At 41.1% G+C, this 70,114-nt stretch overlaps 5 protein-coding genes across 5 annotated transcripts in view; 2 read left to right on the plus strand and 3 right to left on the minus strand.

Moving 5' to 3' along the window:
- The window catches only part of LOC110168036 (cytochrome c oxidase assembly factor 1 homolog), a 16,113-nt gene extending 7,212 nt beyond the window's left edge, over nt 1-8,901 (minus strand). Inside the window, exon 1 of the mRNA XM_020933442.2 lies at nt 8,563-8,901. Coding sequence (XP_020789101.1) covers nt 8,563-8,656 — 94 coding nt within the window. The 5' untranslated portion in view covers nt 8,657-8,901. The remainder of the gene's footprint in view (nt 1-8,562) is intronic.
- Nucleotides 8,902-11,975: 3,074 nt separating this feature from the next.
- Nucleotides 11,976-25,037, plus strand: LOC129408293 (sterile alpha motif domain-containing protein 3-like). Its single transcript, XM_055151460.1, has 5 exons — nt 11,976-12,192; nt 16,717-17,843; nt 19,184-19,339; nt 19,892-19,990; nt 24,378-25,037. Exons 1-5 carry the CDS (start codon nt 12,018-12,020, stop codon nt 24,705-24,707), a joined length of 1,887 nt encoding a protein of 628 aa, XP_055007435.1. The 5' UTR covers nt 11,976-12,017; the 3' UTR covers nt 24,708-25,037.
- A 1,852-nt stretch (nt 25,038-26,889) lies between these two features.
- Nucleotides 26,890-39,728, minus strand: blvra (biliverdin reductase A). Its single transcript, XM_055151480.1, has 7 exons — nt 39,379-39,728; nt 37,016-37,157; nt 32,743-32,862; nt 31,544-31,641; nt 30,394-30,501; nt 30,025-30,193; nt 26,890-28,722 (listed from the first exon to the last, which is right to left on the minus strand). The coding sequence occupies exons 2-7, from the start codon at nt 37,132-37,134 to the stop codon at nt 28,464-28,466; spliced, it is 873 nt and encodes a 290-aa protein (XP_055007455.1). The 5' UTR covers nt 37,135-37,157; nt 39,379-39,728; the 3' UTR covers nt 26,890-28,463.
- A 9,959-nt stretch (nt 39,729-49,687) lies between these two features.
- LOC129408294 (zinc finger protein OZF-like) lies at nt 49,688-53,302 on the plus strand. Its single transcript, XM_055151462.1, has one exon. It carries the CDS (start codon nt 49,772-49,774, stop codon nt 51,209-51,211), a length of 1,440 nt encoding a protein of 479 aa, XP_055007437.1. The 5' UTR covers nt 49,688-49,771; the 3' UTR covers nt 51,212-53,302.
- A 3,755-nt stretch (nt 53,303-57,057) lies between these two features.
- LOC110175766 (tripartite motif-containing protein 16-like protein) overlaps nt 57,058-70,114 on the minus strand; it is a 16,044-nt gene continuing 2,987 nt past the window's right edge. Inside the window, exons 3-10 of the mRNA XM_055151401.1 lie at nt 67,622-67,683; nt 67,354-67,410; nt 64,629-64,823; nt 62,785-62,929; nt 60,244-60,285; nt 60,095-60,148; nt 58,753-58,991; nt 57,058-57,372 (exon numbers count right to left, since the gene is read on the minus strand). Coding sequence (XP_055007376.1) covers nt 57,058-57,372; nt 58,753-58,991; nt 60,095-60,148; nt 60,244-60,285; nt 62,785-62,929; nt 64,629-64,823; nt 67,354-67,410; nt 67,622-67,683 — 1,109 coding nt within the window. The remainder of the gene's footprint in view (nt 57,373-58,752; nt 58,992-60,094; nt 60,149-60,243; nt 60,286-62,784; nt 62,930-64,628; nt 64,824-67,353; nt 67,411-67,621; nt 67,684-70,114) is intronic.

Genomic DNA, 70,114 nt, shown 5'->3' on the forward strand with positions numbered 1-70,114 from the left:
GGTGACTTTTAAAATGTAATCCCCTACAGATTACAGATTACAGACCCCAAAATGTAGTTTGTAACGTAATCCATTAAATTATTTAAGGTAATGTAATCTGATTACTTTGGATTACTTGATTTGCTGTAGAGAAGCAAAGACGAGGAAATCTTCACATAAGATGTTTTGTCTGATAAAAGAAAATAAAAAGTCCAGACTTTACTGAACCAAATTAAACATATTATTGATAGAAGAAGAAGAGACACGTCCACACAGCAGGATTTAGTCCTGGTTTTAGTCCTGGTTTAGTCCTGGTTTTAGTCCTGGTTTTAGTCCTGGTTTAGTCCTGGTTTTAGTCCTGGTTTAGTCCTGGTTTAGTCCTGGTTTTAGTCCTGGTTTATTCCTGGTTTAGATCTAGTTTAGATCTAGTTTAAACCTGGTTTTAGTCCTGGTTTTAGACCTGGTTTAGACCTGGTTTAGATCTGGTTTTGGTCCTGGTTTTAGTCCTGGTTTTAGTCCTAGCATTTGTCCTGGTTTAGACCTGGTTTAGACTTGGTTTAGTCCTGGTTTAGTCCTGGTTTAGAAATGGTTTAGATCTAGTTTAGTCCTGGTTTTTGTCCTGGTTTTAGACCTGGTTTAGACCTGATTTAGACCTGGTTTAGTTTCCGGCAATGAGTGGAATTACCAAAAAAAAGAAGAAAAAAAAAAAAAAAAAGTTCACCCAAAATGTGAAAACAGAAAAATACCTCCGTGTAATCCATTTATTTCAACAAAGTAACTGTAATCCAATTACCACTCACTGAAACAGTAACTGTAACTGAATACAGTTACTCATAATTTGTACTCTGATTACTTAACTCTGGTACATGTAATCTGTTACTCCACAACACTGTCCATAAACTAACTAACAAGCTTTGATTTGTTTTTGTCGTTTATGGTCGTACAAACTAATAACAACATTAACGAAGGCACAAAAATCTTCCCCTTTTTGGTCACGCAAGGTTTTCAAATCTACCACAGCTGCCCCGAGTCAGACCGAGTGAAGTGTGGCCGCCGATCTCTCCCCAACCACCACAATCAGACACAGTCACACAATAAAACGGAAACGAAGTGCTTTGCTCAACGACACCGCAAACAAACGGCCCGATATCATTACTACTACTGCCGTTGTTTTTGCTACCGGGTTCTTAATCTGTGGAGGGTTAAATTCTTGTGTAGTGAAAATGAGGAACAAGAAAGAAGTTACATTATAATTGACTGGAAAGACTGGCTTTTTTTTTTGGTTTCAGAGAAGAAGTGTATTTTAATAGTCGTTCTAGGGTAGCAACCGAAAACAAACTGCAAAACATCTGCACTTTTACCATTTAAAAAATCATCAAAAATCAGTGGTTTACTGCCTAAATCAGACTCAGAGAGACTTATCCATGTGTTTGTCTCCAGTAGGTTAGACACTGTTCTGCTCACTGGTCTCTCCGAACGAGCTGTGAGACACTGCAGAACATCCAGAACATCCAGAACATCCAGAACATCCAGAACATCCAGAAACATCCAGAACATCCAGAACGCTGCAGCTCGCGTCCTGACTCGAACCAGGAAGTCCGAGCACATGCGTCCTGGTCTCGGGTCTCTGCCCTGTGGCTCGGAGACTTTAAAGCGGCTCTGCTTGTACAAGTCTGTCCACGGCCGAGCACCAAAGTCCATCTGTGACATTTAACTTCTTGGGTTCTTTTTAAAGACAGTGAAGTGTATTTACCTCGTTGACGTGTTTCTGCTGCTGCTGCATCTGCAGAACTGTCCCCGGTGTTGGTGGTGACGCGTCGTACATCAGCTGTTGTTACTTCCTGTGGGCGTGGTCAGACCTGATGGACCCGCAGGCCACGCCTCCCGTCGCCCGGTGTTCTCTGGAGGAGGGTGTCCCAGGTGTGTGAAAGGGAAAGGAGGCCTACAGGAAGTAACAGCTGATGTACGACACGTCACCACCAACACCGGGGACAGATCTGAAGATGCAGCAGCAGAAACACGTCAACGAGGTAAATACACTTCACTGTCTTTAAAAAGATCTCAAGAAGTTAAAGTACATAAGAAGACAAAATGAACATCATTGGCTTAACATCTGTGTGTTCATGTTAAGTAAGTAAGTCTTTTATTTAGGGATTCGATGAAATTTTCTTAATCGATCGTCGAGAGAATTAACGATCGATTATCAATTAATCATTAACGTTTTTATATTAAAATGATCATCATTATTATTACTATCTGCACTACTAATCTGCATAAATAAATTCAACTTTATGACAAATAAACCGTAACAACTCTAGAGCCACATCAGCCCGTTTGACATTATAATGTGTTTAATTTCAGTTTGCTAATTTGCATAAACTAATCGAAGATAAAACTCCAGCTCTTGTGTCGCTGATGTGGTTCAATTTCTGTCAGATTAAAAGACACGACTCAGGTGAATACAGGTTAGTGTGAACATATTTGTGTTTGTCAAAACCAGGACAGCGTACGGGGGGAGGGAGGTGGGGACTCGTCATCCACATTGAGCGACTCTCACCTGGAAAAACTTTTTCCCACTGGACACAGAAACATATGTGCTGCTTTATACACTGTGCACATGGACTCACACTTGTCACGAACACAACGGAAAGTGTGGAATTTCTTGTACAAATCATCGTTAAATCCACATTTGTGCTTCGGTTCGTTACAGACTGACCCACTGTTTGTGTCTCGCTCCTTCTGATGCAGAGACACATGTACACACCTGTTTGGTCACGACACACACAACAACATACATTCGGTTTGTCGAATAAAATTTATGTAATCGATGAAATTCTTAATGATCAATTATCGATTAATCGACTAATCATGCCCATCCCTACTTTTATTTATATACAGCAGAGCATTTATAGATTCATTATTCTTTTTCTCCACACCCGGTGATGGTAAGTTACTATTGTAGCCACAGCTGCCCTGGGGCGTGGTGACGGAAGCATGGCTGCCATGCCAATTGGCGCCGTCAGTCCCTCCAACCACCACCAACACTCACACACTTCACTTTCATACTAGACAATGTGAGTGAAGTGTCTTGCCTAAGGACACAACGACAGTTTTTGTGACTGGCGCCTCCTGTGGCTCCTGATTTTCCCAGCGTCTCCATCCAAGCACTAACCAGACCCAGTCCTGCTGAGCTTCTGAGATCTGACGGGATCAGGCTTTGACAAACCGGTGTGGCCACATGTTAGTGCCACATGAACCATCTGCACTGTGAGGAGCTCAGGGACCGGCCTCCTGCTGTAGTCTTGGTTTAGTTCTGGTTTAGTCCCGGCCTCCTGCTGGTGCCCAGAGTCACGACTAAACACGAGGAAGTCAGAGTTTCAGGTTCACGCAGCTAAAACCTGGAACAGTCTGAAGATGTGAGACAGATTCTACTCTGACTCTGTTTAAATCCAGACTCAAAACTGTTCTGTTTAGTTACGTTTGACTGAAAGGTTTTCATTCTGCACTCCTCTCTCTCTTTTTCATTTTATGATGATTATTTATGTTTTGATTTGTTTGTATTGTGATTTCAATGTTTTTCTTATTCTTTAAAGCATTTAGAATTACTTTGTGTACGAATTGTGCTCTACAAATAAACAAGCCTTGCGTTGCATTACAATTTGTTGGTTTTGTAATGAATCTAAAAATAATACTCTCGTTGATTAGTCAAACCTGTTAACTGTTCAATTTTTTTGCAAAATTCTTTCATAATTCTTTTGCTTTTTGTGTCTATAACCACTTCGAACACCACAGAAACCACAGACTGAGTCACAGACTGTGATAGAACTGAAGTGCCTTGCTCAAAGACACGACAAATAAGGATTCAATTCTAGAGTGGTGAAAATGAGGAACAAAAAATAAGTTACATTGTAATTAACTGGAAAGACTGACCCAATATTAGAACAAGCACTTATTTTGGTTTTACAGAAGTCCAGTGACGTTGAATTGGTTTTCCGATAATTTATGTTCAATAGGTTCTTTTTTAGACCAAGAGTTTGTTTTCAGAACTGACAGTTTGGTCTTCCTGGAGGCAACACGGACGTTGTCAGTGTTGGGAAGTTTACTTTTGGATTACTTGATTTGCTGTAGAGAAGCAAAGACGAGGAAATCGTAATATGAGATGTTTTGTCTGATAAAAGAAAATAAAAAGTCCAGACTTTACTGAACCAAATTAAAAATATTATTGATAAAAGACGAGGAGACACGTCCACACAGCGGGATTTAGTCCTGTTAAATCCTGTTTTAGACCTGGTTTAGTCCTAGTTTTGATCTGGTTTCGATCTAGTTTTAGACCTGGTTTTAGTCTTGGTTTAGTCCTGGTTTAGATCTAGTTTTAGACCTGGTTTTAGTCTTGGTTTAGTCCTGGTTTTAGACCTGGTTTAGACGTGGTTTACTCCTGGTATAGATCTAATTTAGATCTAGTTTAGACCTGGTTTTAGTCTTGTTTTAGTCCTGGTTTAGACCTGGTTTAGATCTAGTTTAGATGTAGTTTAGACCTGGTTTTAGTCTTGGTTTAGTCCTGGTTTAGACCTGGTTTAGACCTGGTTTTAGACCTGGTTTAGACCTGGTTTAGACCTGGTTTACTCCTGGTTTAGACCTGGTTTAGACCTGGTTTACTCCTGGTTTAGACCTGGTTTAGATCTAATTTAAACCTGGTTTTAGTCTTGGTTTAGTCCTGGTTTAGATCTAGTTTTAGATGTAGTTTTAGACCAGGTTTTAGTCTTGTTTTAGTCCTGGTTTAGACTTGGTTTTAGTCCTGGTTTAGACCTGGTTTAGATCTAGTTTTAGACCTGGTTTTAGTCTTGGTTTAAACCTGGTTTAGACGTGGTTTACTCCTGGTATAGATCTAATTTAGATCTAGTTTAGACCTGGTTTTAGTCTTGTTTTAGTCCTGGTTTAGACCTGGTTTAGATCTAGTTTAGATGTAGTTTAGACCTGGTTTTAGTCTTGGTTTAGTCCTGGTTTAGACCTGGTTTTAGACCTGGTTTAGACCTGGTTTAGACCTGGTTTACTCCTGGTTTAGACCTGGTTTAGACCTGGTTTACTCCTGGTTTAGACCTGGTTTAGACCTGGTTTAGATCTAGTTTTAGACCTGGTTTTAGTCTTGGTTTAGTCCTGGTTTAGATCTAGTTTTAGACCTGGTTTAGTTTCCGGCAATGAGTGGAATTACCAAAAAGAAAAAAAAAAAAAGGGGGATACAACCCAAAATGTGAAAACAGGAAAATACCACAATGTAATCCATTTATTTCAACAAAGTAACTGTAATCCAATTACCACTCACTGAAACAGTAACTGTAACTGAGTACAGTTACTCATAATTTCTACTATGATTACGCCAGTACATGTAATCTGTTACTCCCCAACACTGGACATTGTCACCTCGAGAAACTTTTTCACTTGACTCCACAAAACTATAATAAATATATTTTTTTGTTATAGATCCATGATTGACACTGGAGCAGAACATCGGGAGCAAATAAAATAAAATATCAAAATTAAAACAGACACCGAGATTGTTTTTAATTTGTGTCATTTCATTAAATATTGGAAATAGAGGTTGAAATCTGTTTTTTTTTTTTTTTTTTGGCTTGACACTAAAACGGAATAATGAAATAATAACCTGTTTTGTGACTGTATTGATTTTTGTTCTTAATTGATGATGATGATGATACAGTATCGATATCGGGGACTGTATCGATATATCACCAAGAGGTTTTTTTTGGTATATTTTACTAAATGATTTTCTTACAGTGCAACGGTTTTGTTTTTTTTTGTTCAGAGGAAGGAAACTCATTTATGCAACAATTTGACATTGTCATTGTTTTGATGATTAAAATGTTTGTGTTTCATATGAACTTTGCACAAGACGTGGTTTAACAAAGACTTTTAGTATCACAGACATGATTTAGCCTTCATTTTTTACTGAACCGTATCGAAACAATTTGAAATATATCGTATCGAATCAAAAGTGCACTGTATCGAGGTTTGTATCGTATCTGAAACTTCTTAAATGATCCCCAGCCCTAGTGACAACATTTGTTTTAGGTTGCGAATCAGACCTGACAGTTTCGTCTTCCACAGAGTCTCATGATGTTTCTGTGTCGTGTCGCTCAGCTGATTTAAACAGGTTTTGGTTCTGTTTTCCTACCGGCAGAGGCAGGACGACAGCGCCATCTGCAGTCCAACTTCCTCAGGACAGTATCCCAGGTGTGTGAGAGTAAAAAAGCCCCTCGTCCCGGTTTATCGTCCCGTGGGCACGTTTCCGTATTTCAATTGTGTCTTTAATCCAGCGATGATGTTTGTTGAGATGGCACTGTCCTTCTGCCTCCTCCAGTAAGAAGACGGTGCCTAAAAACTTTATAAATCAGCTGAGCGACATGTCAAAGAAACATCACGAGACTCTGAGGAAAGAGCGCAGGGAGCAGTCGAAACTGTCAGGTATGATAAGCAACCTAAACCAAATGTTGTCACTAGGGCTGGGGATCAATAAGAAGTTTCAGATACGATACAAACCTCGATACAGTGCACTTTTGATTCGATACGATATATTTCAAATTGATTCGATACGGTTCAATAAAAAATAAAGGCTAAATCATGTCTGTGATACTAAAAGTCTTTGTTAAACCACGTCTTGTGCAAAGTTCATGTGAAACACAAACATTTTAATAATTAAAACAGTGAAAATGTCAAATGTGTCGCATAAATGAGCTTCCTTCCTCTAAACACACAACAAAACTAAAGCTCTGTAAAAAAAATAATTTCACAAAATACACCAAAACATACAAAATGTTGATATGATAAAATGATATATCGACACAGTCCCCAGTATCACATTAAACTATACAATATATTGATATTTTGATGCACACCCCTAGTCAGTGTCGGGAGCAACGTGTTATAAAAATAATGAATTACTGTAATGCATTACTTTTTACTGTAACGCAGTAATATAAGACATAACTACAGTAATATTGTAATGTACCGAATTACTTTGAAATGACAGTAACAAGTAATAAAAATAAAAATAAAAATGCATTACAGTTTTAAAGTAACTTGCCCAATAGTGCCCATAGTTGTCACTGGACTAGGCCTGATCGGTCTATGTAACATTTGTTCTTTTGAACGAACAAAAATCAATAAAATCAAAAAAAACAGGTTATTTAATTTTTCCGTTTTAGTGTCAAACAAAAAAAAAAAGAAAACTAATTTCGACCTCTATTTCCAATATTTAATGAAATAACACAAATTAAAAACAATCTTGGTGTCTGTTTTAATTTTGATATTTTATTCTCTCTGGTTTATTTGCCCCGGAAGTTCTGCTGCAGTGTCAATCATGGATCTATAACAAAAAATTATATTTTTATTATAGCTCTATGGAGTCAAGTGAACAAGTTTCTTGAGTTGACGTCCTCCAGGTTGACTCCATGACGAGTTTCTCAATAATGACTTTCTAGTAGTCGCACATATTCTGTGTTTTTTGTCCTTTTTTTGTAGGCCTTTTTTTCTTCCTTTTTTTCTGTTTCTCTCTTTTTTTAAGATGTGTACATTGTGAACTGTTAACATTGTATACTGTTATTATACTACTATTATACATCTCTATGTTAACTGTCTTTTATATTTTAAAAAAGCATAAATAAATCATACATAGAAAAAAAACAATGACTTTCTAGGATGTGAAAGCAAATGTGTCACTGTAAAAGAAGACGACATATTTGTCCACAGAATTGCAACAATTTTTCAGTTAAGTCTTTCTAAATCAGGGATGGTCAAACTTTTTGACTCATGGGCCACAAATGGTTCTAAAATTTGACAGAAGGGCCGGACCAGGAGCAGATGGATCGAGTTTTTTAGTAATCCACCTCATAAGAGAAAAAAATAACAAATATCCCATAACTGAAAATCATTACAAAGCATTACAAGAAAATATCTGCTGTTCAAGTTCCACAGTGTTTACTATTTATTGAAATGACTTTAAAATACTGAAAATGATTATTATTATTATTGTTCTTCAAGTTCGGCGGACCGGATTAAAAAGCTTAAAGGGCCGCATATGGTCCACAGGCCGTAGTTTGCCCATCCCTGTTCTAGCAGCAGAACTTCATATAAACCAGAGAGATTAAATAAAATAAAATTTAAATAGACACCAAGACTGTTTTTTGAGTGGTGTTACCTGAAATAAACTTCAGATTAAATATTGGAAATAGAGGTTGAAATCGTTTTTTGTTTTTGTTTGTTTGACACTAAAGCAGAATAATGAAATAACAACCTGTTTTCCTTTTCTTTTCTTTTTTTTCGTTCTTAATAGAAAAAAAAAAAAAAAAAAATGTTACACTGACTGATTCTGAGGTGTGGCTACAAGTCGTATCCTATGTGGAAATATACATTACTAAATCATTATTACAACATAACATACTGGACTGGACTGAACCAGTTTAATGTTATGTGACCTCAAGTATTCAAGCATTTACTCACGCTTTTCTTCAGAATTACTATTATTATTTTATTTTTTTTTTTCTTGGATAACAAAAGGATTAAAGTACTCACTTTGCATCAGGTAGTACATGACTCCCACTCCTCCTCCAGTCACTACAGTGGTGAATATCGCGAGTTCTTGCAGCTTTTTAGTAGAAATCCTCATTTTTCGTTCAAAAGTTAAAACTGAATGCAGAAAAGTGAAGTAAAATGTGCTTCCCAGCCGCAAAACACATCAAAATAAACTCACGATGGTCTAAACTTCACTGTATAAACAATATATTCCGTGTTTGAATCATAACTTTCTTTGTAACAGCGTCTCTTTTATTTCAGATTAAAATTTCTTTGCGCATTTTGTTTCATTACGTGACCAACTTGCCCTTGTTTGTTTACCTTCCTGTTTGAGGGACGGCGGAGGGGGGGCGCTTTTTTATGACGTCACACAAGCAATTTTCCGTAGTTTTTTTAGTATTATTATTTTTATATATATAATTTTTATGTTTGTCATATATTAACGGACTTTTAACAAGCTTATAACTATATGCTATATATATATATATATATATATATATATATATATATATATATATATATATATATATAAAATAATGTCCGAATAAAATTGAAATGTTGCGAACTTTCATTTATAAACATTCATGTATATAACTGTAATAAACTGTATTAATATTAAGATATTTGTTCTTTACTTACTGTACATACATTTATTTAAATGTCTTACTGATACTGAGCTCTTGCTATTTTATTTATTACCATTTTTATGTATGTGTATATATATATATATATATTATAGATATATATATATTATAGTATATCTATATCTATCTATCTATCTATCTATCTATATATATATATATATATATATATATATATATATATATATATATATATATATATAATGTGATGTGTCTAAGTCTAAGTCTATAAAAACTTTGGTTAGCAAGAAAATCATCATAAAAATATTAATATCTCAATTTATTCATAGTGTAATGTTTGAAAAAAATAATATATATATTTTTTATCAAATACTAAAGTAATGTCCGAATAAAACTGAATAATATGATATATATATATATATATATATATATATATATATATATATATATATATATATATATATGTGTGTACATGATATACTGTGTTTATATTATGATATTTTTTTTGTTTTTTTTTTTACTTACTGTACATACATTTATATAATTTATGTCTTATTGATAATGAGCTCTTGCTATTTTTTTTATTGATACTTATTTAAAAGTTTATTTTTGTGTTTTAATATATAATGTGTGAGCTACTGTGTCCAAGTCTAAGTCTATAAACACTCTGATTAGCAAGAAAATCATCATAAAAAATATTAATATCTCTATTTATTCATAGTGTAATGTTTGGAAAAAATAAATATTTGATTTTATCAAATACTAAAGCAATGTCAGAATAAAACTGAAATGTTGTGCACTTACATTTATAAACATTTATACATATAACAAGGATATACTGTATTTATATTACGATATTTGTTTTTTACATACTGTACATACATTTATATAATTTATGTCTTATGTTTTATTGTTACTTATTTAGAAGTTTCTTGCCATTTTTGTGTTTTTATATATAATGTGATGTGTGAGCTACTGTGTCCAAGTCTAAGTCTATAAACACTTTGATTAGCAAGAAAATCATCATAAAAATCTTAATATCTCGTTTTAATTAGCTATTTAAACCGTGTTCAGCGTGATCAGACTGAACTTAGATTTATGAACTGCATGGACTCGTGTTATGTCATAAGATGGCGCTAACTCGCTCCTGTTGCGTAAAGTCAACTCAAAAATCCCGGAAACAGCGGATGAGCGGGAGGTGTTCCAGATTGTCTGGAGATCGGTTTATCTGGTGAAGGGGCGGAGCCACATCTGGAAGCGCGAGGAGGGGGGCGTGTCCATTTACTCTCACAGACACAGACACAAACCCGCAGGAGCTTCTATTGTCGCGTTAAACGTTTGTATTATTTCCACTGAAAAATAATCCACGTTTCCCGCACGTGTTTCCATAAAGACCAGGCGTTTGACTCTGCAAATAAAAATGGTCAAGCAGCTTTAGGGTGACCATATTTCCGTTTATGAAAACCCGGACACCTTCCCGGGGACAGGGCCTCGACACTGAGCTCCTCTCACCTCACAGCCTGTGCACATGGCACCACACTTGACCCGACCGGGACTGAAAACGGAGAATTTCTTGTACAAGTCATAGTTAAATGTGCATTTGTGCTTCGGCGTGTTGAAGGCTGAGACTTTTTGTGTCTCGCTTCTTCTGAGTGCAGAGAGCTACGAGAGACGCTCAATTTAATGGCCCAATGAAAGGAAATGAAAACCATTTGCATCACTTTATCAAAAAAAAAACAAAACAAAACAAAACAAAAAAACAATGAACAGCCAGGACAGGACGTGAAAAACGGACGTTTGGTCAAGCACAAAATGCTGTCCGTGTCTTGTATGTCTGTCTGTATGTCTGTATGTATTGTCATGTTATGTATGTATGTATGTATGTATGTATGTATGTATGTATGTATGTATGTATGTATGTATGTATGTATGTATGTATGTATGTATGTATGTATGTATGTATGTATGTATGTATGTATGTATGTATGTATGTATGTCTGTATGTATGTATGTCTGTATGTATGTATGTATGTATGTATGTATGTCTGTATGTCTATGTATGTATGTATGTATGTATGTATGTTTTTGTGTATGTATATATATTTATGTTATGTATGTGGGCCCGGTCAAGCAGAAGTAAACAGCAAGGTCAAAAAATCAAGTTAATTCATCTGATATAAAAATGTATTGAACAGATACATATGTGCTCTAGTTTATGAAACTGTTGACCTTTTTTCTGTACCGTTTTTGGTTCTAAAGTTACATATGTTTTAAACAGACCATGTATGAAACATGGAACAAAAATTATTTCCCAAATTTCAAAGACCTGAAAATCATGTAAATAAATGGATGTATTTCATCATATCTTGTGTTATTCCATCTTTGAACTGTTGATGAAGGTACATGATTTAAAAAAAAAAAAATGTATTTAAAATGATAAAAATTTGCTTGGAAGGACTGACATATTTTATAGAAATAGTTTCCTTTCATTTTGAAGTAATATTAAAGTATTCGGAAGAAAAAAGCGACAAATTATGTAAAATCCTGCACCTTCTACTTGTTTGCACAATTTTCCCTCCGTTACTTTTCCCTCCGTTACCATGACCTTTCTTAATAAAAAATCTCATTACTCAAAAAGTAAAAAGTTTTTCAACCTAATCTTGTACCATATGTACCTCCTCCTCCCTCCTCCCTCCTCCACGCGCTCCAGATGTGGCTCCGCCTTTCCCAGCCAAAACGATCTCCAGACGATCCGGAACAGAGGCGCTCGGGAGACACGTGCCTGGAGCCTCTTTTTTTTTTTTTTTTTTTTTTTCCCCTCTTTCCCCTACGCGTTTCCCGACCCCCGCAAACATGAACACGCTGCAAACTCTCAAGACGTTTATCCACCAGAAACTCGCGGGAGCCGTGGACGAGATCCTGGGGCTGGTGGAGACGACCGTGCAGAACTACGAGGAGGAAATCCAGCGGCAGAAGCGGATCATAGAGCTGGAGAGGGCTCAGAGCATGGTTCATAACAATAACACAGGTACGGTCGTGAGGACACGTGGTGCACGCGCCAGGTTACATTGGGTTAAATTTGCACATTTGATAATTAAAAACATTTCAAGATTGCACTGGGAACAGAAGACGTCCCCTTTTTCCCCACTTTTGAGCCATTTTTATCCAATTTTTACACCCAAAACCAGTGATTTGATCCCAGTTTCGTACAAGAAATGACCAATTTGATCTAAACCAGGACTAAACTGAGACTAAACCAGGTCTAAAACAAGAACTAAATCAAAACTATCAACATTTTTGGACTAATCTGATCTACGCCAACAGTAAAAACGAGCATAATTGTCATTTGTTTAGTCCTGTTTTTAGTCCTGTTTTTAGTCCTGGTTTTAGTCCTGGTTTTAGTCCTGGTTTTACAAAACTATCACAATTTTTTGATATTGATATTTTTTGACAGGACAATTAGTCCTGTTATAGTCCTGGTTTAGTCCTGTTTTTGTCTTGTTTTAGTCCTGGTTTTAATCCTGGTTTAGTCTTGTTTTTAGTTCTGTTTTTAGTTCTGTTATTAGTCCTGTTATAGTCCTGGTTTAGTCCTGGTTTTAGTCCTGTTTTAGTCCTGTTTAGTCCTGTTTTTGTCTTGTTTTAGTCCTGGTTTTAATCCTGGTTTAGTCTTGTTTTTAGTTCTGTTTTTAGTTTAGTTCCTGTTATTAGTCCTGTTTTTAGTCCTGGTTTTAGTCCTGTTTTTAGTCCTGGTTTAGTCCTTGTTTTAGTCCTGGTTTTTAGTCCTGATTTAGTTTTAGTCCTGTTTTTAGTCCTTGTTTTAGTCCTGTTTTTAGTCCTTGTTTTAGTCCTGGTTTTAGTCCTGTTTTTAGTCCTGGTTTTACAAAACTATCAACATTTTTTGACTAATCTGATCCCTGCCAACAGTAAAAACGGGCATAATTGTCATTTGTTTAGCCAAAATACAGCAAAATAAAGCAACTACGTGCAGAACTACGAAGAGGTTCACATTTCCAATTAAACGCGACTTGTATTCGATCCCCAGTGTGAACGTTAAACGGCCCAAAAGTGTCCCACATGTGACACTGGAGACACGACGACGTCAACCGCAGCGAGCGTCTCTGTGTTTACAGAAGTTGTCCAAACATGGACGCAGCATCGAGCACCTGGAGATTTTAAAGTTCCTCTCGTACCGGAGCCAGAACATGAACAACTTACTTGTTTTAAGGAGGAGATTGAGAAGGAGAAGGACGAGGTTTTTGGTCGTGGTGTTTTGTGGTTCAGTCCGTTGAAAGGAACGTGTGGATGTGGAGACGGAGCCAAGAGTGGTGAGTGGTGATGTGCTTCGCTTCAGTGACACAGAGTTCATTAACAATTTTCGCCTACTTCAGCACAGAATAGTGACGTTTGTGTCTTGTTGATAACGTGTAGGTGGATGAATGCACTTTGGACCGTTCAGACTGAAGTCACATGTCAAAAGATCAGATATGTATCAGTTTCAGGAGCACATATCCAAGTGTCCTGGGTCACATTTGAAAAAATCGGATCTGTGTGGTTCAGACTGTCATTAAAAGATCAGATACAGGAACATAGAAGCCAAAAAATCAGATTTGGGTCACTTCAGGTGCAGTCTGAACGCAGCCTTAGTCACTCTGGATTATAAGACGCACTGTCATTAAATGGTCTATTTTCGTAACTTTTTTCACAAATAAATGGCGTGGGACTTTAAAGGAAACACAACAGTGTGATGGGTGAGTGGTTTTGTTTGTTTGTTCGTTCACGGTGACTCTGGGCTTTGTTCAGTTGTGGCGTGTAGGGAGGTGCTGTCTGGGACCAACGGATTGTCGGCGTGTTCGCAGTGACTCAGTTGTTCAGTCGTGTCTAGAAGCGGCACGTCGCGCTCCCTTTTTCGGTTCGTTCCTCCGTTCCGTTCCTCGTCGGCGTGGAGTGATGAGTGTGTCTGTGTCTGCTCCGTGTGTGTTTGCTGTTTTGTAGTTTACTGAAGTCGTGCTGGGACACCTGAGTGGATTCGTGTATGGGGCGCTCTGGATTGTGGCGCGCACTCGTTTTCTGATGGGGTTGGAGGCTTAAGAGTGAGTCTAATAGGCGAGTTTCATTGTTGACAAAAGCGCGCGTTGCATGCTGGGAATTATTTTGGTCGGTGGCAAGAAACACTAATTCAACATGACGGACGGAGCGAGAAAGCACGTAAAGGGTATTGATCCTGGTTATTTATCCACTCTAACGGCAGAGGACCCAAGACCATTTGACCAGAAATTGGTCATAAGCATCGATGGAGCCAAATCACCCTTTTCAACCCCGACAAAAGTTGGACCAAACCAAATTTCTGGTCAGAATCTCCAACTACCTGGACAAATATTCACTTGGGCGATATCCACAATGACTTGGTGGAAACTCCTGGGCCATTCACAGCAGAAAAGATGAAAACCTCCAAGAGTCTCGATGTGTTGTTGAACTTGTTGGAGTCCACGGTTTGTTAGGATCTTCTACGTTTGTTCTGCAGATGTTTGAAAGTCGTTTAATTCACCGTTAGTGGTTCTTTTCACTCAGAATACGAAAAAGACATTTTCCTTCTTCCGTGCTTCTATTTGTGCATCCGATAATGCAGCAGGAATTTACCATTATCGAGGATAAATACGCGAGGTTACGCACTGTGTTTGACGCTACCATGTTTCTTGCCTCTGACCAAAATATTTCCCAGCAGCAACGCGGGCTTTTAATAACAATGACGTTAGCTGAAACTCGCCTATAGAAAATACGGTACTTAAAGTGAGTAATGTAATCTGAATACTTTGGATTACCTGATTTGCTGTAGAGAAGCAAAAACTAGGAAATCTTAACATAAGAAGTTTTGTCTGCTGAAAGAAAATAAAAAGTCCAGTCTTTACTTAACCAAATTAAAAATATTATTGATAGAGAAATTATTTTTACATGAGATCACTGCTGCCTTAAATTGTCATATTGTTTATTAAAAAACTCACTTTCAGTACAAACATAAAGGCGCCAGCGCAGTAAAAATCTGTAATATTTGATGTTTTTTTATTAAAAATGATGCAGAATCAGGTTATTAACAGTGTGGTGCATGGGAGCAGACACGGTCCGTACAGCATGGTTTAGTCCGGTTAAATCCTGGTTTAGTCTGGTTAAGTCCTGGTTAAGTCCTGGTTTAGATTCCAGCAATGAATGGAATTACCAAAATAAAAATAAAAATCAAAATGGGAAACAGCCCAAAATGTGAAAACAGGAAAATCCTGCCGTCTAATCCATTTATTTCAATAAAGTAACTGTAATCCAATTACCACTCACTGAAACAGTAACTGTAACTGAATACAGTTACTCATCATTTGTACTCTGATTACGTAACTCTGGTACATGTAATCTGTTACTCCACAACACGGACTATAAATTGCACTTTTCTTGGCCACTGATTTTATAAAATAAATTTTCCCCAAAAAGTGCGACTTAATAGTCCGGTGTGACTTATAGTCTGAAAAATACGGTACTAACCCTCTAACAGAAATACAATCACACAAAAAGTCCCTTAGATTATATACTGACCCACACGTGAGACAAGAATGGACAACGTTAAACATCTTAGACATCATGTATGTTGCTGTGTGTATCGTGACCAAACAGGTGTGTACATGTGTCTCTGCATCAGAAGGAGCGAGACACAAACAGTGGGTCAGTCTGTAACGAACCGAAGCACAAATGTGTATTTAACAATGATTTGTACAAGAAAATCCACACTTTCTGTTGCGTTCGGGACAAGTGTGAGTCCATGTGCACAGTGTATAAAGCAGCACATATGTTTCTGTGTCCAGTGGGAAAAAGTTTTTCCAGGTGAGAGTCGCTCAATGTGGATGACGAGTCCCCACCTCCCTCCCCCCGTACGGTGTCCTGGTTTTGACAAACACAAATCTGGTCACACTAACCTGTATTCACCTGAGTCATGTCTTTTAATCCAACAGAAGTTGAACCACATCAGCGACACAAGAGCTGGTAGTTTTATCTTCGCTGAGTTTATGTAAATTAGTGATGTGGTTTTAAGTTTAGTTTCTGTGAGAGTTGAACAAAACTGAATTAAACACATTATAATGTCAAACGGGCTGATGTGGCTCTAGAGTCGTTACAGTTTATATGTTGTAAAGTTGAATTTATTTATGCAGATTAGTAGTGCAGATAGTAATAATAATGATGATCATTTTAATATAAAAACGTTAATGATTAATCGATAATCGATCGTTAATTCTTCCGACGATCGATTAAGAAAATTTAATCGAATGCCCATCCCTAATCGAAACACAGACGAACCGAAGGACCAACTGAGGGCCGTGATACACTGGTGGTTCACACAATTGACACATTTGACACATTTGCCTGTAGTTCTGGGACAGGAGAAACAGGACTCAACACTGGGACTGTCCCGGTCGCCCTCGTCCAGTTGTAATCAGGGTAATAATGATATTAAGGTGGAATAACACAACATTTCAGTTTTCACATTACTGCTGTGTGTGTTTGTGTCTGTCCTCAGATTGTCCACAAGCCGTGAGGTTCCGCGTGATCGTCGGCGAAGACATCAGAAAGATCACGTTCAAAAACGGGCTGCCATTTTGCGTGAACGACTTTGCGGAGGTGCTGAGACAGGCCTTTTCTCTCGACGACCACATCCGTCTGTACTACAAAGACTCCGACTTCGACGACTTCTTCACGTTGACCTCCACGCAAGACCTGAGGGACAAGGACACGCTCAAAGTGGTGCAGCTCTCAAGGACTCACGAACGAACAAGTACTACGCCAACGCAAAACCTCACTCCTACTATATCGGAAATTCACAGTTTAAGTGAGATCCCGGCCTTGGAGATGCCGGACTTTTCGTCTGTTGGAGAAACGCAGCAGCTAAACTCCGGGGAACATCTGGATATGAACTTGGATTTCGCGTCTGTAGCTTCTGAAGACGCTGTTCCCTCAAATCTCCCGACCTCTACCGAACCGCAGAACAGACCGAACGGAGGGTCTTCCACATTTCGTAAGTTGTGGCCCGCTGTTTTTGAAATCCCGACTTTTTCCTTGACCACAGAGCTCATTTTGCAACAAGCCAGTGAGAGGTTTCGCAAAGACGGAACTCTGATCTCGCCTGAACAGTTAAAGTCTGTGAAATCGGACATTTTGCAGCGGCTTGTAGAGAGGATGTACATGTACACGGCGTATCCCCAAAACCAGCAGAGGGACATCGTGTGCCAGGAGCTGATCAAACAGCACCCGTATTTAAGGGACAGGGGGTCGCTGAGTGGCTTTAAAGAGTGGTCCGTGAGTTTAAAGTACAAGTTCGGTAATTACAGATCTAAACTCCGAAACACGGGCACTCAGGAGCTGCTCGTGAACTCGCTCAAACAAAATCGGGGCAGGTTTCCGTCGCAGGCGAAGAAGCCGAGGAAGTCCGAGGTGAACTTCCTGCCGCCGTTTCCGGAGGGAGAGACGGAGCAGAGCCTGGAGGAGCTGAGGAGGAGGCTGGTGGAGCTGAACCAGAGCAGAGACTGGGCCCAGGTGCAGGAGCTGATGGAGCGCACCTACAGCTACAGACGGCAGGAGGTGGTGGTGAGGGAGCTGACCGTGGTGGAGGTCCAGGAGAGGTGGCCCGCGCTCTTCAGTCCAGTGCAGGTCAGAAAACCAGGAGAGACTCAATATTACACTTAGAATATGACGTGTTATTAACCCAGTGCTGTTTTACACAAACTACAGACACTGTTTACTACATCAGGGGTCTCCTACCTGTAGCTCTCCAGCCCCGTCCAAGCAGCTCGCCAAGGGAGTTCTGAATTATACGTATAGTGCTGAATAACTCAAATTTGGTAAATGAAATTTCATTAATGAAAGCGTGAGCTTGATGGGGGCTCGGTGCAGCGTCGGCAGTGATGCAGTCGCTGTATTGGACCGTTGTGGTGAAGATGGAGCTGAGCTGAAAGGCGTCAGTCTACGTTCCTCCCCTCACCTCTGGTCATGAGCTCTGGGTAATGACCAAAAGAATGAGATTGTGGATACAAGCCGCTGAAATGAGTTTCCTCCGCAGGGCGTCTGGGCGCTCCCTTAGAGATAAGGTGAGGAGCTCAGTCACACGGGAGGAGCTCGGAGTAGAGCTGCTGCTCTTCCACGCAGAGGAGCAGCTGAGGGGAGGGCATCTGTTCCAGATGCCTCCTGGGCACCTTCCTCAGGAGGTGTTCCGGGCATGGAGGCCCCAGGAATGTCTCTGGGCTGGCCTGGGAACGCCTCGGAGTCCCCCCGAAGGAGCTGGAGGAAGCGTCCAGGGTGAAGGAAGTCTGGGAGTCCCTGCTTAGACTGCTGCCCCCGCAGCCTGGCCCCAGATAAGTGGAATCCTCCATGGTTTTCCCGATCTTCTCCCAGCTCAGAGTTTTTGCCTCTGCGACCGCACAGGCTGCAGTGCGTTTGGCCCGTCAGTACCCGTCAGCTGCCTCAGGAGTCCCACGAGCCAACGACGCCTGATAGGACTCCTTCTTCAGCCTGACAGCTTCCCTTACTTACGGTGTCCACCACCGGGTTCGCTGACCTTATGCCCACAGCTACGAGCGGCCACATCAACAATAGAGGCCGAGAACGAAGCCCACTTGGACTCCATGTCCCCAGCCTCCCCTGGAATCTGGGAGAAGGAGGTGAGAGTTGATATTCCCTCTGACAGAGGCTCTGCCAGACGTTCCCAACGGCTTCCTCCTCCGCCAGTGAACCCAACTCACCACCAGGTGGTGATCGGTTGACAGCTCTGCCCCTCTCTTCACCCGACTGTCCAAGACACGCGGCCGGAGGTCAGATGACACGATGACAAAGTCGATCATCGACCTCCGGCCTAGGCCGTCCTGGTGCCACGTGCACTGATGGACACCATGAGAGACCTGACCCCGACCCCAAGGCGCAGGGACGCGACCCTCTCGTTCACCGGGGTGAACTCCACAAATGAGCAGCTCTCATTTTTGTGTTGTTCTTCACAGATCAATGAAGAGTTCAGACGGTGCACCACAGTCCCTCTGCAGTCCAGCTTCATGTCAAACCTGGACAAGTACATCCCCAAACTGCTGACCCTCTTCAGCTCTGTAGGGGGCGCTCTCGGAGAACGCCTCAAGTCACAGTGGCTCGAACTGGTGCAGGTGACGCTCAGATCATTTCACATTTATAATCTTTATATTACACAAAACTGACTCCTGTGAGTTTTAAATCATGTTCTAATCAGGGTTCCCAGGGTCATGGAAATCCTGGAAAAGTCATGGAAATTGAACTTGAACACAAGTTCTCATTAGACTATTATAATCATTTCTGAACGTCTGCGCCTTTTGTTTAAAAGAGACGAGAATAAATGCATTGACAGGATTTTGAACGTTAAAAAACTATAATCCCAAACCATAAAGTGAGTGGAAAGAGTTCACATTTCATATTTAATCCTAAAAGTCTGATCAGTTCTACACATGTAGGTGCTGTAAAGTCATGGAAAATTCACTTTATCAGTGGAAAAGTTTATCAGTGAAAAAGAGTGGGGACCCTGAATAATGTTGATGCTGCTACTCCAACAATTAGACGTCGTTGTTAAAATAGCGGTGTGTCGGAATAGCAGATTATAACCCAACATTAGAACATAAAAAACGGTGTGAAATGTGCCGTTTAAACAGACAGATGTGCTTGAGTGCGGCTGTTCTCTGCTCCAGGACACTGCAGCCTCTGTGGTGAAGAGGAGAGACGTGGTTCTGAGGTGTCTGATCGAGTACATCGGAGACAGTGTGACCGACCTGGTGTCTGACTTCTCTGTGAGTGTCTGTGTCTGTGTCTGTGTCTGTATCTGTGTCTGTGTCTGTTGTCTGTGTCTGTGTCTGTATCTGTGTCTGTATCTGTGTCTCTGTGTCTGTATCTGTGTCTGTGTCTGTATCTGTATCTGTATCTGTGTCTGTGTCTGTATCTGTATCTGTGTCTGTATCTGTGTCTGTGTCTGTATCTGTGTCTGTGTCTTGTCTATGTCTGTATGTCTGTGTCTGTCTGTGTCTGTCTATGTCTGTGTCTGTGTCTATGTCTGTATCTATGTCTGTGTCTGTATCTGTGTCTGTGTCTGTATCTGTGTCTGTATCTGTGTCTGTGTCTGTCTGTATGTCTGTGTCTTGTGTCTGTGTCTTGTCTGTGTCTGTATCTGTATCTGTGTCTGTGTCTGTATCTGTATCTGTGTATCTGTGTCTGTCTGTCTGTCTGTGTCTGTATCTGTGTCTGTGTCTGTATCTGTGTCTGTATCTGTGTCTGTGTCTGTGTCTGTGTCTGTGTCTGTCTGTGTCTGTGTATCTGTGTCTGTATCTGTGTCTGTGTCTGTCTGTGTCTGTATCTTGTCTGTGTCTGTGTCTGTATCTGTGTCTGTGTCTGTGTTTGTCTCTGTATCTGTGTCTGTATCTGTGTCTGTATCTGTATCTGTGTCTGTATCTGTATCTGTGTCTGTATCTGTGTCTGTGTCTGTATCTGTGTCTGTATCTGTCTGTCTGTCTGTATCTGTATCTGTGTCTGTATCTGTATCTGTGTCTGTGTCTGTGTCTGTGTCTGTATCTGTATCTGTGTCTGTATCTGTGTCTGTATCTGTGTCTGTGTCTGTATCTGTGTCTGTCTGTATCTGTGTCTGTATCTGTGTCTGTATCTGTGTCTGTATCTGTGTCTGTATCTGTGTGTCTGTATCTGTGTCTGTATCTGATCTGTATCTGTGTCTGTCTTGTCTGTGTCTCTGTATCTGTCTGTATCTGTGTCTGTATCTGTCTGTATCTGTGTCTGTATCTGTATCTGTGTCTGTGTCTGTATCTGTGTCTGTGTCTGTATCTGTCTGTCTGTGTCTGTGTCTGTGTCTGTATCTGTGTCTGTATCTGTGTCTGTGTCTGTGTCTGTATCTGTGGCCACTTGTTTATGAGATGTTCAGACACAGAGAACAGGCTGGAAATACAAGAGGCTCTGTGGGGAAACTGGCCAAAGTGGTCCAAGTATTGCGGTTAAACCTTTTTTATCTTTTAAACTTTTTGAACAAGTTATGCGCGCTTTGGACGACTGTGACGCACTTTATTTTGGCATTTCGCAAAACGCACTTTACCGACAACAGTTCGTCCAAAACTCTGCAGCGCGACTTTTAACAGGAACCAAAAGGAGAGCGCACATCACCCCGATCCTCGCGTCTTTGCACTGGCTTCCTGTTCATTTCAGAATTGATTTGAAGATTTTATTGTTTGTTTTTTAAAGCTTTAAATGTTCTGGCCCCACGTTACGTCTCGGACTTCATCCAAATTTATAGCCCCGCACGCGCTCTGGGGTCTGAGGTCCAGCTCCGGCTCAGGGTGCTTAAGACGAGACTTAAAACCAGGAGGACAGGACCTTCTCTGTGGTCGGCCCTAAACTCTTGGAACGCTCTGGAACGCTCTGGAACGCTCTGGAACGCTCTGGAACGCTCTGGAATGCTCTGGAACGCTCTGGAACGCTCTGGAACGCTCTGGAACGCTCTGGAATGCTCTGCCCCTCCATGTTCGAACAGCCCCCACAGTGGAGAGTTTAAAGTCTCGTTTTAAGACCCACTTTTATTCTTTGGCTTTTAACACCGCGTGAGTTGTGTGCTCCTCTGTGTTTTTTTAAATTTATTTATTAATTTTTTATGTATTTTTATTGGTTTTATTTATTTATTTATTGCTATTCTGTGGTTTTGCTCTTAATTTATTTTACTGGTTTTATTATTTTAAGACTAGTGTGGTTATTTTAGTAGTTTATTTTATCTTTTTATTATTGTTGTTATTATTTTGTATTTGTGCAGCACTTTGGAAACTGTTTGTTTGTGAAATGTGCGACAGAAATAAAGTGGATTGGAACCTGATTGAAACCTGGTTTAGTCCTGGTTTCATTCTGGTTTCGTTCTGGTTTAGTCGTGGTTCAGTCCTGGTCCAGTCTTGGTCCAGTCCTTGTTCAGTCCTGGTTTAGTCCTGGTTTTAGACCTGGTTTTAGACCTGGTTTTAGACCTGGTTTTAGTCCTGGTTTAGTTCTGGTTTAGTTCAAGTTTAGTCCAGATTTAGTCCAGATTTAGTCCTGGTTTCGTTCTTTTTAGTCGTGGTCCAGTCTTGGTCCAATCCTTGTTCAGTCCTTGTTCAGTTTTGGTCCAGTCCAGGTTTAGTCCAGGTTTAGTCCAGGTTTAGTCCTGGTCCAGTCCTGGTCCAGTCCTGGTCCAGTCCTTGTTCAGTCCTGGTTTTAGTCCAGATTTAGTCCAGATTTAGTCCAGAGTTAGTCCTGGTTTAGTCCTGGTTTCGTTCTGGTTTAGTCGTCGTCCAGTCTTGGTCCAGTCCTTGTTCAGTCCTGGTTTAGACCTGGTTTAGTCCTGGTTTTAGACATGGTTTTAGACCTGGGTTTAGTCCTGGTTTAGACCTGGTTTAGTCCTGGTTTAGTCTGGGTTAGTCCTGGTTTAAATTGACCTTCCCAACATTTACATCTGATTTCTGTCAGGTCCAAGATTCTTCAGGGCAGAGTTTAGTCCTGTTTAGTCCTGGTTTAGTCCTGGTTTAGTCCTGGTTCAGTCCTGGTTTAGTCCTGGTTCAGTCCTTTAGTTTTTCCTGGTTTCAGTCCTGGTTTAGTCCTGGTTTAGTCCTGGTTCAGTCCTGGTTCAGTCCTGGTTTAGTCCTGGTTCAGTCCTGGTCCTTTCAGTCCTGGTTTAGTCCAGTCCTGGTTTAGTCCTGGTTTAGTCCTGGTTTAGTCCTGGTTCAGTTTATTCCTGGTTTCAGTCCTGGTTTAGTCCTGGTTCAGTCCTGGTTCAGTCCTGGTTCAGTCCTGGTTTAGTCCTGTTTAGTCCTGGTTCATTTCAGTCCTGGTTTAGTCCTGGTTCAGTCCTGTTCAGTCCTGGTTTAGTCCTGGTTTAGTCCTGGTCAGTCCTGGTTCAGTCCTGGTTCAGTCCTGGTTTAGTCCTGGTTCAGTCCTGGTTCAGTCCTGGTTTAGTCCTGGTTCAGTCCTGGTTTAGTCCTGGTTCAGTCCTGGTTTAGTCCTGGTTTAGTCCTGGTTCAGTCCTGGTTCAGTCCTGGTTTAGTCCTGGTTTCAGTCCTGGTTTAGTCCTGATTTATTCCTGGTTTTCCTGGTTTAGTCCTGGTTCAGTCCTGGTTTCAGTCCTGGTTTAGTCCTGGTTTAGTCCTGGTTCAGTCCTGGTTCAGTCCTGGTTCAGTCTGGTTTAGTCCTGGTTTAGTCCTGGTTTAGTCCTGGTTCAGTCCTGGTTTTAGTCCTGGTTTAGTCCTGGTTTAGTCCTTTCAGTCCTGGTTTAGTCCTGGTTTCAGTCCTGGTTCAGTCCTGGTTTAGTCCTGGTTCAGTCCTGGTTCAGTCCTGGTTTAGTCCTGGTTAGTCCTGGTTCATTCCTGGTTTAGTCCTGGATTTAGTCCTGGTTTAGTCCTGGTTCAGTCCTGGTTCAGTCCTGGTTTAGTCCTGGTTTAGTCCTGTTTAGTTCAGTTTCAGTCCTGGTTTAGTCCTGGTTCAGTCCTGGTTCAGTCCTGGTTTAGTCCTGGTTCAGTCCTGGTTTAGTCCTGTTTCCAGTCCTGTTTAGTCCTGGTTCAGTCCTGGTTTAGTCCTGGTTCAGTCCTGGTTTTCCTGGTTTAGTCCTGGTTCAGTCCTGTTTAGTCCTGGTTCAGTCCTGGTTTAGTCCTGGTTCAGTCCTGGTTTAGTCCTGGTTTAGTCCTGGGTTTAGTCCTGGTTTAGTCCTGGTTCAGTCCTGGTTTCAGTCCTGTTTAGTCCTGGTTTCCGGTTTAGTCCTGGTTCAGTCCTGGTTTCAGTCCTGGTTTAGTCCTGGTTCAGTCCTGGTTTAGTCCTGGTTCAGTCCTGGTTTAGTCCTGGTTCAGTCCTGGTTTAGTCCTGGTTCAGTCCTGGTTTAGTCCTGGTTTAGTCCTGGTTTAGTCCTGGTTTCAGTCCTTGGTTCAGTCCTGGTTCAGTCCTGGTTTCAGTCCTGGTTCAGTCCTGGTTCAGTCCTGGTTCAGTCCTGGTTTAGTCCTGGTTTAGTCCTGGTTTAGTCCTGGTTTAGTCCTGGTTTAGTCCTGGTTTAGTCCTGACTGTTGTGTGGTTCTGGAGTTGTTGTTGTTGTTGTTTTTTGTTGTTCTCATGAGGAGTTTAGATTCTGTCAGTGGTTTTGGATCGTCTCTCAGATCCTCACGGTGTCTCTGGTCTCAGGGCGTGTCGTCGTCGTCGTCGTCGTCGTCGTCGTTGTCGGAGCAGGAGGTCGTGGAGGAGCTGAGGAGCGAGCAGATGAAGGTCTTCGTGTTGCCCGACGCCGTGGGGGTGGTGCTGGACGGGGCGGTGGTGCTTCGCGGTCTGCCGTCGCTCTCGTCCGCCTGCTGCCTGCTCTTCGGCCTCCTCTACGCGCTCAACAAAGACTTTCCTCCTCACCTCTTCAAGACCTTGGAGCTGTTCCAGAAGCTCCTGGTGGGTCTGGACTCCATGCAGTCCCAGCCCAGCGTCAAACTCTTCAAGCTCAAGCACAAACTCATGGACATGGACTGAATTTAAAGCTGCACTGTGGGACTTTTTGGGATGTGCCGTCTGCTGGTCTCCATGGAGATGTTACTGCTCTGCTTTCAATGGTCCTGCACTGGGTTTGGGTACCTGCGAGTCCTGGTTTAGACCTGGTTTAGTCCTGGTTCAGTCCTGATTTAGACCTGGTTTAGTCCTGGTTTAGTCCTGATTTAGACCTGGTGGTTTATTTCTGGTTTAGATCTAGTTCAGTTCTGGTGTAGTCCTGGTTTAGACCTGGTTTAGACCTGATTCAGTCCTGGTGTCCTGATTTAGTTCTAGTTTAGTCCTGGTTCAATTCTGGTTTATTCCTGGTTTAGTCCTGGTTTAGTCCTGATTTAGACCTGGTTTAGTCCTGGTTTAGACCTGGTTTAGACCTGTTTAGACCTGGTTAGTTTAGTCCTGGTTTCCTGGTTTAGTCCTGGTTTAGTCCTGTTTAGTTTAGACCTGGTTTAGACCTGGTTTAGTTCCTGGTTTAGACCTGGTTTAGACCTGGGTTTAGTTTGACCTGTTTAGTCCTGGTTTAGACCTGGTTTAGTCCTGGTTTTGTTTAGTCCTGGTTTAGACCTGTTAGTTTACCTGGTTCTGGTTTAGTCCTGGTTTCCTGGTCCTGGTTATTCCTTTAGTCCTGGTTTAGTCCTGGTTTAGTCCTGGTTTAGACCTGGTTTAGACCTGGTTTAGTCCTGGTTAGTCCTGGTTTAACCTGGTCTTTAGTCCTGTTGTCCCTTTAGTCCTGTTTAGTCCTGGTTTAGACCTGGTTTAGTCCTGGTTTAGACCTGGTTTAGACTGGTTTAGACCTAGTTCATCCCTAGTTTAGTCCTGATTTAGTCTTGGTCTAGTTCTGGTTTTAGTCCAGGTTTAGTTCTGGTTTAGTCCAGATTTAGTACAGGTTTAGTTCTAGTTTCGTTCTGGTTTAGTCCTGGTTCAGAAATGGGTGTAATTCTTCTGGACGAGTTTAAACATGAACTTTGAACAGAATCACATTATAAATCTCAAATCTTTTTTTTTTTTTTTTTTATTTTCCCGAATTTTTCAGCCTTTATTACGAATGTATTTTAAGTTTAATTTTACCTGAAGATGGTAAAACATTTTGGTAATTTCTTTTTCTGTTGCTGGTTCACGTTTCTGTTTATTATTTCATCTTTAATCAGAAAGTTATCGAAGTACAACACTAAATGAAATGTTCAAAAACAAAATTATAAACTGTTTTTTAAGGTGATTTTCTTTACGTGACGACTTTATACTGTGTAAATAAAAAATAAAACTACAAAAAACTGTTCAAAACCTCCAAATAAAAACAATATTAGTTTTGTTTTCAAGCCTCTTTTTATTTGTTTTTAACATTATATCAAAACAGTGACACATTTTTAATTGTTTTTATTGATTTAAAATACATTCACAAACTTCAGATTTCAAGTTAATTCAGCAATCAGAAATTAGTTGTACGTGATTATTATTGTTATTAAAAGTTAGATAATATTACGCAAAATTGAGCTTCAAGCAAGTTACAATGTTGTTTCCTCCTCAAAAACAAACCTGGAGAATCTTTCGTTTTTCAAAATAAAACCAAAAATGAGAAAACGAAAAAAACAAAACAATTTTCTTCGTTATTTGTCTCCAAAACCAAAATGGAAAAACAGAAAATGATTTGTTTTTTCAGTTTTTGATTTTGTGTTTAAATGAAAAATGGAAAAAATGGATAAAAACTGCAATGTCGGACTAAATCAGGACTAAATCTGGGACTAAAACAGGACTAATACAGGTCCGGGAACAGACCGGAACCAGACCAAGACCAGGACTGAGACCAGGAACAGGACCAAGACTTAGTCCGGAACCAGGGGATTGAGACCGGGACTGAGACTGAGACCAAGACTGAGGCCGACCAGACCAGAACTGAGACCAGGACTGAGGCCAGGACTAAGACCGGGACTAAGACCGGGACCAGGACTGAGACCGGGACTAAGACCGGGACCAGGACTGAGACCAGGACTGAGACTGGGACTGAGACTAGAACTGAGACTGGGACCAGACCAGGAGTCCTGTTTAAAAGTCCTGGTTTAGTCCTGGTTCAGTCCTGGTTTTCAGTCCTGTTCAGTTTCAGTCCTGGTTTAGTCCTGGTTCAGTCCTGGTTCAGTCCTGGTTTAGTCCTGGTTTAGTCCTGTTCAGTCTGGTTTAGTCCTGGTTCAGTCCTGGTTCAGTCCTGGTTTAGTCCTGGTTTAGTCCGGAGTCGCAGTTTAAGTCACGTAAATCCGTTTTTTCCATTTTTCATTTAAACACAAAATCGAAAAAAAAAAAAAAAAAAATCATTAACTGTTTTTTTTTTTTTTTTAATTTTGGTTTTGGAGACAAATAATGAAGAAAACAGTTTTCTTTTTTGTTTTTTCGTTTTCTTATTTTTGATTTTATTTTGAAAAACGAATGAACGAATGACACACGGATCCTGGAGTTGTGTTTTGTTTCATTCACATGTTTGAGTAAATCTTTATCATTAGTCCGTTTGCATTTCCAAAGCTCAAAACGCTCTGTTCCACCTGGTGATGTCATGAAGTGGTAGTTTTCAGCTACATTTTACCTTTAGTTCAGTAGAGATCGATGATTCCAGAGTCTTGACTATGAGTCCCAGGAACTTTTTTAGTATTTAGTTCCTTTTCCTTCACTGTTCGGATCAGCCCTTGTTTTTCCTTCAGTCCAAACGTCAGGAGCCGTGTGTTGTCGTTTTGTCTTGTTTTGTCGTGTTGTCGTTTTGTTGAGACCATCAACCGACCGAACACCTCGTCTCCATGACAACGGGCTTCAAATGGACAGTCCTGGTTTAGTCGCGATTTATTTAGACTCGCAAGCGCATGGTTAGTTCTTGTTAATGCTCGGGTTTAGTCCTGGTTTAGTTCTTACTTTGGTCTGGTTTAGTCTTGGTGTAGTCCTGGTTTTGTTATGGGTTTTGTCCTGGTCCAATCCTGGTTTAGTCCCGGCTTAGTCCAGAATTACTGTTGGTTTAGTCTTAGTTTAGTTCTTGTTTAGTCCTGGTTCAGTCTTGATTTAATCCTGTTTTAGTCTTGGTTTAGTCCTGATCCAGTCCTGTTTTAGTCTTGGTTAAGTCCTGGTTAAGTCCTGGTTCAGTCTTGGGTCAGTCTTGGTTCAGTCTTGGTTCAGTCTTGGTTTAGCCCTAGTTTAGTCCTGATTCAGTCCTATTTAGTCCTGGTTTAGTTCTTACGTAGTTCTGGTTTAGTCTTGTTTTCGTCTTGGGGTAGTCCTGGTTTAGTCCAGAGTAACTGTTGGTTTAGTCCTGGTTTAGTCCTTTTTCAGTCCTAATTTAGTCCTGGTTCGCCTTGGGGAAGTCCTCGTCCAGTCTTGGTCAAGTCCTGGTTTAGCACTGGCTTAGTCCTGGTTTAGTCCTAGTTTAGTCCTATTTCAGTCCTATTTAGTCCTGGTTTTGTTCTTACGTAGGTCTGGTTTGGTCTTGTTGTCGTCTTGGGGTAGTCCTGGTTTTGTCCTGGTCCAGTCCTGTTTTAGTCTTGGTTTAATCCTGGTTCAGTCCTAGTTTAGTCCTGATTTAGTCCTGTTTCAGTCCTTGTTTAGTTATGGTTTTGTCCAGGTTTAGTCTTGGTTAGTCCTGGTTCAGTTCTAGTTTAGGCCTGGTTTAGACCTGGCTCAGTGCTGCTCCAGTCTTGATTTAATCCCGTTTTAGTCCTGTTTTAGTCCTGGTTCAGTCAAAATAAACCCAAACCCCTAAACTCCAGCAGACTGTGTTTATTTTTGGCACAGGTCTTGTATTGTCTGTGCGAGGTTCAGGCAGTGCTGGACTCTCCTCTTCTCCGTCTGCAGCTCCTCGGCCGACACCTGCCCCGTCAACTTGGCCCCGAACAACACCAAGTCCTGCATGAAGAGCCCCACGGCGCCCCTGCTGGCCGGAGGGGACAGCTCCGTCAGCGCGAACGACTCGAATTTGAAGTTTATTTTCTTGGCTCTGGGAAGCCCCGGTCCTCGCTCCTCGATCCAGGTCAGAGGTCTGAGGACGACAGAGACACGTCAACTCCACTTGAACTTCATACTACTTCTGTGTTTATAAAGAGATGTCTGTTGCCCCTGGTTACAGCCCCTCCCTTGTTCATTGTCCTTGGTTACAGCTAGAGCCAGACCGATATATCGGCCGATATGAAATTCCGCCAATCAGTGCCAATATTTTTCATTTTTCTTTTTCCTCCGCTATTACAGCCCTGTAAAGCCGTGTTCAAACCAAAAGCGTCTGGTGCGAATAAATTGCATCAAACGCCCCTAGTTTGTCGCTTGACTTTTTTGAGTCATTTGCTTCATTTTTGTGCGTCCAGGTCGCTTGAGTTTGGAAATTTGGTCGCGTGAGTAAATCCGCTCTATTTGCTCCAGAAGGATTAACTGCAGCTGCACGGTGTCCTCTGTATCTGTTTTCATTTGGATAAATGGTGGACTTGGACTACATCGAGTGGGCTGAAAAGACCGGGACCAGACTGGGACCAGAGCTCCGACTGCCAGCTGCGAGCTCCGGCCTGGTCGTGGGCTTCGAGCCTCCGTGAGTTTGGTGCTGAGGGTTGGAGCCCACGGCCGGGTGGAGCTCAGAGCCGAGTGAAACTGTACAAACTGGACATTAATGAAGCAAAAACAAGTGCAGTTTTTTCGCTGCCTTTTATTTTATATAGAGATATTTATTTTGTGTTATTTTGTTGACAAAGATTATTATTACGGTCATTGAACAACATATTTTATTTAGTTATTAATAGTACATATATATATATATATATATATATATTTTTTTTTTAAATATTTTAATATTTAATTATTATGTTCTGGTTAAAGCGGTTTCAGTATGCTAAAACATAAAACATTGCAACTGATTGTTACTAATAAAACTTTTTGGAAAAAGGTGAAGGTTTACAAGATTATTAAGCGTGTGTATATAATTTTTTTATTTTTAAGAATTATTGGTGATTATATCGGCTCTCGGCAAAGCCTGATGGCATTATATCGGCATCATATCGGTTTCACAAAAATCCATATCGGCTGTGCTCTAGTTACAGCCCCTCCCTCAACCGTTGCCCCTGGTTACGGCCCCTCCCTCGTTTGTCGCCCCTGGTTACAGACCCTCCTTCATCCGTTGCCCATAGTTACAGCCTCTCTCTCACCTGTCGCGCCTGGTTACAGCCCCTCCCTCATCCGTTGCTCGTAGTTACAGCCTCTCCCTCGTTTGTCGCCCCTAGTTACAGCCTCTCCCTCACTTGTTGGACCTGGTTACAGCCCCTCCCTTGCCTGTTGCCCCCGGTTACGGCCCCTCCCTCACCTGTTGTCGGCGGTCAGCAGGTGGGCCGTCATCTTGCTGTAGTTGTTGCTCTGATCTTCCTCCAGCGTCGCTCGGTGGACGCTCAGTTCTCCAAACAGCTCCACGAGCCACGTGAGCCGCGCGATCCCGCTGAACGCCAGGAAACCAAACCTCGGCTTCAAACTACCACCTGCACAAAACACACAGACGCATCACGCACGGGTTTGTACCGGTGCTGTGTCCTTGGGCAAGACACTCCGCTGAATAAACAAATCACCAGATGTGGCATTTGAGTGAAACTGTGGAAATAACTCATAAAACTCGTCTATTTCCGTGGAGAATGTTCCGTGGTGTGTTTTATTTTTATTTGTTTTGTTAAAATGTTCTCACCGGTGAAATGCAGAACTCCCTCCTGCAGCTTCTGTCCCTCAACTTTCTCCTTCAGCCATTTGAAATCCGCCGTGAACAACTCGATGTGCTCCTCATGTAAGATCACTCCTGAAACGAGCAAAAGACCTGGTTTAGTCCTGGTGAAGTCCTGGGTTAGTCCTGGTTAAATCCAGGATTTGTCTTGGTTTAGTCCTGGTTTAGTCCTGGTTTAGTCCTGGTTTAGTCCTGGCTTAGTTCTAGTTTAGTCCTGGCTTAGTCCCGGTTTAGTCCAAAATTAATATTGGTTTAGTCCTGGTTTAATCCTGAGTTAGTCCTGGTTTAGCCCTGGGTTTGTCCTGGTTTAGTCCTGGTTTAATCCTGGTTTAGTCCTGGTTTAATCCTGGTTTAGTCCTGGTTTAGTCCTGGTTTAGTCCTGGTTTAGTCCTGGTTTAGTCCAAAATTAATACTGGTTTAGTCCTGGTTTAATCCTGAGTTAGTCCTGGTTTAGTCCTGGTTTAGTCCTAGTTTAGTCCTAGTTTAGTCCTAGTTTAGTCCAGATTTAGTCCTGGTTTAATATTGGTTTAGTCCTGGTTTAATCCTGGTTTAGTCCTGGTTTAGTCCTGGTTTAGTCCTGGTTTAGTCCTGGTTTAATCCTGGTTTAGTCCTGGTTTAATCCTAGTCCTGGTTTAGTCCTAGTTTAGTCCTGGTTTAGTCCTGGTTTAGTTTTAGTCCTGGTTTAGTCCTGGTTTAAGTCCGTTTAGTCCTGGTTTTAGTCCTGGTTTAGTCCTTAGTCCTGGTTTAGTCCTGGTTTAGTCCTGATTTAGTCCTGGTTTAGTTTAGTCCTGGTTTAGTCCTGGTTTAGTCCTGGTTTAATCCTGGTTTAATCCTGATTTAGTCCTGATTTAGTCCTAGTTTAGTCCTGGTTAAGTCCTGGTTTAGTCCTGGATTAGAGGTGATTCAATCTCAATATTTATAGCAATTCGTTTCCTTCTCATTTAACTAAAAAAACAAGCAGTATTTGATTAGAATAAAAAACAAAGAAATATAAATACAAAAAAAAACAAAAAAACACAAATATAGTCTGTATGTTTTTCTCTCCAACATAAAGCAGCGCGAACGATCACAGACTTTGAGCGACATCTAGTGGTCGTTTAGTAGAACGGCGCTTCACCTTTTTCTTCGGCCAAGTCCCAGAGCTCCACAGCCGCCTTGTAGCTCAGGGTCATGGGATACTCCACACACACGTGCTTCCCCGCCTCCAGAAACTGTCTGCAGCAAACAAAAACAAAAATAAAAACAAAAATATAAATACACGCCTTTTTCAGTGCACATTTATTCCACTGTGAGCGAACGTACAAGTGACAAAACCTTTATGTTGACAATATTACAGGCGATTATTTGAACATTTGTGTTTCTTGCTGTGCTCCTTAAGGTTGTTTTAATTTTAGGTTTCCTCATTTTTGTGTCCATCCTTTCAAAAACACCAGATTTTGAGCTTTACAAATGATAAATCAGATGTTACGTCCAGTTTCTCTTACACGACACTCTTAGTTGTAGAGTCGAAAATCGGACTCTCATCGATACTGAAACTAGTACGGAACCCAGACACGAATTTTTCACAGGTATCGATAAGTACGGAAGCCGAGAGGGGTCACGACAAACGCAAACGCCGCGACAAAAACAAATGCCACAACACACCAAAAAAAGACACAACGGAAATGACCGCGGGTTTAGTCCTGGTTTAATCCTTGTTCAGTCCTGGTTTAGTCCAGGTTTAGTCCTGGTTTAATCCTTGTTCAGTCCTGGTTTAGTCCAGGTTTAGTCCTGGTTCAGTCCTGGTTCAGTCTTGGTTTAAACCTGGTTTAGTCCTGGTTCAGTCCTGGTTTAGACCTGGTTAAGACCTGTTTTAATCCTGGTTCAGTCCTGGTTTAGTCCAGGTTTAGTCCTGGTTTAATCCTTGTTCAGTCCTGGTTTAGTCCAGGTTTAGTCCTGGTTTAATCCTTGTTCAGTCCTGGTTTAGTCCAGGTTTAGTCCTGGTTTAATCCTGGTTTAATCCTGGTTCAGTCCTGGTTCAGTCTTGGGTTTGTCTTGACTAAGCGATGGTCCAAATGGTCTGTTTACAAAGCTCAGTTTTTTTTCTTTGTTTTGTAGAACCCCACAGATCGATTGTTCTTTTATGTACATTTGTTAAAATTTTGAAAAGCACAAAAAAAAAAAAGTTAAATCACGAGCGTCACTGCTTCCTGTCGCTGTATCTCGTCGTGCTAAAATTCATAGATATTTAAAGATAAGACAACTTTAATTAATTTGATTTTAAAAGGTTAAGTTTTATGTTTTATTGAATTTTATTGAATAGAATAAACGGCGTACCTGACCGCCTCCTCGTGCGACTCGTTCTCGGTGCAGACGAACGCCGCGCTGACGTCGTCTCTGTTCAGGGCCTCCGACATCGACAGCTGCTCCACGCCCTCCTGCGCGCCCATACTCCGCCTGAACACAAGGGGGCGCGAGAGAGAGAGAGAGAGCACAGAGTAAATATAAAAGCGGGGAGCAGAGTGACCGTTGCTCTGTAGGTTTGTCGAACTTCAGGTTAACGGTTTTCTGTGGGAAAACGTGCGCGTCGTATTCTCCAGCAGCTTCATAAATCCGAGAATACGACACACATTTACTTTTATTTATGTATTTGAAAAGGGACAATGCACATTAATCAACATCAAAACAATGTAAATGTGCCCGAGTTCGCTGATAAGAGCTCATTTGCGTCGGTAGTCCCTTCGCCAGATGTCAAAAAGGCATCCAAAACGAAAATAAAAAATTAATAATCAAATCAAAAATGACACAAATGTACAATAAGGTTACAAAAAATACAATAAAAGTTTTAGTGTTCACACATTTGCGTGTCTAAAAGGCACTTTTTTAGCATTCTACGAACACATTTCGCCACAGAAAACCATTAACGAGAAGTTCCGCAAAACTACAGCGCGGCACTTTCAGCCGTTTGTTCAAAAAGGTGAAAAAAAGGTCTATTTTACACTCCTAATTTTGACTGTTGAATTTCGGGGCTTGAAAATATCTGTGCTGAATATTTAAAAGGTGAAGTTTGAATTGGTTTGAATTTGGTTGTGTCTGTCTCGCAGTGAGGACTTGTTCACAGAAATGCACTTGAATAAACCATTGTTGAACCAAACACAACCAAAACAATAAATAAAATGGATTATTAAGTCTCTGTAACAAAATTGCCCTTAAAAGTGATTTTAGTCACCGACTTACATTGGAATATTGTGTCTCGTGTCTCTGTGGCTGCTGCTGTGTCGCAGGTTAACCCTTGTATTATGTTACGGGTCAATTTGACCCATTTCAGTTTTTGTTTTGACCAAAGTACTGTTTATCCATTTTTTTCTTCCTATAATTTTGTGACTTTTTCTCATCTTGGGTCATGAACTCGTGTGTGAAATCTGGACTCTTTGATGTGCAGGACAATGTCTGTGCAGAGTTTTATACAAAGATGATGTGGGTCATTTTGGAGTGAACAGGTCAAAAGATCGAGAAGCAACTACAAGTCTGTGGGAATGAATGAAAAAAAAAAATGTTGAAAATAAAAAATTGGCCAATCTTATCGCCAAAGCTGCAGTTTCTTGGCCCTCTTCAGGTGAATTGGACCTTGACATTCCACATGACGTCTCGTGATGATCCGATTTTGACAATCGCGACACCAGAGCTGAACAAATAATCAATGTAATTTTTTATCAACATAATGTTAATACGAACATGTAGACGAGAAATGTAAGTCGGTGACTTTTAGGGCAATTTTGTTACAGAGACTTAATAATCCATTTTATTTATTGTTTTGGTTGTGTTTGGTTCATCAGTGGTTTATTCAAGTGCATTTTTGTGAACAAGTCCTCGCTGTGAGACAGACACATTAGACTAGTCCTGTTGTAAGAAAGGAAGTAGCTTTGTCAAGAGCGCCCACTAGAGGTGCTGTGACTTAAAGGTTGTATAGAGGATTTTTTTAAGGAAAGAGAAATCCAGCGACAGTCCTTGACACCACCTTCCTCCTCCACAGGTCCCTCTAGAAATAATTTAGAGACCGACACCTCAGTTTTTAGACCCTTTGTCTGCTTCAGTTGTGCAATCACTGAAAGGAATCTCCAAGAATCACCTCAGTTCGTCTTCGCTCCTTTTCCCCTTCTCTTCGTCTTTCAGCGACCTCAAAAACCGACTTTCTTTTGCGGCGAACTGGTCGCGGATTCTCGTCCGACATTGCAACAAACTTTATGCGAACTGCGAGAGAGCCACAATTAGAAAAACCCTCTAAGAACTGCTGCATAGTTACCTTAGAAACGTAGGGAGTTTGATTGACGACCTAACAGCCAATAGAAAATGAGGCAGCCTCGTTTTCTATTGGCTGATGTTTATCTGGCCTCAACACGTCCACAGTTGATAGATTTTCTTTCTTTTTTTTTTTTTTGGTCATCATAATTACAAGGCTGCTGCATCTCTATAATGGTATTTTAAACTTTCACTGACAATTTGAAACAAACAAAAAATCCTCCATACAACCTTTAATGCATGCTTCAGTTCAGAGCGCACGGCACCGCTGTCTTAATTAGTTCCTGAGGCTCGGGCGTGCAGACACGTATCGTCAGCTCAAGTTGTGCGTTGTTGACTAAAGTAAGTTTATGGTATTCGGGGCTATATGGATGTTTTATAAGTCCTTTTTTATTGGTTTTACGCGTGTCAGGATGTGTTCATGTTCCTATAATACCTGTGTAGTTATTCTTTTTCTTTATAGACCACACATACGACCAATAATGTTCTGCGATGTTGCCTGAGCTTCATTAAACCTCCTAAATACACCATCCTGCATCCTGACCGGCGCTCCAGGGCCAATATCACAATCCGAGCTAACACCTATACAGTCCTTAAACTTACTCTTCAATACCTGTGTTAACAAATCTGTTTTATTTAGGCCTGTTGTTTTTGTTTGTCTTACAGTTCCTGTGTTAAATGTTCTTCAGAAAGTAAAGTTTATTCATCATTGAGAGGATGTATTTGCATTTTTATTCCATGGTCATTACATTAGTTGAAATTGTCAATATTATCGTTTATCGCAATAAATTCTTGGTCAATTAATCGTCCAGCAAAATGTGTTATCGTTACAGGCCTGTTCATATGTGACGTTAACAGTCTGTTGTTCTCTCTTCTGTTGTTTTTACTACAACTTGACTTTACACAGGAAATGTCTGCTCCTGATCTTTGATTTTAGAAAATAAATTTCCCCCCAAAAGTGTGACTTGTATATGTTTTTTTCTTCTTCATTCTGCATTTTTTGGCTGTCCAGAGTGATTTATAGTCTGACAAATACAGTACTACCATTTAATCCTGCAAATCAGAGTCTATTGTCTAAAGAAAGGGGGTTTGGTCCACCAGTTTTTCTATGTTCTGAAACACTCGTATCACTCAGGCTGGACTTTGTCTTCTTCATATTGAACATGAGCTTAGAGTTTCACAATAACAAAACATACATAAAACACACATGTCAATACGAACGGGTTTATAAATTACACAGGCTCAGTCAGGGCAAACACAGAGCTCTATATCTGGACGCCTTTTCTCTGTCAGGAAACATGATTAATTGTCGTTGTTCTCATTTGACCTGGAGGAGGAGCACTTCCTGCTCGCTTCCATACAAAGACGTGAGATTAAAACATTAAAACGTCTCATTTCTTTATTGAACGTAGTGATTTTGGAAATTTCGTTTGTCTAATAACAGTTCTGATTGATACTTTGCAGTGACAGATGGGGTGTGCAAAAATATTGAAATATCGACATATCACATTAAAAAGCCACAACACAACAAAAAAAGCCACAACGGAAATGACCGCGGGACTTTATTTTAATGCAAACGCCGCAACAAATACAAACGTCACAACACAAATACAAAAGCCGCAACACATTAAAAAGCCATAACCGAAGTGACCGCGGGACTCTATTTTCCGACGGACCGATCAAGCGGCAAGTGAAGAAGAAGAAGAACTACAACGTGAAAAGTAAAGGAACGGAGAAGTTGGAAACGTAAAATTAAAAAATAATAAAAATGTATTGTTTTATCATTATTCGTTTCACGTTGTAGTTCTTCTTCTTCTTCACTTCCCGCTTGATCGGTCTGTCGGAAAATAGAGTCCCGCGGTCACTTCTGTTGTGGCTTTTTTTGGTGTGTTGTGGCTTTTTTTGGTGTGTTGTGGCTTTTTGTTGTGTTGTCGCATTTGTATTTGTCGCGGCGTTTGCGTTTGTTGTGACCCCTCTCGGCTTCCGTACACATCAGCTCACGATATCAATACTGTATCATCACATGAAACGATACGATGTCGATATTTCAACATTTTCGCACACCTTGACACGTGACACAACACACAGAAAGAAAAAAAGACAACAAAAAAAAAGTTAACAAAGTCTGAAAATTCAAGAAAAACCACCAAACGGACAGATTTTCAGGAGCCCGTGATCAATACGAGTTTCAACAACAACAAAAAAAAGGTGAGAGAAAGAGTGACTAACTAAAAAAACGCAAACTTGTAATGTTATTTGAAAGAGACTTGTCGGCTGTTTCTGGTCAGATTGTGTTAAAATAAAAGCTCACCTGGAGACGAAGCCTTTGACGGTGAGTTTTTCGGCGGCGCTGCCCGGTAAAGGAGCCAACATGTCCCTGATTCGGACGGACCCGGCCACGCCCAGACCCACCACCACAGCTCCGAACATCTCACCGAGGAACAGACACGAACCTGGAGACACAGAAACAAGAGAAGAACGAGAAAAAATGAAATCAAAAGGTAAAAGTAGAGGCTGGATTTCATGTGTTTATGGGACAAATAAAAACACCGATATGATACTGGTATCGGACAACAGCGCAGATATCGGCTTCAAATATCAGTTCAGCAAAAATATCGTATTGTTTAATGTGATGATACAGCGTCGATATCGTGGGCTGCTGTATCGATATATCGCCAAAGAGTATTTTTTGGTTTATTTTACTTAATTATTTTGTTACAGCTACAGTTTTGTTGTTTGTCTAGAGGAAGGAAACTCATAACAACTGTGAGCGGCGCCGCCTCTCCGCAGATCTGACCCGTGACCGTGGCTGGTTCGGTTTCCGTGAAGACAGAACAGATTAATGCCGTACTGTGAAACATTCCAGACAAAGCAATAGCATCTCCATGTAAAAAAAGTGTTAAAAGTAAAAGTTACACAATGCACCTTCTCAAAAAAAAAAAAAAAAAAAAAGGTTGTGTGATCGCGTTTGTTGCTTCCGGTTAAAATACGACCACGTTCTGGACCAACTTTAGGTGATAAAGTGTGTTTTGGCTTTCTATCTTCACGGAGACCAAACCAGACCAAGTTACGGGTCAGATCTGTGGAGAGCCGACCCCGCTCACATTCAAAAAAAATGTTTTTTTTCTAAGTATTTTTGAGCTTTAAAAGCACCTGTAATTGAATAAATGTAAAGTAGAGCTGTTTAATGTCACACTGCGGGACATTCCAAAAGCTCCAGAGCAATGACGTATCCATAGAAACAAGGTGATGAAGCCTCAACCAACGCAGCACACCTTTAAACTCATGATTCACAAGTTAAAGGTGCACCGTGTAACTTTTTTGGTTGGGGGTTTCTATGGATACGTCATTTCTCTGCTTAAAATGTTCCGCAGTGTGACATTAAACAGCTCTACTTTACGTTTATTCAATTACAGGTGGTTTTACAGCTCAAAAACACCTAGAAAAACTTACATTCTGACTGCGAGCGGCGTCGCCTCGCCGCGGATCTGACCCGTGACTGGCGTAACTGTGGTCTGCTTCGGTTTCCGTGAAGATAGAACGGTTTAATGCCGTACTGTGAAACATTCCAGACAAAACAATAACATTTCCACGTAAAAAAGCGTTAAAAGTAAGTTACACAACGCACCTTGTCAAAAAAAAAAAAAAAAAAAAAAAGGTCGTGTGATCGCGTTTGTTGCTTCCGGTTAAAATACGACGACGTTCTGGACTAACTTTAGGCGATCGAGTGTGTTTTGGCTGGTTCAAAGTAAAATAAAAGTACGGAATTTTAAAAAAAAATACGAAGCAGTGTATTTAACTTTAAGATGCATTGTGTAACTTCTCTTTCGGAAAGTCTGTCAGTCACTTTTCTTCCTTAATTTTACTCCTCCGAGTAAAATTGTCAGCGTCACTACTTCTTGCCCAATTTTATCTTGTCGTGCTAAAATTTATAAATATTTAAAGATAAGACATTGGACAGTGAGTTGAAAAGTACACAAATAAAATGAATACTTAAGTGGAGGACACTTCTGAGGTCAGATCTGTGGAGAGGCGACGCCGCTCACAGTCAGAATGTTTTTGGTTTTTTTAGGCATTTTTGAGCTTTAAAACCACAATTTTACTCGGTTTTAAGAGTACAGTTACTTCAAAATAATATTACTCAAGTAGAAAAACAAAGCAGAAGTCCAAGAAAAAGCAAGAGTTAAAAAAAAAAACACTTAAAGGTGCACTGCGTAACTTTCTGGTTGGGGGTCTGTCACCTGCTTGTTTCTATGGATACGTCATTGCTCTGCCTAGAATGTTCCGCAGTGTGACTTTAAACAGCTCTACTTTACGTTTATTCGATTACAGGTGGTTTTACAGCTCAAAAACACTTGGAAAAACTTACATTCTGACTGCGAGCGGCGTCGCCTCTCCGCAGATCTGAACCGTAACTGGCGTAACCGTGGTCTGGTTCGGTTTCCGTGAAGACAGAACAGTTTAATGCCGTACTGTGAAACATTCTAGACAAAGCAATAACACCTCCACGTAAAAAAAGCGTTAAAGTAAAAGTTACACAATGCACCTTGTCAAAAAAAAAAAAAAAAAAATCTAAATGTTTAAAGACTCCACAATACGCGTGTTAAAAGATAAAAGATGCCCGTGTGTCAGCATGCAAAAGCACATCACAAAAGCGCAGTGAACATTACGTACCTTTCCAAAAAAAAAAAAATGAAGCTTTATTGAGACAAAAGCCGCGGTCTTCTCTGTTTGTTTTTTTTTTTTTTTTTTTGCAGCGCGAGGTGCCGGTCTGTCTCCGCCCGATAAAAGTGCACCGAGGCGGGGCGTTTTCCTCCAGCAGATAAGCCCTTCACCCCCGTCACCTTTTCACCTCTTCACCCTCGTGTTTGGGATGCGAAGTTTCGGGTCGATCGCTGCGCAAAAGTGGCGATTAGGCAACTGCCCCCTGCGCGAGGCGCCGAGGAGACCGAGCCGCGCACACGTGACCGCTCCACGAGGCCAAACACGCACAAACAAACGCGTGACTATTTTTTTTATATTATTATATATTTTTTTGTTTACACTAAACATCTTGAAAAAGCATTACAAAACACTCGATTTATGAGGTTATAGTGTAAAATAATCGGTTTATACAAGTAAAAAGGGGGCGTGTGTCGGGCGTCGCGTGTCCATGACGTCATGTATTTACGAAACCTTTTTTTTATTTTTTATATAATTTTATTTTTTTAACGCAGTTTTCAGCATCATAAGAAATCAATTTAGCAAAGGACAAAAAAAAGTAAATAAAAATAAATTACATTAAACAAAACAAGGATTTTTTTTTTACTAGAAATTGAACGTAACTAAACCGTAATGTACATTTTTAAAATTTGACGTAGACAAAATTTATTGATCCACAAGGGAAATTATTTGGACACAGCAGCTCACGCGTCACAATAAAATATAATAACAAAGTAAAAATTATAAATGGTAATAATAAATTCTAAATAAGTAGCAAAAAATACAGCAAGAGACACGTGTGAAATAAAACATAATTATATAAATGTAAATATATAAATGTAAAATAAAAAGTCAAAATTAAAAATAAGTAATAAAATATAAAATCACAGCTTTATACAAGAGGTCATAGTGCAAAAATTATATGATGATTGACAGGACATTATCTGTTACATAAGGGTGAGAGTTGTTGTATAGTTGTAGGGAGTATTATCTGTTACATAAGGCAGTTGTAGGGAGTATTATCTGTTACATAAGAGTGAGTTGTTGTACAGTTGTAGGGAGTATTATCTATGGCATAAGGGTGAGTTGTTGTACAGTTGTAGGGAGTATTATCTGTTACATAAGGCAGTTGTAGGGAGTATTATCTGTTACATAAGGCAGTTGTAGGGAGTATTATCTATGACATAAGGGTGAGTTGTTGTATAGTTGTAGGGAGTATTATCTGTTACATAAGGCAGTTGTAGGGAGTATTATCTGTTACATAAGAGTGAGTTGTTGTACAGTTGTAGGGAGTATTATCTATGACATAAGGGTGAGTTGTTGTACAGTTGTAGGGAGTATTATCTGTTACATAAGGCATTTGTAGGGAGTATTATCTGTTACATAAGGCAGTTGTAGGGAGTATTATCTATGACATAAGGGTGAGTTGTTGTACAGTTGTAGGGAGTATTATCTGTTACATAAGGGTGAGTTGATGTACAGTTGTAGGGAGTATTATTTGTTACGTAAGGCAGTTGTAGGGAGTATTATCTATGACATAAGGGCGAGTTGTACAGTTGTAGGGAGTATTATCTGTTACATAAGGGTGAGTTGTTGTATAGTTGTAGGGAGTATTATCTGTTACATAAGGCAGTTGTAGGGAGTATTATCTGTTACATAAAGGTGAGTTGTTGTGCAGTTGTAGGGAGTATTATCTGTTACATAAGGGTGAGTTGTTGTACAGCTGTAGGGAGTATTATCTGTTATATGAGGCAGCTGTAGGGAGTATTATCTATGACATAAGGGTGAGCTGTTGTATAGTTGTAGGGAGTATTATCTGTTACATAAGGCAGTTGTAGGGAGTATTATCTTTTACATAAAGGTGAGTTGTTGTACAGTTGTAGGGAGTATTATCTGTTACATAAGGGTGAGTTGTTGTACAGTTGTAGGGAGTATTATTTGTTACATAAGGCAGTTGTAGGGAGTATTATCTATGGCATAAAGGTGAGTTGTTGTACAGTTGTAGGGAGTATTATCTGTTACATAAGGGTGAGTTGTTGTACAGTTGTAGGGAGTATTATCTATGACATAAGGGTGAGTTGTTGTACAGTTGTAGGGAGTATTATCTGTTACATAAGGGTGAGTTGTTGTACAGTTGTAGGGAGTATTATCTGTTACATAAGGGTGAGTTGTTGTACAGTTGTAGGGAGTATTATCTATGACATAAGGGTGAGTTGTTGTACAGTTGTAGGGAGTATTATCTGTTACATAAGAGTGAGTTGTTGTACAGTTGTAGGGAGTATTATCTATGACATAAGGGTGAGTTGTTGTATAGTTGTAGGGAGTATTATCTGTTACATAAGGCAGTTGTAGTTGTAGGGAGTATTATCTATGACATAAGGGTGAGCTGTTGTATAGTTGTAGGGAGTATTATCTGTTACATGAGGCAGCTGTAGAGAGTATTATCTGTTACATAAGGGTGAGTTGTTGTACAGTTGTAGGGAGTATTATTTGTTACATAAGGCAGTTGTAGGGAGTATTATCTATGACATAAGGGTGAGTTGTTGCACAGTTGTAGGGAGTATTATCTGTTACATAAGGCAGTTGTAGGGAGTATTATCTATGGCATAAGGGTGAGTTGTTGTACAGTTGTAGGGAGTATTATCTGTTACATAAGGCAGTTGTAGGGAGTATTATCTATGGCATAAGTGTGAGTTGTTGTACAGTTGTAGGGAGTATTATCTGTTACATAAGGGTGAGTTGTTGTACAGTTGTAGGGAGTATTATTTGTTACATCAATGCAAGTTGTTGTACAGTTGTAGGGAGTATTATCTGTTACATAATGGTGAGTTGTTGTACAGTTGTAGGGAGTATTATCTATGACATAAGGGTGAGTTGTTGTACAGTTGTAGGGAGTATTATCTGTTACATAAGGGTGAGTTGTTGTACAGTTGTAGGGAGTATTATCTGTTACATCAATGCAAGTTGTTGTACAGTTGTAGGGAGTATTATCTGTTACATAATGGTGAGTTGTTGTACAGTTGTAGGGAGTATTATCTATGACATAAGGGTGAGTTGTTGTACAGTTGTAGGAGTATTATCTATGACATAAGGGTGAGTTGTTGTACAGTTGTAGGGAGTATTATCTGTTACATAAGGGTGAGTTGTTGTACAGTTGTAGGGAGTATTATCTATGACATAAGGGTGAGTTGTTGTACAGTTGTAGGGAGTATTATCTGTTACATAATGGTGAGTTGTTGTACAGTTGTAGGGAGTATTATCTATGACATAAGGGTGAGTTGTTGTACAGTTGTAGGGAGTATTATCTATGACATAAGGGTGAGTTGTTGTACAGTTGTAGGGAGTATTATCTGTTACATAATGGTGAGTTGTTGTACAGTTGTAGGGAGTATTATCTATGACATAAGGGTGAGTTGTTGTACAGTTGTAGGGAGTATTATCTGTTACATAATGGTGAGTTGTTGTACAGTTGTAGGGAGTATTATCTATGACATAAGGGTGAGTTGTTGTACAGTTGTAGGGAGTATTATCTATGACATAAGGGTGAGTTGTTGTACAGTTGTAGGGAGTATTATCTGTTACATAATGGTGAGTTGTTGTACAGTTGTGTATTTGTGTAGTAAATAACACATTTTTATCAAACTTAGACTTATTTACCTGAGTTTTGTCCATGTTTTAACAGTGATGTTTGAGTAAAAATCCTGTACTGCTCCATAAATTCCTGTTTTCACCTACCCCCTATCTCCGCCCACAGCTCTCTTTATATTTGTGAAAAACAGGGAGGTTCCAAAAGTGTCACGTTTCCATTTTTCAGCAGTAAAACCACATGAATAAAAACCCGGTGCTTGTTGTGGTGAAGCGTTGCCATGGTGATGTGGTTTCGTGGTCGTTTGTCACCAAAGCGCTGACGAACTCTGAGTTTTCAAACATCGAGTCAACGGGAAAAATGAATGAGACGTTTTTTGTTTGTGTTTTTTAGACACAGACAGACTTTATTCATCCACAAGGGGAATTACTTGGGCGTTATTATTATTATTATTATTATATATTTTTTTTAATGTTATTTTATCGTCAGCTCAGTGGGCGTTCACTGTTGAGCTCCAAAACAAACACAGATCTCAGTCTCCATTAAAATAAAAAAATAAAAATAAAACACCTCCACTCTGCAGCGCCTGAGCAGCCAATTATATAACACAGAGCTGCAGCGCCACCCAGTGGAAGGACAAGAAACACAAAGTACTTATAACTTACACACTTATACTTTTATTTTTCTTTTAGTACAGCTTTTATGTATTGATTTGATTTTTTTTTGTTAATTAATTTAAAAATTATTATTATTATTATTATTATTATTATTATTATTATTATTATTATTATTATTATTATTTATTAGTTTATTTTTTATTTTTTTATTTTATTTTTTCTTTTAAAGTTAAACGTTTTACACTGCACTTTGGAAACTGTCTTGTTTATAAAATGTGTTATACAAATAAAGTTGGACTGGATTAAGCCATTTTAGATCAATATTATGATTTACAATGATCAAAATGTGAACGTTTTACTAAAGTTGTAATAGATTTAGACAAACTTTATTGATCTACAAGAAAAAATATTTGGACACAGTTGCTCAAAATAGCAAGAGACCAGTGTCAAATAAAGAATAATTATATAAATGTAAATGTACAAGTATAAATAAAAATAGAAATATAATAATACAACAATATCTGAACTTTATACAAGACGTCATGAAGAAAAACAGAGCAACAGTGAAATTAAAAGACAATATATTAGATTATCTGTTACATACAGATGTTGTACAGTTGTAGGGAGTATTATCTATGACATAAGGGTGAGTTGTTGTAAAGTTGTAGGGAGTATTATCTGTTACATAAGGCAGTTGTAGGGAGTATTATCTGTTACATAAGGGCGAATTGTTGTACAGTTGTAGGGAGTATTATCTGTTACATAAGACAGTTGTAGGGAGTATTATCTGTGACATAAGGCAGTTGTAGGGAGTATTATCTATGACATAAGGGTGAGTTGTTGTCCAGTTGTAGGGAGTATTATCTGTTACATAAGAGTGAGTTGTTGTCCAGTTGTAGGGAGTATTATCTGTTACATGAGGGCGAGTTGTTGTACAGTTGTAGGGAGTATTATCTGTTACATAAGGCAGTTGTAGGGAGTATTATCTATGACATAAGGGTGAGTTGTTGTCCAGTTGTAGGGAGTATTATCTGTTACATAAGAGTGAGTTGTTGTCCAGTTGTAGGGAGTATTATCTGTTACATGAGGGCGAGTTGTTGTACAGTTGTAGGGAGTATTATCTATGACATACAGGTGAGTTGTTTTAAAGTTGTAGGGAGTATTATCTGTTACATAAGGCTGAGTTGTTGTACAGTTGTAGGGAGTATTATCTGTTACATAAGAGCGAGTTGTTGTGCAGTTGTAGGGAGTATTATGTGTTACATAAGAGCGAGTTGTTGTCCAGTTGTAGGGAGTATTATCTGTCACATAAGAGCGAGTTGTTGTGCAGTTGTAGGGAGTATTATGTGTTACATAAGAGCGAGTTGTTGTCCAGTTGTAGGGAGTATTATCTGTTACATAAGGCAGTTGTAGGGAGTATTATATTATTTTTCTTGACCGTGAACCGTTTTCCACAAACTGAACACCCGAAAGGTTTCTCTTTAACATGTGTTTCCACGTGTTTGAATAAATCCTTCTTATTCACAAATATCTATAATACATCTGTCTTTAATTGTCAGTCTTTAGTTCGGTACAGATCGGCAATTCCAGAGTTTAAAAACACAGTGGAGCACTTCCTGTTTTACCACATGACATCATAAGCTGTGTTTTCAGTTTGTGAGAAGAACTAAGAACCTAAATGTGCAGGGTTTGTGTGTTAAACACGTGTGAAAGAAACAAAACACAAGACTTTAGTTCTGTTTGTGACGAGGAAACTGCATTAGAACAGATGGGAAAAAATAGTGTTTCCAAAAGTCTGGGTCGCGGCCCTCAGGTGGGTCGCAAGAGATTTTTTTTGGGTCTGCGTCTCCTCCTTCACCTGGACTAGACACGCTGCAAAAACACACACAGGCCCAACTCTTTTTTAGAAATGTTCAAATGTTAAGACGTGTTTTGTATCATTTCTAATCGTTTTGTAATTATTTTATTGACTGTTTTGTTCCATTGTTGCTGGTTCAGTTGAATGTTGAAAAGAAAAAAAAATTGGCTACATTTAAAGTCCAAACAGGCGACTTCTGGATCCTTTTTATTTCTTGTTCAGTTCATGTAGTATATTTGTTTGGAAATCACTGTTTTATACAAGAACTGTCCCAGGTGTTTCTATTTTTGAGAGAAAAGCTGCTTAAAAACGACCAAAACACAAAGAAAATGTGATTATACTGACTCATGTTCGTCATAAACGGGCCGTGTCCAGAACAATTTTTCTTAATTACGACTCATTTCACAATTTTACTATTACCAGCCACCACAAACAGAGGGTGTCCCAGTTTTTTATTTAGAAAATCTGGTCACTCAAGGTTTAAATCATGACGAGTGTGACCAGACGTCCCTGTTTACCTGGTTTTGAGTCTGTGTCTCCTGTCCCAGCAGATTTAAACAAAACCACTGATTTGTCCCAGTTTTATACAAGAAATGTCCAAGGTGTCTCTATTTTTGACCAATGTGAACAGTAAAAAGCAACATAAACTGTCATTTGTTTAAGTAAAAAACAGAAAAACTGCTTTAAAAACGACCAAAACACAAAGAAAATGTGACTATATTGGCTCTAAGTGCAGAACAATTTTCCTTAATTACACACTTTTTTCACAATTTTACTATTACCAACAAACCCAAACCAGGGATGTCTGCAGTTTTTTATTTTGAAAATCTGGTCACTCTAAGTTTAAAGTCATGACGAGTGTGACCAGACGTCCCTGTTTACCCGGGACAGTCCCAGTTTTGAGCCTGTGTCCCCTGTCCCAGTGGATTTATTCAAAACCACTGATTTGTCCCAGTGGATTTAAACAAAACCAGTGATTTGTCGCAGTTTTATACAAGAAATGTCCCAAGTGTCCCTATTTTTGACCAATCTGATCCTGCCAACAGTAAAAAGCGACATAAATCGTCATTTGTTTAAGTAAAATATACAAAAAAATGCTTAAAAATGACCAAAACACAAAGAAAATATGACTATACTGATTCATGTTAGTGCAGAGTCCAGAACAGTTTTCCTTATTTACACACTCGTTTCACAATTTTATCTCATTTTATTATTACCAACCACCACAAACGAAAGAGTGTTCCAGTTTTTTATTTTGAAAATCTGGTCACTCTGAATTTAAGTCATGACGAGTGTGACCAGACGTCCCTGTTTACCCGGGACAGTTTCAGGTGTCGCTATTTTTGACCAATCTGATCCTTTCAACAGTGAAAAGAGGCAAAAACTGTCATTTGTTTATGTTCACTGGAAAAAAAAAAACAAAAAAAAAAAGCAATATCTAGTTAAGTGAAAATGATTCAAATCAGGGGTGTCAAACATATGGCCCGGGGGCTGAATCCGGCCCTCCAAGACCTTTAATCTGGCCCTCATCTGATTTTCTACTAAAAAATTTTAATTATATTTTCTATTAAAATCTTGTTAATTTTCTGTGGTGTTTATCACAGCAGCGTCTCCAGCGTCTCTGTACGTGGCCCCTCCCACCAGAGCAGCACAAATGAAGACTTGTCTCTTTCCAAACGCTCTTAAAGGACGATCGTTTTGACTGTTGACCGTGACACCCTCATCAGAAAAATGTCCAACATGAGAAAAGTGGAGCCGAGTGCAGGATTGTGTGTTGACATTGTGTTGAAATTGCAATATTTTGTAAAAGAAAGAGTTCATCAATTAAAAAATATTTCTGGAATAGATTTGCGTTTCTCTGCACAAATATTTGAACTTTTTTTTAAAACTATTTTTGGGGTTTATATGCCATGAGTTTTTTTCCCGGCCCCTTTGGGATCAAACAAGGTTGGATACGGCCCCTGGACCAAAATGAGTTTGACACCCCTGACTTAAATTAAGAGCATTTTACTTTATTTGAGTCGATTCAACTTGACGAGTAAAATTACATCTACCAATGAAATAATTTTTTTAAATTTTTTTTATTCAAACAACATCCAATTTTGTTTCTTATTTTAAGTGTAAAAAGTTGTTGTTTTTCATATTTTAAGTACAAAAAGTCTTGTTCCATTGGCAGATCATTTTACTTAAGAGAAATTTACCCAAATCAGTATGAAACTTTTGTTAACTCAATTCATCTGAACTTGAGTAGATTTAGTTTTTTGCAGTGTAAAATACAGAAAAGCTCCTTAATTACGACTCATTTCACCATTTTATTATTACCAACAACCCAAACTGAGAGCGTCACAGTTTTTCATTTTGAAAATCTGGTCACTCTAAGTTTAAGTCAAGACGAGTGTGACCAGACGTCCCTGTTTATCCAGGACAGTTTCAGGTTTAAATCTGTGTCCCCTGTCCCAGTGGATTTATACCAAAACAAGTGATTTGTCCCAGTTTTACACAAGAAATGTCCCAGGTGTCGCTTTTTTTGACCAATTTGATCCTGCCAACAGTAAAGCAAGACATACACTGTCATTTGTTTAAGTAAAATACAGAAAAGCTGCTTAAAAAACGACCAAAACACAAAGAAAATATGATTATATTGGCTCTAAGTGCAGAACAATTTTCCTTAATTACACATTTGTTTCACAATTTTACTATTACCAACAAACCCAAACCAGGGATGTCTGCAGTTTTTTATTTTGAAAATCTGGTCACTCTAAGTTTAAGTCATGACGAGTGTGACCAGACGTCCCTGTTTACCCGGGACAGTCCCAGTTTTGAGCCTGTGTCCCCTGTCCCAGTGGATTTATACAAAACCACTGATTTGTCCCAGTTTTATACAAGAAATGTCCCTATTTTTTAACAAATTTGATCCCTGCCAACAGTAAAGAGAGACATAAACTGTCATTTGTTTAAGTAAAATACAGAAAAGCTGCTTAAAAACGACCAAAACACAAAGAAAATGTGACTATACTGACTCATGTTCGTCGTGAATGAGCAGAGTCCAGAATAATTTTCCTTAATTACGACTCGTTTCCAGTGTTGGGAGAAACGTGTTATAAAAGTAAAAAGTTATTGTACTGCGTAGTTTTTGTTGTTGTTGTAACACAGTAATGTGACGTTACAGGAAAAAAAAAAAATCATATTTGACTGTGTACAAATGTGAGTAACGAGCGTCACAAAGTATTTAACCTGGACTGAAGTGGTGAGTTTGTCGTTTTTCTTTGTCTTAATCTTGGTTCAGTCCTGGTTTAGTCCTGGTGTAGTCTTGGTTTAGTCCTGTTTTAGTCCTGGTTTAGACCCGGTTTAGTCCTGGTTTAGTCCTAATTTAGTCCTGGTTTAGTCCTACTTTAGTCCTGTTTTAGTCCCGGTTTAGTCCTGGTTTAGTCCTACTTTAGTCCTGTTTTAGTCCTGGTTTAGTCCTACTTTAGTCCTGTTTTAGTCCCGGTTTAGACCCGGTTTAGTCCTGGTTTAGTCCTACTTTAGTCCTGTTTTAGTCCTGGTTTAGACCCAGTTTAGACCTGGTTTAGTCCTGGTTTAGTCCAGGTTTAGACCTGGTTTAGACCTGATTTAGTCCTGGTTTAGTCTTGTTTTAGTCTTAGTTTAGTCCTGGTTTAGTCCTACTTTAGTCCTGTTTTAGTCCTAGTTTAGTCCTGGTTTAGTCCTGGTTTAGACGCGTTTTAGTCCTGGTTTAGACCTGATTTAGTCCTGGTTTAGTCTTGTTTTAGTCTTAGTTTATTCCTGGTTTAGTCTTAGTTTAGTCCTGGTTCAGCTCTGGTTTAGTCCTACTTTAGTCCTGGTTTAGTCCAGGTTTAGTCCTGGTTTAGTCCAGGTTTAGTCCAGGTTTAGTCCTGGTTTAGTCCTGGTTTAGTCCTAGTTTAGTCCTGGTTTAGTCTTGTTTTAGACCTGGTTTAGTCCTGGTTTAGTCTTGTTTTAGACCAGGTTTAGTCCTGGTTTAGTCCTGGTTTAGTCCTGGTTTAGTCCTTGTTTTAGACCTGGTTTAGTCCTGGTTTAGATGTTTTTGTTTTTTTCCTTCGTTATTTGACCGATTTTTCCAACTTTGTGGTGTTTTTTGGGATGAGTGACAACTGTGGGACCCAATGACATCCCTCCCCCCTCCTCCCCCTCCTCCTGGCGCGCGCACTGGCGTCACTTCTGCGCACTCTCACAGCGCACACCGTTAGCAGCGGAGGCTAAAGCGAGACCCCCGAACTGCCCCGAATCTGCCTAAAAAAAATAAAATAAAAAAAAATAAAAATAAAAATGATGCCTAACAACCAAAGACTGGACGTGCTGGTGGGGGAGCGCCTCGCCTTGGCCGCGCAGGAGATCTTTTCGCTTTTCGACGCCGCGGTGCTGGAGTACAAGAACGAGATCATCCGCCTGGGGAAGGAGACGGAGCGGCAGCAGCGGCTCCTCAACGCGGCGTACAACCCTCGCGTCGTCCTGGAGCCCGCGCGGATCGACCTGGTGAGCCCCGCGCCGACGCCGTGCGCGAAAGTCAAGGAGGAACCCGTGGAGATCGTGCACATCAAAGAGGAGTACGAGGCGGTGTGCGTGGACCAGGAGAACGCGCTGGAATTCGGGTTGGGAATTTTCGGGAACGAGCAGGACGCGGGGCCACTGCAGGACAAAGAAGAGGAGGAAGCGGCGGCGGCGGCGACGAGCGTCTCACCTGCGCATCCCCAGGGCCTGATCCCGACGCGAGACACCGACGACGACGAGTGGGCGCCGTGCTCCAGCAAAGTTACGCAAAAAAGGCAGAGGAGCCGACGCGTTTTCAAGGAAGAACCTATCATGATTCAGCTCAACAACAACAGCGCTGCGAGCGACGTGTGCGACGACGCCAGTAACATCAAACTGGAAACTTGCGAGTGCGGGAAGGTCTTCGTGAGTAAGGAGGATTTGTTCAAACACGTGGAGACTCATGTCAAAGAGAGACCTTACGCGTGTTCGATTTGCGGGAAACGGTTCACGGTGAAGAAGAACATGGAAATCCACATGCGGATTCACACGGGAGAGCGACTTTATGCGTGTACCGTGTGCGACAAGCGGTTCGTCCAAGCCTCAACGCTCAATTCGCACATGAGGACGCACACGCGGGACAGCGCCTTCAGTCGGCCCGGCGGGAGTAAACCCCGGGCGATGGACACGGCCGCAGCGAAGCCGTTCAAGTGCCCCGTTTGCCAAAAAAGTTTCAAACTGAAAGCGTACTTGCAAGCGCACATCATGGTACACGTCGCGGACAGACCGTTCAGCTGTCCGGAGTGTCCGAAGACGTTCCGACGGAAAGTTTATCTCAAAAACCACATGGCGATCCACAGCAAGGAGAAGATCTTCAACTGCAAAGAATGTACGTCGAGTTTCCCGGACTTCGAGAGCCTGATGCGGCACAAAAAAATGGCGCACATCGCGGTCAGGCCTTTCGGCTGTTCGAAGTGCAACCGGAAGTTTAAGGACGAGGCGTCGCAGCAGCTGCACATGGCGGTGCACACGGGCGACAAACCGTTCAGGTGTCCGGTGTGTCACACGGGGTTCACGCTCAAGTCGAACCTTTGCACGCACATGAAAAAACACAAAAAACGCAAAGACGTGGCGTCGTTTTACTGCGCCGCCTGCAGCATCCACTTCCTGTCCAAGGCGAACTTCCTCAACCACAAAGCGACGGTGTGCAAAGACGGAGCGACTATCGATTTAACGTAGGCCTGTCACGATAACGACGCAGTCTGAAGTGCGATTTTTATGAAGTAAACACGGACGATAAATGAAAATATTAAAGCGAACGACACAATAAAAACAGAATAAAACCACGGAAACGATTCAAATGTAAAATACTGTTAAAAAGTCAAAAGGTGTAATAACGAAACATGAATGAACAAAATCAGTGTGTCGTTCGGTCATTAGTTTTTCAAAATAAAACCAAAAAATAAGAAAATGGAAAATAATAATAATAAAAAATCTTCATTATTTGTCTCCAAAATCAAAATGAAAAAACAGATAAAGATTCATTTTTTCAGTTTTCGAGTTTGTGTTTAAATGAAAAGTGGAAAAAAACAAATAACGACCTGAATCAGGACTAAACCAGGACTAAACTAGAACTAAACCAGGATTTAACCAGGTTTAAACAAGGTCTAAACCAGAACTGGACAAGGACTTAACCAGGTCTAAACCAGGTCTGAACCAGGTCTAAACCAGGTTTAAACCAGGTCTAAACCAGGTCAGTCCAGGTCTCAGTCCTAAACACAAATCACACAAATAAAAAAAAAAAAAAAAGAATCATCTATTTTTTCATTTTGGTTTTGGAGACAAATAATGAAGAAAATTGTTTTTTTTTGGTTTTGTTTTGTTTTCTTATTTTTAGTTTTATATTGAAAAACAAACGAACGACACATGGATTAAACACTTTAGTATTTAGTTTGCATCTGTAATGAGTCATAAAAGTCATTAATTCAACTTTACGTAATCAAAAAAGTAACTAAAAATCTCCCTGAGTGTGCAAAGAAAAAAGTACAGATGGTAAATATTGACCCCCAGAAATACTGCTGTGACGCTAACTGGAGGCACTGCTCTGTCTGAAGCTCTGTCACTCAAATTAAACTTTAATTTACTTTTATTTTAACACAATTTAACCAGAAAAACTGTTTTAACTTGAACTACAACAGGAACAACATTACAACATTACAACATTACAGTCACCGGCTTTGACAAACTTTATTGATCCGCAAACGAGATTATTTTGTCACTCTGACCTTTTTGTCGAAAATCAAACACCTAAACAGGACCATGAACGCTCGCATTGACCCCAAGCGCCTAAAAATGTGCTGCTTAAATTTATTTTCAATTTTTTCTCAAGTTTTCAGACAATTTTAAACTTTTTTTTTTTTTGCAGTGTTTGCTGAGTGTTTTTTTTTTTTTTTTCCCCTTGAGTTTCCAGATTGGCAAACGGAGCCGAAAAAGTTTAAAAATAACGTTTGCGTTGTGTTGCTGTGGTAGCTGCTGAACATTTCGCCATAGACACACATGTAGGACATCCCCGGTATGACGTCACTGCACAGAATCAGTTTTCTCTTGATACTTGGTTTAAATCCATTGTGCATTTTTTATTGAGTTTCCAAATTCGTAATCAGAGACGACGTATGCATTGTACCACGATAGCTGCTCAACATTTTTCCATAGACACGCGTGTAGGACACCCCCGACCGTGACGTCACTGCAAAGCGTCAGTTCTCTCTTCATACTTGGTTTAAATCCATTTTGCATTTTTCCTTGACTTTCCAGATGAATAAACAGAGCCAATTTTTTTTTTTTTTCCACATTTGCATTGTGTTGCCATGGCAGCTGCTGAACTTTTTTCCATAGACACGCATGTAGAGCGTCAGTTCTCTCTCGATACTGGGTTTAAATCCATTTTGCAGTTTTTCTTGACTTTCCAGATGAGTAAACCGAGCCAAATTCTTTTTTTTAACATTTGCATTGTGTTGCCATGGCAGCTGCTGAACTTTTTTCCATAGACACGCATGCAGGACACCCCCCACCGTGACGTCACTGCAAAGCGAGTTTTCTCTTGATACTTGGATTAAATCAATTTTGCTTTTTTTTTCTCTCTCTTGAGTTTCCAGATTAGCAAACAGAGCTGAAAAAAGTTTTAAAATAATGTTTGCATCGTGTCGCCGTGGTAGCTGCTGAACATTTCTCCATAGACATGCATGTAGGATGTCACTCCAAAGCGTCAGTTCTCTCTTGATACTTGGGTTTAATCCATTTTGCATTTTTTAGTTTAGTTTTCAGATTACTTTACAGAGCCAATTTTTTTAAAATAATGTTTGCATTGTGTTGCCATGGTAGCTGCTGAACATTTTTCAATTGACACGCATGTAGGACGTCACTGCAAAGCCTCAATTCTCTCTTGATACTTGGTTTAAATTCATTTTGTGTTTTAAATATTTTTTGCTTCAGTTTCCAGATTAGCAATCACAGCCAAAAAAGATTTAAAATAATGTTTGCATCGTGTTGCTGTGGTCGCTGCTGAACATTTCTCTATAAACACATATGCAGGACATCACCGGAGTGATGTCACTGCAAAGCGACAGTTCTCTCTTCATACTTGGTTTAAATCCATTTTGTGCCTTTTCTTGAGTTTCCAGATTATTTAAAAACTTTTTTGGCTCTGTTTGGTAATGTTTGCATTGTGTTGCCGTGGTAGTTGCTGAACATTTTTCCATAAACACGCATATAAGACATCCCCGGCGTGACGTCACTGCAAAGCGTCACTTCTCTCTTGATACTTGTTTTAATCCACTTTGCTTTTTTGTTTTTATTGAGTTTCCACATTCGCAAACAGAGCCAAAAAAGTTTTAAAATAATGTTTGCGTCATGTCGCCATGGTAACTGCTGAACATTTCTTTATAGACACACTTGTAGGACGTCACTGCAAAGCGTCAGTTTTCTCTCGATACTTGGTTTAAATCCAGTTTGCGTTTTTTCTTGAGTTTTCAGATCAGCAAACAGAGCCGGAAAAGTTTTAAAATGTTTGTGCATTTTGCGCTGCGTGTGTGTTGCTGTGGTCGCTGCTAAACATTTCTCCATAGACACGCATGTAGGACCATCTTCGGCATGACATCACTGCAAAGTGTCACTTCTCTTTTCATAAATACACTTTGGATTTTTTCTTGAATTTCCAGATGAGTAAACATATATTTGCATTGTGTTGCCATGGTCGCTGCTGAACATTTCTCCATAGACACACATGTAGGACATCTCCAGCGTGACGTCACTGCAAAGCGAACAGTTTTCTCTTGATACTTGGTTTAAATCCATATTGTGTTTTTTTTTTTCTTTCTTGAGTTTACAGATTAGTAAACAGAGCCTTTTTTTTTTTTTTAAACATTTGCATTGTGTTGCTGTGGTATCTGCCGAACTTTTTTCCATAGACACGCATGTAGGACGTCACTGCAAAGCATAGGTTTTTTTCTTGATACCTGGTTTAAATCTATTTTGAGTTTTTTCTTCTTTATTGCGTTTCCAGATTTGCAAACGGAGCCTAAAAAGTTTTCAAAATAATGTTTGCATCGTGTCACCGTGGTAGCTGCTGAACATTTCTCCCCTAGACACGCATGTAGGACGTCACTGCAAAGCGTCCAGTTCTCTTTCGACACTTGATTAAAGTCCATTTTGCTTTTTTCTTGAGTTTCCACGTTCGCAAACGGAGCCGAAAAAGTATTAAAATAACGTTGGCGTCGCGTCGCGCCATGGCAACCGCTGAACATTCCACCCGTAGAGATACATGTGGGACACCCCCTGCCTGATGTTACTCCATAATATCAAGTAAACGATAAGAATGTGTAGTAATTATCGTGACAGGCCTAAAGTTTACGGTTTATTTTATTTAATTTATTTTTTTGGTGCGCAACAACGGTGTTTCCCATTTTTCACTTCAATCATTCCCAAGTTTGGAAAAAATGTGAAAACTGTGACGACTTTTAAGTTAAAATTGTGCCAAAACAGAGCAGTTGTGAAGGACCAAGTACGTAAAAACACTATTCCGAGACGGATTTTTGACGATAAAGACGGCAGCTAATGTTATTTTGTCAGACCAGACTGAAAACTCAAAAGTCTTAAAACTAAAAACTCAAAAAGTCTTAAGTCTTTTCTTCACGTGGGAGAGGTTCACAAAGTTACACAAACATGGATGAATAAACGTAGAGTAGAAATGTCTGCTAAACCAAACTGAAAAGCACTTCTGTTCAGAGACTCAAACTTGTTTATTTTCTTTTAACGTTAAGTTAGAAAACAGAAACTAAACGCTTCTCAAAATGCCTTATACAGTCAAGTTCTAGTTTTCTTTATCACGTTCATAATATTCTGTAACAAAAACAAACGACAGAAGAGTGTACAGCTTTTTTACATGAAATAAAAACTTTTGATTGAACGGCGGTGGAGTCAGAGGGTTTGGTTTGTGTGGAGGTCCGTAATCCTGGAAAATGTTTTCACAGTTTGTCTGGTCCAAAAATGAAAGACGAAGAAATGTAAACAATAATAAGTGGAGATGTTTTCGGTGTGACAGCGAGAGACGGAAAATTCCACAGAAGAAATGTGGATAAGACGCAGCAGAGGAGAGAGTGAAAGGAAAGAGGAGCGGAGGAGAAGGTCAGAGGAGCAAAGGATGCAGAGGAACAGGAGAGGGTCAGAAGAGAAGAAGGTCAGAGGAGGGGAGGAAAGGGTTAGATGGAGGAGAGAATGCAGAGAAGTTCAGAGGAGCAGAGAATGCAGAGGAACAGGAGAGGGTCAGGAGCAGAGGATGAGAGGACAGGGTCAGATGGAGCAGAAGACGAGAGGAGAAGGTCAGAGGAACAGGAGAGGGTCAGGAGTGGAGGATGAGAGGAGAAGGTCAGGAGCAGAGGACGAGAGTCATAAGAAGAGGACAAGAGGAAGTCAGAGAAGCAGAGGAGAGGAGCAGAAAACAAAAGGAGAAGGTCAGAGGAGCAGAGGAGGAGAAGAAGAGAGGGTCAGAGGAGCAGAGGATGAGAGGAGATGGTCAGAGGAGCAGAGGAGAAGGTCAGAGGAGGAGAAGAAGAGAGGGTCAGAGGAGCAGAGGAGAGGAGCAGAAGACAAAAGAAGAAGGTCAGAGGAGCAGAGGATGAGAGGAGAGGGCCAAATGAAGCAGAAGAGAAGGTCAGAGGAGGAGAGGGTCAGAGGAACAGAAGATGAGAGGAGCAGAGGACAAGAGGAGGTCAGAGGAGAGGAGGAGAAGGTCAGAGGTGCAAAGGAGGCAGAGGAGAGGGTCAAATGGAGCAGAACAGAAGGTCAGAGGAGAGAAGAGAGGGACAGAGGATGCAAAGAAAAGGAGCAGAGGATGAGAGGAGAAGGTCAGAGGAGAAAAGGAGAAGGTCAGAGGAGAAGGTCAGAGGAGCGAAGGAGAGGATTAGAGGAAGAGAAGGTCAGAGGAGAAGAGCACGACAGGAGAAGATCAGAGGAGCACAGGAGCAGGGGAGAAGGTCAGAAGAGGACGAGAGGAGGTCAGAGAAGCAGAGGAGAAGGTCAGAGGAGCAGAGGATGCAAAGGAGGAGAGGAGAAGAGGAGATGGTCAGAGGAACAGAAGAGGGTCAGGAGCAGAGGACGAGAGAGGGTCAGATGGAGTAGAGAATGCAGAGGAGAAGGTCAGAGGAGCAGAGGAGGAGAGAAGAAGAGATGATCAGAGGAACAGGAGAGGGTCAGGAGTGGAGGATGAAAGGAGAAGGTCAGAGGAACAGAAGAGAAGGTCAGAGGAGCAGAGGACAGAGAGACAGGGAGAAGAGGAACAGAGAAAGACGAGAAGGTCAGAGAAGCAGAAGAGAGCAGCAGGAGACGAGAGGAGAAGGTCAAAAGAGGACTGGAGCAGAAGACATAAGGAGAAGGTCAGAGGAGAAAAGGAGAAGGTCAGAGGATGCAGAGGAACAGGAGAGGGTCAGGAGCAGAGGACAAGATTAGGGGAGAAGAGGAACAGAAGACGAGAGGAGAGCGTCAGATGGAGCAGAGGAAGAAAGAGAGGAGAAGGTCAGAAGGTCAGAGGCTCAGCTGGGCTCTCGTTCCCTCGCCGCACAGAGGGTCACAGTGGAGTTGCTGCCCAGCCACACGGCCGCGTGCAGAGGCTGAGTGAAGCGGTTCTCCAGCCGGTGCAGCAGGTGGAGCCCTCGAGCCGCGACCGCGTAGAAGCAGAGCAGACCCGAGTCCAGGTCCGAGAACACCGCGACTCTCCTGGACCCGTGACCCGCGGAAACCACCACGTCCTGTTCTCGTCCGGCGTGACAGAACGTCCACGACGCCTCCGAGCATTTCAGACACCACGACTCGGAGTTGTGTCCCAGTCTGGAGGCGTTGGAGGAGCCCTGAAGAAGAAGAAGAAGAAACGACGTCAACGTTCTCTGGGGCTGTGACGTTAACTAAAGGCACTGCTCTGTCTGAAGCTCTGAGACTCAAGTTTTATTTTGAGCTTCCTCTTAAATAACCGAGACAACAGTTTTTCAGTTTGTCTCAATCCGTGTGTCATTGGTTTTTCAAAATAAAACCAAAAATAAGAAAATGAAAAAAACAACAGTTTTCTTCATTATTTGTCTCCAAAATGAAAAAACAGATAATGATTTGTTTTTTCAGTTTTTGATTTTGTGTATAAATGAAAAATGGAAAAAAACAGATAACGGTCTAAACCAGGACTGAATCAGGACTAAACCGGCCTCGGTCCCGGCCTCAGTCCTCAGTCCCGGCCTCAGTCCCGGCCTCAGTCCCGGCCTCAGTCCCGGCCCGGTCCCGGCCTCAATCCCGGTCTGGTCCCGGCCTCAATCCCGGCCTCAGTCCCGGCTTCAATCCCGGCCCGGTCCCGGCCTCAATCCCGGTCTGGTCCCGGCCTCAATCCCAGTCTAGTCCCGGTCTCAGTCCCGGCCTCAGTCCCGACCCGGTCCCGGCCTCAGTCCTGGCCTCAGTCCTGGTAGGAATCCCGGCCTCAGTCCCAGTCTCAGTCCCGGCCCTGGCCTGATCCCAGTCTGGTCCCGGTCTGGTCCTGGTCTCAGTCCCGGTGTGTTCCTGATTTGGTCCCGGTCTCAGTCCTGGTCTCAGTCCCGGCCTCAGTCCCGGCCTCAGTCCCGGTCTGGTCCCGGTCTCAGTTCCGGTCTCCCCAGGTGTGAGTCCCCGTCCCGATTCCCGTTTCCCGAGTTTTAGTCCTGATTCCCGAGTGTGAGTCTCAGTCCTGTTTCCTGAGTTTTAGTCCCAGTCCCGATTCCCGAGTTTGATTTCTGATTACTGATTCTTGAGTGTGAGTCCTGATTCCCGAGTGTGAGTCCCAGTCCCGATTCTCGAGTTTTAGTCCCGACTCCCGAGTGTGAGTCCCAGTCCCGAGTTTTAGTCCCGACTCCTGAGTATGATTCCTGATTCCTGAGTATGAGTATGATTCCTGATTCCTGTGTTTGAGTCTCTATTCCTGAGTGTAAGTCCCAGTCCCGATTTTCGAGTTTGAATCCCGATTCCTGAGTCCCAAATCTGTTTTTCGAGGTATTTTTGAGCCATAAAATCACCTGTAATTGAATAAATGTAAAATAGAGCTGTTTAATGTCACACTGCGGAACATTCCAGGCAGAGCAATGACGTCTCCATAGAAACAAGCAGGTGACAAATACCCAACCATAAAAGTTACACAGTGCAGCTTTAAGTCCAGCTGTTTAAATCTTGACACAAACACTGAACAAAAACAACGATAAAACATAAAACTTCTTCACCTTCCTCTGGACGCTGCTGTAGGCCACGCCCACCGCCGCCTGCGTCCCCGCCCACTCCGCCTCCCAGTAGCCCCGCCCCCTCACGCCCTCGTGCGACAGCGCCTGGGCCCAGCAGTCGAAGCGCTCGGGGTGGTCGGGGCGCGGCTCGGTCGGCCCGCCGCGGCCGATCACGCGGTTCCCCTCGGACACACGGAGGTCGCGGTGGGCAGAGAAGGGGTCAAAGGTCAGAGGGCAGAAGTCTGGAAACACAGAACATGAAAGTGACGTCGCGTTTTAAAGACGTGACCTCGACGAAAACAAACCTGGAGATGGGTTTCTCTCGTTCATTTGTTTTTCAAAATAAAACCAAAAATATGAAAACAAAAAAAACGACAACAATTTTCTTCATTATTTGTCTCCAAAACCAAAATGAAAAAACAGATGAAGATTCATTTTTTTCAGTTTTTGATTTTGTGTTTAAATGAAAAATGGAAAAAAACGGATAATGGACTAAACCAGGACTAAACCAGGACTGAACCAGGACTAAACCAGGACTAAACCAGGACTAAACCAGGACTAAACCAGGACTAAAACAGTCTCAGTCTTATTCTGCTCCTGGTCTCAGTCCCGGTCTCAGTCCCGGCCTCAGTCCCAATCTGGTCCCCGCCTGGTCCCGGCCTCAGTCCTGGTCTCCTCCTGGTCTCAGTCCCCGGCCTCAGTCCTGGTCTCCTCCTGGTCTCAGTCCCCGGCCTCAGTCCTGGCCTCAGTCCCTGGTCTCAGTCCTGGCCTCAGTCCCCGGCCTCAGTCCTGGTCTCAGTCCTGGTCTCCGTCCTGGTCTCAGTCCCTGGTCTCAGTCCTGATCTCAGTCCTGGTCTCAGTCCTGATCTGGTCTCGGCCTGGTCCCGGCCTCAGTCCCGGCCTCAGTCCCAATCTGGTCCCCGCCTAGTCCCGACCTCAGTCCTAGTCTGGTCCTGGTCTCAGTCCTGGCCTCAGTCCCCGGTCTTTTCCCGGTCTGGTCCCGGTCTCAGTCCTGGTCTCTGTTTTCAGTTTTTTCCATTTTTCATTTAAACACAAAATCAAAAACTGAAAAAACTAATTTTTATCTGTTTTTTCATTTTGGTTTTGGAGACAAATAATGAAGAAAATCATTATTTTTTCATTTTCTTATTTTTGGTTTTGTTTTAAAAACAAATGAATGAATGAAGGACACACAGATTCTTGTATCAATCGTTCATTTGTTTTTTCAGCTTTAAACTCTGTATATTCGAGGGAACAACTCACGATTATTAAAACAGTCAAACTAGTCACGATTTTTCTGATAAATTGTTAGTATTTGTATTTCTTTGTACAGTTTTTTACTCACACTGAAGGAGACTCTCTCTGCTGCCCAGGTCCACAAAAGTTACAGGTTTATGATCTGCCATTACAAAACAAAACAAAACAAAACAGATTTTAATAAGTGGTAAAAAGAAGAGGATTTTTTCATTGTGAAGTATTTTAAATGGACTTAACCTCTCGCCGGTGTCTCCTGCTGCAGTAAACTCACAGACGTCACTGGAAAAACAAGAAAGAAGATCAGATTAAAAGTCCTGTATGACACAAACTGGACTTTAATCTGATTGGAAAAGCTCTGATTTAACTCCTAAACGAGATAATCTATCGCTCTTATCGATCACAGACTCCTGGAAATGTGCTGCGTAAATCCATTTTGTGATTTTTCTTGAGTTTTCAGACGATCTTAAAACGTTTTTGACAGCGACATGCGCGTGACAGCTTATTTTGGGCTGAGAAAATGTCACAGTTTTTTTTTTTTTTTTGTTTTCATCTAGATCAGGGCTGTCCAAACTTTTTTCATCAAGGGCCACATATCTAAACACAGATGAAGCAGAGGCCGATCGAGGGCCGTAAACTGGTGCTCAAAACCGTGAATAATTAAAATATGTGCAGGTTTAACACATTAGAATGAGCCATCATCTTTATTCATGCATTGATCCTTAAAACCACACAGTAAACATTAAATATTCACTTTATCAAGGTAGATTTTCAAAAAACTTGCAGTAAAAAGTCAAATTTTAATTGACACATGGTAACTTGGGCCAATTCACCTGGAAGCCTGAGGGCCAAGAAAAATTTGTCTGAGGGCCGCATTTGGCCCACGGGCCATAGTTTGGACATGCCTGATCTAGATGTTTTTTTTAATTCTGAATTAATTGTTCTAAGTTAAACAGTTTGGAAGTTTGGAAATAATAATTCTGAATTGAGGTTTATATGGAAAAAAAACTTAAATTGGCTTTATTTAATTATATTTTCTTCATTATTTGTCTCCAAAACCAAAATAAAAAAAAAAAAAAAAACAGATAAAGATTTGTTTTTTCAGTTTTCAATTTTGTGTTTAAATGAAAAATGGAAAAAAAACTAATAACGACGTGACTTAAACTGCGATGCCGGACTGAACCAGGACTAAACTAGGACTAAACCAGGACTAAAACATGACTAAAACAGGTCTAAAACAGGTCTAAACCAAGTCTAAACCAGTCCTGATCTCAGTCCCAGTCTGGTACTGGTCCTGTTCTCAGTCATAAACCAGGACTAAGCCAGAACTGAACCAGAACTGAACCAGGACTAAACCAGGGGTGCTGGGATGGACCCAAAGGTGGGCCCATGTAGACTGTCGGGTGATCAGGAAACCGGGACTGAGACCAGTTTAGATCTGGTTTAGTCCTGGTTCAGACCTGTTTTAGACCTAGTTTAGTCCTGTTTTAGACCTGTTTTAGACCTGGTTTAGTCCTGGTTCAGTCCTGGTTTAGTCCTGGTTTAATCCTGGTTTAGTCCTATTTTAGTCCTGGTTTAGTCCTATTTTAGTCCTGGTTTAGTCCTGGTTTATTCCTATTTTAGTTCTGGTTTAGTCCTAGTTTAGACCTGTTTTAGTTCTGGTTTAGACCTGGTTTAGTCCTGTTTTAGACCTGTTTTAGACCTGTTTTAGACCTGTTTTAGTCCTGTTTTAGACCTGTTTTAGTCCTGTTTTAGTCCTGTTTTAGACCTGTTTTTAGTCCTGTTTTAGACCTGTTTTAGTCCTGTTTTAGAACCTGTTTTAGTCCTGTTTTAGTTTTAGACCTGTTTTAGTCCTGTTTTAGTCCTGTTTTAGACCTGTTTTAGTCCTGTTTTAGACCTGTTTAGACCTGTTTTAGACCTGTTTTAGTCCTGTTTTAGACCTGTTTTAGACCTGTTTTAGTCCTGTTTTAGACCTGTTTTAGTCCTGTTTTAGTCCTGTTTAGTTCCTGTTTTAACCTTTTTAGTTTTAGTCCTGTTTTAGTCCTGTTTTAGTCCTGTTTTAGACCCTGTTTTAGACCTGTTTTAGACCTGTTTTAGTCCTGTTTTAGACCTGTTTTTAGACCTGTTTTAGACCTGTTTTTAGTCCTGTTTTAGTCCTGTTTTTAGTCCTTTTTAGTCCTCATTTAGTCCTGTTTTAGTCCTTTTTAGTCCTGTTTTAGTCCTGTTTTAGACCTGTTTAGTCCTTTAGTCCTGTTTTAGACCTGTTTTAGTCCTGTTTAGTCCTGTTTTAGTCCTGTTTTCCTGTTTTAGTCTGTTTTAGTCCTGTTTTAGTCCTGTTTTTAGTCCTGTTTTAGACCTGTTTTAGTCCTGTTTTAGTCCTGTTTTAGACCTGTTTTAGACCTGTTTTAGTCCTGTTTTTAGTCCTGTTTTAGTCCTGTTTAGACCTGTTTTAGTCCTGTTTTAGTCCTGTTTTAGTCCTGTTTTAGTCCTGTTTTAGTCCTGTTTTAGTCCTGTTTTAGACCTGTTTTAGTCCTGTTTTAGTCCTGTTTTAGACCTGTTTTAGACCTGTTTTAGTCCTGTTTTAGTCCTGTTTTAGACCTGTTTTAGTCCTGTTTTAGTCCTGTTTTAGTCCTGTTTTAGTCCTGTTTTAGTCCTAGTTTAGTCTCTAACAAAATCTGGGAAAACTGAGAAAATGTCCCGCTTTTCTTCATCTAGACGTCACTGTTTTCTTTCTTTTTTCCTGTTGGTTTCGTGTGTTTCCGAGCGTGTTTGTTGTGGGACCTGCTCTGGTGACGGTGGGCAGCTCCTGGACATACACAGACTCCAGATGTTTCTTCAGGTCCACCAGAGCTTTCCTCACGGGGCCGAAGGAGACGCGAGGCTGGACCACGGGAGAAGAGCCCGACCGGCTCAAAGACTCGCCCGTCTAAAACAACAACACCAAGGAAACAGAAAGGAAAGATCTGTTTAGTGTCGTGGTGACGTGTGAAAAAGCCCGGGGCAGGTTGGATTGTTCGGTCCCGTTTGATACAATTTTGGCCGAGGAGCAATAAAAAAAAAAACAAAAAAAACAAAAAATCGATTTCTTCAGAACGAACACGAACTCACAGACGAGACTCAAAAATACAACATCACTTCACAGACAGAAGAAACATCGATCGAGACTAAAACAGGACTAAACCAGGTCTAAAACAGGACTAAACCAGGTCTAAAACAGGACTAAACCAGGACTAAAACAGGACTAAAACAGGTCTAAAACAGGACTAAAACAGGACTAAAACAGGACTAAACCAGGACTAAACCAGGTCTAAACCAGGACTAAAACAGGTCTAAAACAGGTCTAAAACAGGACTAAAACAGGACTAAACCAGGTCTAAAACAGGTCTAAAACAGGTCTAAAACAGGTCTAAACCAGGTCTAAAACAGGACTAAACCAGGTCTAAAACAGGACTAAACCAGGACTAAAACAGGTCTAAACCAGGACTAAACAGGACTAAAACAGGACTAAATCAGGACTAAAACAGGACTAAAACAGGAAACAAACAGGACTAAAACAGGACTAAACCAGGACTAAAACTAACACTAAACAGGACTAAAACAGGACTAAACAGGACTAAACAGGTCTAAAACAGGTCTAAAACAGGACTAAAACAGGAAACAGGTCTAAAACAGGACTAAAACAGGTCTAAAACAGGACTACTAAACCAGGACTAAAACAGGTCTAAAACAGGACTAAACCAGGACTAAAACAGGACTGAATCAGGACTAAACCAGGACTGAACCAAGACTGATCCCAGGATTAAAACAGAACTAAAAAAAGGACTGAACCAGAACTAAACCAGGTCTAAACCAGGACTAAAACAGGACTAAACCAGGTCTAAACCAGGACTAAAACAGGACTAAAACAGGACTAAAAAGGACTAAAACAGGACTAAACCAGGACTAAACCAGGACTAAAACAGGACTGAATCAAGACTGATCCAGGACTGAACCAGGACTAAAACAGGACTAAACCAGGTCTAAAAAAGGACTAAACCAGGACTAAAACAAAACTGAACCAGGACTAAAACAGGACTAAAAAAAGGACTAAACCAGGACTAAACCGGGACTAAAACAGGACTAAAACAGGTCTAAAACAGGACTGAACCGGGACTAAACCAGGACTAAAACAAACAGGGAGGGGCCCTGGATTAGCCCTGGTTTAGACCTGTTATAGTCCTGTTTTAGTCCTGGTTAAGTCCTGTTTTAGTCCTGGTTTAGTCCTGGTTAAGTCCTGGTTTAGTCCTGGTTTAGTCTTGGTTTAGTCCTGGTTAAGTCCTGGAATCAGTCCTGATTTAGTCCTGGTTTAGTCCTGGATTAGTCCTGGTTCAGTCCTGGGATCAGTCCTGTTTTAGTCCTGGTTTAGGTCAGATGGTTCCAGGTCAGATCTGTGGAGAGGCGACGCCGCTCACAGTCAGAATGTTTAGGTATTTTTGAGCTTTAAAACCACCTGTAAACTCCATAAGTCTTTTTACATCAACACCAAAAAAAAACACTCACTTCTCTCGACTAAATGACTCAAGAACAAAGCTGAAGAACAAAACCTGAGGTGAAATAAAGTCTCTCTCGTGGCTCGTGTTTCTTGCCTGCAGCTCGGAGCCGCTCCTCTTCAGCGTCTGGACCTCGCGCTCCAGACGCCGACGGTGATTTTCAGCTCGAGTCAGTTCAGATTTCTCCTGAGCCCGGATCATCTCCTCCAGCTCCTCGCAGCTCCTCCTCACGAAGACCTGCAGCTCGGAGAAGATCCCTCTGCAGTCCTCCACCGCCGTGTCTGCCAACCGCTGACCAGTAGAAAAACATTTATCAAGAGAGTGGAAGAGAGTCTGAACGAGTCAATTTTAAGATGAATCACCGTATTTGTCGGACACTTTTTTCAGGTTTGGGTGTTTCCGGCGACTTATATGTTAAATGTCCCATCTGATGCAAAATAACTCTTTTCACATTGTATCTTCTGCACATAAACAAGCACAATTTGGGTTTTGGAACATCCATGACACAATATTTCTGAAATCTTACTGATTTCTTGGAGACAGTCACAGACCAGGAACTATGAAAGTCCGACTATTGCTCCTCCCCCGCCCGTCCTGAGAAAGCACAGGCTCCGCCCTCCAAACGTGACGTAGGCGACGAGTGAGCCGCCCTTCCTCCGCCATCTCAGGGAGGGAGGGGGAGACAGGCGTGCACCCTGATAGCGGCAGGAATAAACTTTTATTCATCATGGAGATACAGCGCGTTCAGCCGCATGTGTTGGACCCGGAATCGGACGAGGACTTTGAGGAGCACGAAGCTCAAGCACCGCGTCCACATCAGCTGAACATTACTGATTGGTAAAGGATTAATAAACACTAGTAGATAAACTTATTATATCGTGTTCACTGCAGTCGGGGCGGAGGCGGGTGTGAAGCATTTTCTGTTACATCAAAAGTGTCGTAGGTGTATCTGCCGCGTCATCGTTGTAGCAGCTTTAGTTCGTCGTCACGTGGGAGGGTGGCAGAAATACGCTGCAATTTATGAAAAAAAAACACCGAATCGATCTAAAAAACACTTTGGCAACAAAACACAAGGCCCACACATCACTCTTAGAAGGTAGAAAGCTCTGAAAAGTTGATTTTGCATGAGATGGGCGCTTTAAAATGTTTGAGTGAAGCGGTGAGAGGTTCTAGTCTTGTGTGTGAGTATCTGCTGCTCCTGTTCCTCCTGTACCACTGTCACTTGGCTCTACTGCGCATGTCTCCTGCAGAAAGAGCCTCTGTTCTGTCTGTATCATGTCAGTCGATCGCAACATTACTTCTGCACCACTGAACAATTTAACATTTAAACAAACTTATAAAGACAAAGACTGAGAAGACTGAACACAAATGCCCCCAAAAACAAAATCAGATTCTGCAGATTACAAACTGCAAGAAGTGAAATCTGCAGCTGAAAACGATAATCGAGCAGCAGAAAGAAAGTTTGGAGTGAGAGAGAAACTTGTGACACCGGGAGGATGCACCATGAAACTTTCCTGAAGTCACTGGATGGATGGACAAAGTCTGGACTTCAGTGACACTGAAACCATCCTGTCGGGATTCAGAAATAAATGTTTTTTTCTTCTTCATTACTCATTTTTGGCAGGTGCATCTTATAGCCAGAAAAATACGGTGCTTGACTCAATTACCATATTTTTCGGAGTATGAGTCGCGCCAGGATCATCTCTACTGTGTAGTGACCGAAAGGACGAGATCGCCGATACAAGCGCTCGAAATGAGTTTCCTCCACAGGGCGTCTGGGTGCTCCCTTAGAGATAGAGTGAAGAACTCAGTCACACGGGAGGAGCTCGGAGTAGAGCCGCTGCTCCTCTACGTCGAGAGGAGCCAGTTGAGGCTCGGTCATCTGTTCCGGATGCTTCCTGGACGTCTCCCTCAGGAGGTGTTCTGGGCATGTCCCACCAGGAGGAGGCCCCGGGGAAGACCCAGGACACACTGGAGGGACTATGTCTCTGTACTGGTCTGGGAACATCTCGGGGTCCCCCCGGAGGAGCTGGAGGAAGTGTCTGGGGTGAAGGAAGTCTGGGAGTCCCTGCTTAGACTGCTGCCCCCGCGACCCGGCCCTGGATAAGTGGAAGAAAACGGATGGATGGAGTCACACCAGCCAAAAAATGTGTAATGAAGAAGAAAAAACATATAAGTCGCACTTTTTGGGGGAAATTCATTTTATAAAATCAGAGACAAGGAACTGACATTTCTTTTGTAAAGTCAAGTCCATCTCACTCCAAATCACTAAATCCATTCAATTCTTCATCCTCGGTGTCACTTCTGAACAACTCGGCCTCGACCTCCGGAGGTAAACAGAGCAACGCTTCCTCTTCTGTGTCGCTGTCGTCAGACTCAGCATCAGTTCCATTTTTTCTGAATCCTGACAGGATGGTTTCTGTGTCACTGAAGTCCAGACTTTGTCCATCCATCCAGTGACTTCAGGAAAGTTTCGTGGTGCATCCTCCCGGTGTCACAAGTTTCTCTCTCACTCCAAACTTTCTTTCTGCTGCTCGATTATCGTTTTCAGCTGCAGATTTCACGACTTGCAGCAGGACAGAGGCTCTTTCTGCAGGAGACATGCGCAGTAGAGCCAAGTGACAGTGGTACAGGAGGAACAGGAGCAGCAGATACTCACACACAAGACTAGAACCTCTCACCGCTTCACTCAAACATTTTAATATAGAAGTCACAGGAAACACACAAACCATGAAAAAAAGTACGGTAATCAAAACTTTGTCTAAAACTTACAGCCCATTCAATCCCAAATTTTGTTATTGATAAAACAAATTCTACTCACAGGGAAATCCTTCATCACATGACAGAGTTTGTTGAGCTCTGCTTCCCTCTGGGCGATCTGTTTATTCAGATTTTTAAGCAAAAACACACAAAAGATGTTATCAGTTAAAATTCAGAATCAGGTTGTCGACTGAATCGCAGAAACAAAAAACAACATTTCTGGGTTTTGAATATTTCTTTCAAATGCAGGAGATAAAATGAGTGATTAGTGAGGTTTTGAAGTACGCGGGTCAAACGATCATGTTTCTAAATGTGTTTTCGTGACTCACATGTCCACGGTGCTTCTCAGGTGCAGCGGCAGATCCATGCTGGAGACTCACGGCCCTCAGATCTGTCACAAAAAAAACGCTCACTAACTCCACGGCGAAAAAACACAAGTGAGAACACGATAACGACGAAGAAACAGGAGACTTTTAATGAAAAACTATGCACCTGTTAAGCTGCTGAGGTTAAAATAAGTCCGTTGTGTCCCGTCTGCGTCTAATTACTAATCATCATTTCATTGTCCGAGGGGTAGGAAGTGTGTGTTTGCATGCTAGTTGCTGTAAGGAGTTAAATAATGGCACCACGTTCTGGAATTTACTGTTTAAAAATATATTACCGTATTTTCTGCACTATTAGTCGCTCTGGATTATAAGGCGCACTGTCATTAAATGGTCTATTTTTAAACTTTTTTCACAAATAAACCGTGTGGGACTTTAAATGAAACACAACAGTGTGATGTGTGAGTGGTTTTGTTTGTTTGTTCGTTCACGGTGACTCTGGGCTTTGTTCAGTTGTGGCGTGTAGGGAGGTGCTGTCTGGATTGTCGACGTGTTCACAGTGACTCAGTTGTTCAGTCGTGTCTAGAAGCGGCACGTCGCACTCGAATCCATGTGTCATTCGTTCATTCGTTTTTCAAAATAAAACCAAAAATAAGAAAATGAAAAAACAACAGTTTTTTTCATTATTTGTCTCCAAAACCAAAATATAAAAAAAAACAGATAATGATTTGTTTTTTCAGTTTTCGATTTTGTGTTTAAATGAAAAATTGAAAAAACGGATAACGACCGTTTCCTGTTTACGTGACGTCTGTGACTGCGACGCCGGACTGAACCAGGACTGATCCAGGTCTGGGACCAAACAGGGACCAGACTGAGACCAGATCAGGACTGAGACCGAGACTAGACCGAGACTAGACTGGGACCAGACCGGGACTAGACCGGGACCAGGCCAGAACCAGACCGGGACCAGACTGAGACTGAGATCAAGACTGAGACCAGACCAGGACCAGAGCGGGACCAGACTGGGACCAGACCAGGACCAGACCGGGACCAGACTGAGACCAGAGCAGGACTGAGACCGAGACCAGACCAGGACCAGACCGGGACCAGACTGGGACCAGATCGGGACTGAGACCGAGACCAGACCAGGACCAGACCGGGACCAGACTGAGACTGAGACCAAGACTGAGACCAGACCGGGACCAGAGCGGGACTGAGACCAGACCAGGACCAGACCAGGACCAGACCGAGACTGAGATCAGGACTGAGACCAGACCGGAAACAGACCGGTACCAGAGTGGTACTGAGACCGAGACCAGGCCGGGACCAGACTGGAGGCTCAGAGCCCACAGCAGGGCTGGAGCTTGAAGCTGAGGCTCGGACCCTGCGGAGGCTCAAAGTCAAAGCTCGGAGTCCACCCTGGTCCCGCTCTGGTCCCGGTCCTGGATCAGTCCTGGTTCAGTCCGTATGCGGTGCAAAAGTCCGACATCGCAGTCACGGAAGTCACGTAAACGGGAAACGGCCGTTATCCGTTTTTTCAATTCTTCATTTAAACACAAAATCAAAAACTGAAAAAATGAATCATTATCTGTTTTTTAATTTTGGTTTTGGAGACAAATAATGAAGAAAACTGTTGTTTTTTGGTTTTCTTATTTTTGGTTTTATATTGAAAAACCAATGAATGAATGATACACGGACTTGTGAAGTTAACAGAAACACTGCTCTGTTAGAAACTCTGTTACTCAAATCCCTGACCCTTCACCTGAGCTTTGTTTTTGTCTTAAAAACAAACATTCTGTCTATAGTTGGTTTCACATGACGTCACAGAGATACTTTTGTCAAATCAGACAGAGGACAGGAAGTGAAACGCTGAGGCTCTTTGTCCGAGAAAATCCCTTTGTTTTGTGTAGTTTACGGCTGTGCCATTTGGTCTAACTGAGAGAAGGAAAAGCGTTTTTTTTTTTTAAAGTACCAAAAATAGTCATTCACAAAGGTCAGAAACAGGAAAAGCTCACACAACAATCTGTAAAAAGTGGATTTTAAGTCTGCAAATGCTCGTGTCTGCAGTGAGCACTTTGTCAAACGTATGTTAGAAAACTAAACTGGAAAAAACAACATCTAGGTAAATTAAAAAGACTTAAATTATGAACATTTTGCTTTATTTGAGTCGATTCAACCTCACAAGTAAAATGATCCACCAATGGAATAAATTTGTTTTTCAAAATTCAAGCAATATTCGATTTTGTTTCTTATTTTAAGTGCAAAAAGTTGTTGTTTTTCTTATTTTAAGATGTATTTTCATATTTTAAGTACAGAAAGTCTTGTTCCACTGGCAGATCATTTTACTTGACAAGTCAAATTTACTCAAAATCATGATGAAACTTTCTTAATTCAAGTCATCTTAACTTGCTTAGATTTTGTTTTTTGTGGCTGTGCAGCATTAGGTCGTTAAATGTCCATTTAAAGAAGTGTAATACTGATAATCAGGTTGTGGACCCA

Source organism: Boleophthalmus pectinirostris, unplaced genomic scaffold, assembly GCF_026225935.1.
Source record: "Boleophthalmus pectinirostris isolate CB_2022bp ecotype Guang Dong unplaced genomic scaffold, ASM2622593v1 HiC_scaffold_16, whole genome shotgun sequence".
Lineage (NCBI taxonomy): Eukaryota > Metazoa > Chordata > Actinopteri > Gobiiformes > Gobiidae > Boleophthalmus > Boleophthalmus pectinirostris.

Excerpts from the sequence above, each read along its gene's own strand:
- LOC129408293 (XM_055151460.1), top strand. The coding sequence starts at position 12,018 with ATGAACACGCTGCAAACTCTCAAGACGTTTATCCACCAGAAACTCGCG. Across the intron at positions 19,340-19,891 it reads AGTGGCTCGAACTGGTGCAG|GACACTGCAGCCTCTGTGGT; the intron begins GTGACGCTCAGA and ends TCTCTGCTCCAG. Across the intron at positions 19,991-24,377 it reads ACCTGGTGTCTGACTTCTCT|GGCGTGTCGTCGTCGTCGTC; the intron begins GTGAGTGTCTGT and ends CTCTGGTCTCAG.
- blvra (XM_055151480.1), bottom strand. The coding sequence starts at position 37,134 with ATGTTCGGAGCTGTGGTGGTGGGTCTGGGCGTGGCCGGGTCCGTCCGA. Across the intron at positions 30,502-31,543 it reads GGACTTGGCCGAAGAAAAAG|GAGTGATCTTACATGAGGAG; the intron begins GTGAAGCGCCGT and ends TGCTCGTTTCAG. Across the intron at positions 28,723-30,024 it reads CTGCTGACCGCCGACAACAG|ACCTCTGACCTGGATCGAGG; the intron begins GTGAGGGAGGGG and ends TGTCGTCCTCAG.
- LOC129408294 (XM_055151462.1), top strand. The coding sequence starts at position 49,772 with ATGATGCCTAACAACCAAAGACTGGACGTGCTGGTGGGGGAGCGCCTC.